The sequence below is a fragment of the Magnolia sinica genome, chromosome 9, assembly GCF_029962835.1.
Source record: "Magnolia sinica isolate HGM2019 chromosome 9, MsV1, whole genome shotgun sequence".
NCBI lineage: Eukaryota > Viridiplantae > Streptophyta > Magnoliopsida > Magnoliales > Magnoliaceae > Magnolia > Magnolia sinica.
In genome coordinates this window covers 86801706-86862653 of record NC_080581.1, presented here as the reverse complement: position 1 = coordinate 86862653, position 60948 = coordinate 86801706, and the positions used below count along the sequence as shown (strand labels likewise).

General features: G+C 42.0%; 1 protein-coding gene and 1 non-coding gene across 2 annotated transcripts; both read right to left on the bottom strand.

Annotated features, from left to right (window-relative positions):
* Positions 1-15679: 15679 nt before the first annotated feature.
* LOC131255952 (disease resistance protein RPM1-like) lies at positions 15680-53266 on the bottom strand. The gene is made up of 2 exons (XM_058256920.1): positions 53119-53266; positions 15680-18537 (listed from the first exon to the last, which is right to left on the bottom strand). Exon 2 carries the CDS (start codon positions 18527-18529, stop codon positions 15773-15775), a length of 2757 nt encoding a protein of 918 aa, XP_058112903.1. The 5' UTR covers positions 18530-18537; positions 53119-53266; the 3' UTR covers positions 15680-15772.
* Positions 28058-28164, bottom strand: LOC131257277 (small nucleolar RNA R71). Its single transcript, XR_009177285.1, has one exon. It is a non-coding gene; the product is annotated as a small nucleolar RNA R71 (small nucleolar RNA).
* Positions 53267-60948: the final 7682 nt, after the last annotated feature.

Sequence of the window (60948 nt, the reverse complement as noted above, 5' to 3'; positions counted from 1 at the left end):
AATCTTAACCTAAACCTTAACCTAAACCTAAAACCTAAAACCTATACCTAAACCTAAACCTATAACCTAAACCTATAAACTAAAACCTAAAACCTAAATGTATTCTCAAATACCTAAACTTAAACCTACACATAATCCTAATCTCAACTCCCTAACCTAAACCTAAACTTAAAAACCCAAACCTAAACCCGATCCTGAACCCGAACCGGATTTCCTAAACCTAAACCTTGACCTATTCTCAATTCCCTAAAGCTATAACCTATAACCTAAACCTAACCTAATACTATAACCTTAACCTAAACCTAAACCTAAAGCAAAACCTAAAACCTTAACCAAAACCAAAACCTATGACCTAAACCTTAACCTATAACCTATAACCTGTAACCTAAACTTATAACATGTAACATAACCTTAACCTAAAACCTAAACCTAAACCTATAACCTAAACCTATAAACTAAAACCTAAACCTAAACCAAAACCTAAAACCTAAATGTATTCTCAGATCCTTAAACATAAACCTACACCTAATCCTAATCTCAACTATCTAACCTAAACCTAAACCTAAACTTGAAAACACAAACTTAAACCCGATCACGAGCCCCGACCCGATGTCCTAAACCTAAACCTTAACCTATTCTCAATTCCCTAAAGCTACAACCTATAACCTATAACTTATAACCTATAACCTAAACCTAAACCTAACCTAAACCTATAACTTAAACCTATAACCTAAACTAAAACCAAAACCAAAACCAAAACCTATAACTTTAACCTAAACCAAAACCTATAACCTAAACTTAAACCAAAACCTATAACTTAAACCTATAACCTTAACCTAAACCTAAAACCTAGACCTAAACCTAAACCAAAACCTATAACCTTAACCTAAACAAAAACCTATAACCTATAACCTAAACCTAAACCTAAACCAAAACCTATAACCTTAACCTAAACTTAAACCTTAACCTATTCTCAATTCCCTAAAGTTATAACCTATAACCTATAACCTAAATCTAAATCTAAACCTAAAATCTAAATGTATTCTCAAATCCCTAAACCTAAACCTTAACCTATTCTCAATTCTCTAAACCTTAACCTATAACCTAACTTAAACCTAAACCTATAGCCTACACTTACAACCTAAAACCTAAATGTATTCTCAAATCCCTAAATCTAAACCTTAACCTATTCTCAATTCCTTAAACCTTAACCTATAACCTAACTTAAACCTAAACCTATAACCTACACTTATAACCTAAAACCTAAATGTATTCTCAGATCCCTAACCTAAACCTACATCGAATCATAATCTCAGCTACTTAACCTAAACCTAAACTTGAAAACCCAAACCTAAACCCGATCCCGAATTCCTAAACCTAGATCTTAACCTATTCTCAATTTCCTAAATCTATAACCTATAACCTAACTTAAACCTAAACCTATAATTGACACTTATAACCTAAACATAAACCTATAACCTAAATGTATCATCAAATCCCTAAACCTACACCTACACCTAATCCTAATCTCAACTCCTTAACCTAAACCTAAACTTGAAACCCCAAACCTAAACCCGAACCTGAACCCGATTTCTTAAACATAAACCTTAACCTATTTTCAATTCCCTAAACCTTAACCTATAACCTAACTTAAGCCTAAACCTATAATCTACACTTATAACCTAAACCTAAACTTATAACCTAAACCTAAAACCTAAATGTAATCTCAAATCCCTAAACCTAAACCTAAAACCTAAATGTAATCTCAAATCCCTAAACTTAAACCTACACCTAATCCTAATCTCAACTCCCTAACCTAAACCTAAACCTAAATTTGAAAACCGAAACCCAAACCCGATACTGAACCCGAACCAGAACCTGATTTCTTAAACCTAAACCTTAACCTATTCTCAATTCCCTAAAGTTATAACCTAAACCTAAACATAAACCTAAATCTAAACCTAAACTTATAACCTAAACCTAAACCTTAACCTAAACCTAAACCTATAACCTTAACTTAAACCCAAACCAATAAGCTAAACCTTAACTTATAACCTATAACCCATAACCTATAACCCAAACTTATAACCTATAACTTAACCTTAATCTAAACCTAAAACCTATACCTATACCTATAAGTGTAGGTTATAGGTTTAGGTTTAGGTTAAGGTTATTTTTCTTTTCATTTGTCTAGATCACCTCTCATATATTCTCTCTCTTTTCATTTGTTTTTTTCCATAAGATTGTTTGTGTTTGGATGGATGCAGATTATGTTTGGATGAATGTAGTTTATGTCTGGATGAATTTACGTAGTTTGGTTTAGATGGATGTGAATGTGAATATGATGAAATATATAATATAACAGGTGTATATCAGGAAGAATATGATGAATTATATTCTAACGGGTGTATATCAGGAAATTTGAGATGAAATATTTTTTTTTTAAAAAAAAGACTTTTACCTACAAAATATTTCGTAGGTTATTCGTTGCAAAAAGTCCAATACAGGTTTTTAGCTATGAAAATTTTGGTAGCTAAAAGTAATCCATTCGACTTACCCTTTAGATTTCCAAAGCCTTTAGCGATGAAACTATTCGTCGCTAACAGTCTCATCCAGTATTTTTAGCTACGAAAATTTTCGTAGCACCAATTTGTCTCGTCGTTAAAAGTCTTGCAGCCTTTAGCGACGAAAATATTTGTCGCTAAAAGTCTCATCCAGGATTTTTAGCTACGAAAATTTTCATAGCTAAAAGTAATCCATTTCAAATTATTGAAAATTTGTTTGCAGCCTTTAGCGACGAAAATATTCGTCGCTAAAAGTCTCATCTAAGATTTTTAGCGACGAAAATTTCGGTAGCTAAAAGTAATCCATTCCAAGTTTTTGAAAATTTGTTTGCTGCCTTTAGCGACGAAAATATTCGTCGCCAAAAGTCTCATCCAGAGTTTTTAGCTACGAAAATTTTCGTAACTAAAAGTAATCCATTCGAATTTTTTGAAAAATTGTTTATAGCCTTTAGCAACGAAAATTTTCGTCCCTAAAAGTCTCATCCACGATTTTTAGCTGCGAAAATATTCATCGCTAAAAGTAAACTTTTAGCGACAAAAATTCATTTCGTCAGTAAAAGTGACTTTTAGCGACGAAAAGTTATTTCGTCGCTAAAAGTTTCATCGTTAAAAACCCTCTTTCTTATAGTGAGTTCTAAAATTGTCTTCAAAATTTCTTGCGAAGGCCGTTGATCTTCAAGGACATCGTCAACATCCCTAAGGAAAGGAAAGAGATCACCCATAAAGGAAGAGCGCGAGAAAGACTTAATAAGGATTTTGGTTTGGATTGGCTTGTAAAAGTAATTTGAAACCCAAATACCACTTTTATAGGCTGGTTAGTTATGGTTAATGTAAGACCCGTGTCCTAATCCTTACTGTTCCGTTGGCTTCCGCGGTCCTTCCGGTCAAATTCCGTCAACCGTCGTACCATATCCGGTGTTTGCACATGATCCTAGGCCAGGTTCCGCGCACCGATGACGGCTTGATCCGAAATTTGTATCATAGCGACCGCTCCGTCGCTGCGGTTCCAACGCCGCGTCTTGTGCGTCAAACCGACGCTTAGATCATAAGTTGGGGGCTATGCATTATAATGACCGTGGACCGCGTATTGCGGGGCCCACCTATTCCATGTGGCACTAATCTCTAGAAAATTATGAGAACGATGACATCACCCTACCCTAGCTATAGCCACCCTACCCTAGCTAAAGCCACCCTACCCTAGCTATAGCCACCCTACCCTAGCTATAGCCACCCTACCCTAGCTATAGCCACCCTACCTACCCCTATCCCTTCTTACAAGCATTTAATGCTAGCCACCCTCTCTTACAACTCATTATTACCTACCTAAGCTACTCTCCCTCTCTCTTATCTCTCCCTCTCTCCTTTATTCCTTCATATTTTTTTTCCAAGCAACAATCCATACGTATGAGACCCTCTCCCATTTCCCCCAAGCTACTTGTGTGGCCCACCTTTCCCACCCCTTCATCTCTCATCTCAACCATCCATTTCCCATCTTCCTCCATCAAAGAATAGCACAAGGAGCTAAGGAAGCCAAGGGAGCAAGAAGATCAAGTGGTGGGTGCCTTGATAGGGTAGATTTTCATATTTTAAAGATGGGCCAAGTGAGGCCAACCGATCAATGGTTTGGATCTCACTTTGGACCCTAAGATGTGGCCGATGGCCCACTTTGATCATCATGATCATTCCATGATGGGGCCATTCTCTATGGTCCCCATCATGATGTTTATTTTCTTGTATGCTTAGGGTCATCTAGACCATCCATTTTAGTGGAGAAAGGATCTCCACCGTTGGATTTCAATTCCATGGACCCCACATGTAATGGGACCCACTTGATGTATGATTTAGTGCAAGGGAGGGCCCATAGTGCCGGGGTCCCTCCATCACGCGGGTCTCACTCTTTATATCTCTCCCTTTTTGTTTTATTTTTATTTTATTTTATTTTTTATAAGGTTGTATGGCCCACTTGAATGGACCCCACCATGTAGTATGTATTGTATTTGAATGGGGCCCACCTTATAAGTATAGTACCCTCACCATTCATCAGTGGTGGCCCACCTGAGCAGGCCACTTGTACGGCAGACCGTCCAGCGTCTCTGGACGCTGGACGTTGCAATGGGAAAACACAAATAAAAGCTTGGTTCAAGCTCATGGAGGAGGCCCATTCATGTAGGCCCCACCTTGATGTATGTCTCCAATCCACACCATTCATTCCCTTCCCAAGCTCTTTTTAGGCGTTGAGCCCAAAGATGGGACCGATCAGACTTCCAGGCGGGCCATAGCATGGCAAACAATGCGCTCACCATTAAAACACCCTCTAACACATCTATCCACTGAAACAGCCCCAATATTGGGCTTGTTTTGACTGTCGTGAGGCAAGGAGAGCCATTGGACGGAGCAGATCTGCGAGAGGTGGACCCCACCTGCAAAATCCTTAACAAACCCAAGAAAAAAAAAAATAAAATTTAAACTGCCACAGCAGCTGCTGCTGCTGTGTCAGAGCCGCAGCGGGCAGCACCTGCGCTCAGCGGGCGGGCGGACTGGCCGCCGTACAGCCACCCAATCCATTCATCAGATGGGCCACTCTCTGAAGTGGGCCCATCTCAAAAATCAGCTCGATCCAAAACTCAGATGGCCCACACCATAAGAAACAGTGGGACTGGACTTCTACCTTTGAGATCCTTTTGGGGCCCACAGAAGTTTTGGATCGGGGTGAAATTTGTTTTCACCGTTCATCTTGGCCCATGTGACCTTATCAACGGGTTGGATGACATAGAAGCATTGCGGTGGGCCCCACATGGAGCCCACCCAGATGTATGTATTTTATCTCCACCGTCCGCCTGGACGGTGGAGCCCTGTGTGTGTGTGTGCGTGTGCGGGTGTGTGTGTGTGCTGGTGTGTATGTGCGTGTGTGTGGGTGCGTGCTGGTGTGTATATGCGTGCGTGTGTGGTGCGTGTGTGGTGAGTGCGTGCGTGGTGTGTGTATATTTTATATATATATATACACATATATATAATATTATATTATATGTAATATTATATGTACTGAATATATATTATATATTATATCATATAAATGCAATAGTGGTGGGAGGCCCATCTCAGTAATTGTTGGTCCATGATTGAGGCCCACTTTGATATGCATGTAAGGTCAATAGGTCGAGGCCCATTTAATGTATTAGGGGCCCATGGGTCGAGGCCCATTAAGATGTAATGGGGCTAATGGGTCGAGGCCCATTTGACACATGTATGGCCCATGATTGAGGCCCACTTTGATGTATATGCAGGGCCCATGATCGAGGCCCATTTGATGTATTATGGGCCCATGGGTCAAGGCCCATTTGAGGTATTAAGGGCCCATGGTTTAAGGCCCGTTAAGACATATTGGGGCCTATGGGTTGAGGCCCATTTGATGTGCATTTGGGGCCCATTGGTGTGGCCCATTTGATACACATAAGGCCCATAAGATTAGGCCCATTTGATACGTTCTAAAGCCCACGGTTTATAGTCCATTGCAATGCACATAAGGCCTATTGGTGCGGCCCAATGATGTGGCCCACTTGATGAATACAAGGCCCATATGATATGACCCATTTAACGTATTTAAGGCCCAATGGGACGTACCTAAGGTCCATTGCAATGTACGATCCCAACATGATTTATGTAATGATGTTTACGTCAGGGCTATGCCTTGGGAGCAATGGTGGTTTGACGTCCACATTGCAAGTATAGTGTGGTTAAATGTCCGCATTATGACATTCCCTAAGGCCCAGTGTTAGGCTCGTGCGTGTTATGAGTAGGCCGTCTAGGCCCACCTTCGTTATGTACATCATCCCTCCTATATAGCATGTTTAATTCCATGATTCATGATCATATGCATCATACGTATGCTTGATATGAGAAATGACTGATCATAGCATATGCCTTTGGGCAGATTGTTTAGGGGCTCCCGTACAGGGGGTGTTGCCCTACATGAGCGCATGATACGCGCAGGATTGCTGTATGACTGGATAGTGTGATTCATGCATTCGCATTGTGTGATATGGTTACTATACGCCCTAGCGACATCAGGGTCATAGCCTCCACAGATGTATCGTGGTTGGCGGTGATACTGAGGGATACCTGGGGAAATCCTAACCTTTGTACATGGGGTTGCGATAGACATGCCCTGGGTGAAAGTCCCTAAACCCTTATGGTACCAGAGGTTGCTTCCAACGTCGTGGCCGAGTTGGAAGGGTGCATGACCGCCCGGAGGATGCCGATTACTCGAGGAAGGTTGCGCTTTCCACCGTGTCGTGGTCGGTTGGAAGGGTGCGGCCTTCCACTCACCTTCGAGAGTAGGGGGCAATCGGCTGAGTCGTACGACTCGAGGAATGGGTCCATTTTGCTATTTATTGGACGAGCCGAGCCCGATATTGGCTGATAGATAGTGAGGTCTTTTCCACTCACCTTATTCGCGCGATGGGCCGTAACGGCTATGGGAGTGTACTTAGATTCCGGATATTCCGCATTGTTTAGCTAATATTGATACTGTGGACTTTAGACCTGAGGATTTGTATGCTTGAGTTGCATTTCGCATTGCATGGTCTTGGTATGGCCGACATCACTCTTGCACCGCATGGCCTTGGTACGGCTATTGGGATTCTTAGCATTCATCATCATGTTCCGCATGACTCTGATACTGCATGACGACATTATCACCTTGAGCATACACTTGGTCTACGTTGTATATATTTTAATAAGCTTAATGCAACAACCGTCGTAGCAGTCTGACGTTGGATCGCAGCAGCGCTGAGGCTTGGACGCGTGGCTGATCTTTTGGAGCTCTTTCTTTGTCTATCATCATTGTATTTCCCTTATGCTCATTGTACCTGTAAAGTTTTTGATTATAGTGGAAATGTGATGGAGTTTTTGGTCGTTGTTTGTGGGTTATGCCTTTGGTTATGCTTATTACGAATCAAACTAATGTACAAAATCCTCCTTGTAGCATCCCAGGATCGGAACCTGGCGAATGGGCGCTGGGAGCCGAGAATGGGGTTCTACGGAGGCTGTCGGCGCCAGATTCGGCGATCGAGAATTTTGTGAGCCCGGTTTCCGAGTTTGGGGCGTGACAGTTAATGTGACGTTGATTCTGAAGGGTCGCGCTAATTCTGAAGGGATTACAGGGAAGTAATGACATTAATGCGATTTTCTGAAAAAGAATGCGGTGCTGATTCCGAAGGGTCGTGGATACGACGAACAATGGGTCATAGTCGTCATCTACAATGGATTGTGGTTGGGAACCACGACCCAGTGTGTATAATAACCACGACCCTGTTGTGTGATCGAGGTTCACATGTACATTAGATCTTTGTTTTTATCCACGTTGGGTCGTGGTTGTCATCCAACGTCCCAGTATGTATGAAAACCACTCTGCACAAGGCAGTGAAAGGCACAATCCTCATAACGTCACGACCACGACCCTTACCTCATGGGTCGTGGTTGTCATGTTATATGGGTTATGATTCTCATGTTATATGGATCGTGGTTCTCATTTTAGGGCCAGGACCTATAAAATGAGAACTATGAACCATATAGCATGACAACCACGACCCCTTACCTCATGAGTCGTGGTTGTCATGTTATATGGGTCATGGTTCTCATTTTAGGGCCAAGGCCTATAAAATAAAGACTACGACTCATATAACATGACAACCACGAGCCATATATCATGACAACCATGACTCATGATAACTACGACCCTTACGACACTACAAACATGACCCTTACCACATTACAACCACATGATGCAACCTATGCTACTATACGGATATTGTTTGCACGACTATGACATGACTTGCACTAACTTGGTGACTACATGGGATATACATATATAAGATCCTTACCGTCCATCAGATGAAATGATCTATTTACACTGTGGATACTAAATTTCATTCAAATATAAATCTTAAATGGATCATAACGTAGAGATGACTATTGATAGATTATAAGAGCAGGACATGCAGGCTATATGGGTCTCGATTGTCATATTATATGAGTCGTGGTTCTCATGTTATATGGGTCGTGGTTGTCGGGTTATATGGGTCGTGGTTGTCATATTAAATGGGTTGTGGTTGTCATGTTAAATGGGTCATGGTTCTCATGTGATATGGGTTGTGGTTCTCATGTGATAAAGGATAGCCATTGGTACAATAGCCTAAGGCTTACAATGGGGTGATCCGTTCCGTCCACTTTGTCAGCCAGCTCATCATGGGCTATATGGGTGATAAACTATAGGAGCAGGAAATGTAGGCTATATGAGTCATAGTTGTCATATTATATGGGTTGTGATTCTCATGTGATATGGGTCATGGTTGTAATGTGGTAAATATCATAGTTGACATAAGTTGTGGTTGTCATGTTATATGGGTCGTGGTTGTCATGTTAAATGGGTCGTAGTTGTCTTGTTATATGGGTCGTGGTTGTCATGTTAAATGGGTCGTCGTTCTCATGTTATATGGGTCATTGTTCTCATGTTAAATGGGTCGTGGTTCTCATGTGAAACGGGTTATGGTTATAATGTGGTAAAGGATAGCTATTGGTACAATAGCCTAAGACCCACAATGGGGTTATCTGTTCCGTCCACCTTGTTGGCCAGCTCGTCGTGGGCCCAAAAAGTCCTAACTTGGGTAGTGTCCAAGTTAGCACACGAGCTCTGGATCCGGCTGATATCTGGGCCATAGCCCTAAGATGACATAGCAAAAAGGAGGGCGGCATGGATTATACACATACATCAATGTGGACCCCATGAGTTTGGTCCTTGCCCACGTGCAAAAAAGGGTTCCATACACATCACTTTCTTGGCATTAAATATGACATAACTTCTTATTCCCTGTAAAACCATACAACTACTGAAACAAGGACAATGGTATTTTGGTTCAAGTAATTTTCGAAAGCTTGGCCACCCTCAGAATATTTGAAAGGTTGAATCTTTTTAGGTAATTTGACCAAACTTCGAGGTCAGTACAGTCAAAATCCTTATGAGAAACCTAATGGATAGTCAAGATTGATGAATATTTGACCAGAATATCATATATACCCTTGGGACAGTAAGAGCTTCAGTGTGCCCGAGGCGTACATCAGCATTACCTTTAATAATTGAAGAGAGTTTACTTTTTCCTTGTAATAGTTTTCCGACAGTTGTCATGAACTTTAACTTTCTGCCCTTCGGTTAGTAAAGTGCAATCTCAACCACACAATCGAGAGTGAGGGGGCATTTCCTAACCGAAGCTATACGGACGCAGCTTCAGGATCCACCTTATACTAGGGCCCACCTTGATGCATTTCAAGGTATGATAAAAACTGATATCAATTCCCAACATCCGTTTTATCAGCTCATTTCAGGGTATGATAAAAAAAGTGCAGCAGATTTAAATCTAAGTGGACACATAGTAGGAAACAGTGATGATTGACCATTAAAAACTTCTTAGGCCCACAAAAGTTTTGGATCAAACTAATATTTCGGTGCTCCCTTCGGCTAGGTTTGTGTGACCTTATCAATGTGTTGGATGACAAATAAACATTCGATGGCCACTAAGATGTTTTTAATGGTCAGCATTCAATCACTATTGCTTTCTGTGGTGTGGTCCACATGAGATTTGAATTAACTAATATTTAGGCTAGTATAAGACATGAGTTGGAGGAACGGATGAACAGAACGGACACAAGACATGTACATATAGAGTTGTACATAAGTTGAACTGAGTCAAGCTTGACATAGTTCGACTCGGCTCGACCAATAGCTGACCCCAGCTCGAACTCGGCTTGGCTCGGTCCTTGAGCCTGATTGGCCAGCTCAGCTTGGCTCGGTTCAGTCAGTAAATCGGGCCAAATCAAGCTGAGTTCGAGCCTGTGCGATATTTTCTCAAACATATGAAATGCACCTTCAATTTCTCACAATAGGCAAAACAACAATAGCAGTTCACTTGTATTTCATCGAACCCTCGATAGGCAGCATCAAAATCAAGATACGGGAATATATAGTTTTATCATGTAAAGTTCTATTTTTTGTAATGATTTGTTTCATATCCATACATTCCTTGCCACCAGCTACATTCGAAACAATACTTCGTTGAGTCATTTCATCAAACACTTGGTGAGCAACATCAATATCAAAATAACTGAGTCATTGAACTTTTTTTAATCTGAATTCGATTTGAGTTGAGGTTCGATCTGAGTTGATTTGAGCTTGGACAAGCTCGAACTCGGTTTGAACTCAATTCCGAACGAGTCGAGTTGAGATTTTTTTAGTCAAGTCAAACGAGTTAATTGAGCTTAACTCGATTCGTGCACAGCTCTATGTACGTACCTTGGGCCCTACAACAAGGTATCCACCGAAGCTGCGTCTGATATTCAAAGTATACTTTCAACACCGCATCGTTGGACACATTAGTCAGCTAATAACCCCGTAAGCCAACCATAACATGAACGGCTGATTTCAACACGATCCCGTGACATCTCACATCTATTTTTTATCAATCGTATATCGGCGCGGCACATTATCAGCGAAAGCAGATTGTGTGCTAGTGATGCTTGGACGGAACCGGTCCAGGCAGGGGCTCCATGGGCCACCGTGATGTATGGGTTTTATAACCCAAAACTAACAATGATCCAATAACGAAATAGATCAAAAGCATATCACCGTCAAGCCCCAAATTGAAAGGCTGTGATCATTTGATCGGGATGATATCGCGCCCATGTACAATTAACAGTGGACACTTCCTATTCAGTGACCCACCATGATATAGGTGTCCCACTTGGATCCTAAATAGGTACCCACGCATGGTACGGTGAACTCCGCGTAGGTTGGCCAACGGCTGCTTCCACGCAATCTCGTTCCGCATCTATCTTTAAATCGTGTCTTCGTAAGGCTTCTTTTATCTTCAACGAAGTGGTACAGTTGGCCGAACGCGGATTTCCTGCCTAAGCCTTTCGCAGAAAGTTCCTGCGCTGGGAGATTAGGTGAGGCCACAGTGATGTTTTTGAGATATCCATCTGGGCTATCTGTTTTGTGTGCTCATATTATGACTTTTAGCAAAAAACAAGCCGCATCCACTACTCAAGTGGGCTGAAAATGTGAGGATTGATCGACAATGAAGGTATCATATATTAGCTGGTGATTTCTTGAAGTGGGTCATATGAATTTTTATTTGATTTCGGTTGTAATAACTTTTTTTTTTTTTTTTAACAGCAAAAGATTGTGATGAAAGTCTTGATGACCGCCGATTGGAAGAGCCAGATAAAGGCCATGAAAACTGCAGTCCGCATAACAGGTAATTTCATCAGAATTTAGCTCAGATGTAATGCGAAGATTGCAATTCTAAATAATTCGATGCGAGATTAAAATGTCATCAAAATCAAGTGTCAGTTGAGCAAACTGAGTCCATTGAGTCGATGAAGGCAGATTTGGCAACAAAGTGCCTCTTTTCTTTCACTTCATCTCATCCTGATGGTTATCGAAGTGTGTTTAGGAGTCCCACTTTTGGGGACGGATGTGATGTGCTTGACCCGAATTCCAATTGCAATTCGATTTGAGATTTGTCCCAAACGGTTGCCAAAATGGAATCTAGTCAGACAATATATTCATTGAAATGTTGAACTAGAGTACCTATATGTCTTCTTGGTATCTTGAAGTTCTGACCCGAACTGAAGATATGCCATCAACCAGCGAGCCTGATGGACTAGCAATCTTTGTAATTTCTGATTTGGGTTTTTAGTCGTCATTTTGATCGTGTTGCTTGCAGGTACAATATCTGTTGCGGTGGAGGGCAGCGATAAGGACCAGCTTGTTGTGCTCGGCGACGGAGTTGACGAGGTCGAGTTGACAAGGCTGCTTAGAAAGAAGATGCGACACACAGAGCTCATTAGCGTCGAAGAGGTCCATGAGAAAATAGAGAAGAAGGACGCGGGGGCGAGAAGAAAGACAAGGGAGGTGGGGGGAAGGGCGGTGGCAGCAGTGAGAAGAAGGACAAGCCAGACGATAGTGAGATGAAGGACAAAGAAGGCGGCGGCAGATCTGGCGAGAAGAATGACAAGGTGAGCGGAGAACTGAGAAAGATGGTTGTATGGGCCTGGTACACGTGCGGAGGCTGTCCTAGACGAACCAAAGCAAGAAGAATGGCTGCTGACTGTGGTCCATTAAGAAGGAGAAAAACTTCCACTGGGTTCGCATTCATAGTGTCCGTATGCCATTCAATATAGCAGCTGGAGTAGGGACGGTGACAATCCATCTCTGCGAGTGGACCAACAGGTTCTCTCCATCCCTTGTGGTAGTTTGGTTGTAGCTTGGATGTCGTGTAAAGTAGTGGGACATTGATAAGGCTGCCTTTCAGGCGTGCAACTTAGTTTGTGGAAAGGCCTCAGAGTCTTGAACCCCGGCAACAAGCTGGCAGATGTCCAGTCAGGTTGCTATTTGAGGAGACTGGGACCCAAATTGTGATTGCGCAGGAGAAAAAGTGTTCGGCACAATGCTGTAGTTGGTCATCAATAGCCTGAACGGGTATCAAGTACTTGTCCTGCGTTCAAACATGTGGGCTAGCTTTCCTTGACAGACAATATACTGTACTCCACTTAGGACATGTATATCACCTAGCCAATGTTCCTAAAATGCCATTAGTATTTTCTCTCCACCATGAAAATTTATATTCACGTACCAATAGCATAACCATTGACATAGAAAGAAACACGTTTTACATACCCATAAACACAAACACTGCTTCTCGTCCCAAAGCAATTTTCACATATAATCCATACAGTAAATACGTGTGAAAAGGAAAACCACATATAATGTAAAAGCAACCATGTCCAAATACACATGCAACATAGTACATGTCTAAAGCCAACTTTTCAACCATACTGATAAAAAAAAAAACCATAAAATGTGTGACCGAAATGTCATGACTTCATCAAGGATTCAGGGCGTGTAGTGACCTCACCAAGAATGTGGAGCTAAAGGGTATAATATTTGTCTTGGGTGAGAGGCTTGGGAGGCTATTAATGTCTACTGCGTATATTTTTAGCATAGCCATGCCCGAATAACTGCCATATTAAGCAAAGCCCATAGTCATATATAAAACCCATTTCCAGCTACGTTTATGGATAGACAAACACACTTTTCATAGAAACAGACTCTTGTCCAAGAAATTCCATGCTAAAAATATACCCAGTAGACATTAATAGCCTCCCAAGCCTCTCACCCAAGACAAATATTATACCCTTTAGCTCCACATTCTTGGTGAGGTCACTACACGCCCTGAATCCTTGATGAAGTCATGACATTTCGGTCACACATTTTATTCTTTTCATGTTGAACACCTTGCTAATCTCTTCAAAACTCAGACTAGGGCCACACTGCAATAGATCCATAGCATGTACACAAGCAATAGATTTTTAGGAGATACAACAATAGATCCATAACAAATACAACAATAGATCGATAATCGATACGACAACATAGTCATGACAGATGCACTAGCGGATTTATATGAGAACCTACACATCTACATTTGATTTTTGGCTACATAATGCACAATTTGCACGTTTCCTGTATGGTATGTAATTGCTTGTGCACTTCCATGCCCAAGCGTGTCTGGGCCTGGTTCATGAGTATAAGACCCAAGTGCAAGCCCAGCCTGCCCAGCTTATGACCTTGATATAGTAGGGCTAAAGGGGCCAAGCTGGCCAACAAGCTTTTGGTCCTTACCTATTTTGGCTACGGTTGGGCTGAAATATTGTGCCTAAGAGTCCACGTCCTTGAGATATTCTTCCAAACAGAAAAGTTAATATTTTCTACATTTGTGATTTTTCGTACATAGTCCATCCATGATGAGGTCCACAACATAGACAGGCCAATTGATGCATCACCCATCTAAGGTTGCAGCACAGAAATGGCTCTGCTATCTTGCGGTTCCACCGGCTCTGAGGTAACATCTTCCATCCAACTAGTTCCTAAGATGACTAGCGGGGTGTGGTTTTTAGGGTAAAGCACCATCCGCTGCAGACAAGGGTCCGAATCTAATATATGTGTCCCACGTCCGTCCGTCTGACAGTGTGGTGGCAAGGATAGGGATTTAGGCCTCATTCAAATGATTCCTACTAATGATCGAAACTGTTTATTTATACAAGATACACAGTCAAGGTTGCTGCCTCGATTCCAATGGGGCCTATTAAGGAGGACGCGGATTGTGTCCTACCCCCGCCCGGACGTAATCCGTCCAGGCAGGGCTCTGTGGGGCCACAGTTATTCACGCCGTTCATCGATTTTCTCGGATCATTTATAGTTAGGATTCTAAAAATGAAGTAGGTCCGTAGCTCCAGTGGACCACAACGTTGAAACCTTTCTAAGGGACACTGTCGTGTTTTTATTTTACCACCCAACTTATTAATAAGGTCATGTAGACATGCATGAATTAAAAATAAAATAAAATAAAATAAAATATCAGCTTGATCTGAAACTTCTCCAGTTTCCAAGAAGTTTTTAATGGTGTACGTTCAATCCCCACTTTGTGGTCCACTGAAGCCATGTACCTGCCTCATTTTTTGAATCATATCTTAAAATGATCTGATAAAAACTATTAACGGTGTAGATAAAATACTTACATTATGCTGGGACCCCCAGAATCCGTCCGGGGTAAGACGGAATCCGCGTCCACTAAGGATGGATCAGGCACTACATCTCGAAATTGGATTGCGTACCGAGCAACTCAACGGACTTTTATTCCACTGAGTAAATTCTGTTGGGCCCATCGGGAGTGTATGTACTTCATCCACACCGTCTATTCGTTTTTCAGGCTCAGGTAGACTACACTACAGAAAACATGTGTAAAAATGATTTCCACCGTTAAAACCTTCCTAAGGCCCACAGTGATGTTTATTTCTCATCCAACCTGTTCATGATATAACACAGACATAGATGAAGGGAAAAATACAAATATCAGTTTCATCCGAAACTTATGTGGCCCACGGGTAGACGTTCAAATCATATTATTGGTTCACTTGAGCTTTGGATATATTTAATTTTTGATCGTAAGCTTTATAAATCACAATGGACTGCACAGAGTTTATATTTATGACGCAATATATTTTAGAAATAAATTTTATAAATTTGCACATTTATCGAGAAAAGATGCTTTGTACAGCTAGACTTACCTCATCAATGAATGAAGGATAGATGACTAGTTGAGTCGTTCCATGACCCATCCCCCCGCTTCTCTCCACTGTACACGCTGGATGATAGGGATGTGCCTCACCTTTCTACGGTCCTCCTCGCTTCCACCTTTTAGTTTCAACTTATCTGTCAATTCCATCGGCGTGCCCCGTAAGCGGAGCTCTTGGAGTCCGGTGAGATATTCAATCCCTTCAGGAAGAGTCTTCAACCCCTCACAGTTAAACAGAATTAGCTCTTGGATGCTTGCCAATGCTCCCTTTTCTATTACTATCCGATTTAGTTGTTTCATGTCCCGTAGATAAAGGTTCCTGAGCTTAGTAAACCGTCCATCGCGGAAACACAACTGCTGCCCTTCATAGGCATTCTGAAGGTAAAGGTACATCAGATTGGGCAATGCTTGGATTGATGAAAGAGGATCTTCTTCTCTTAGCTTTGACCAATTCAACACCAAAGAGGTGAGGTTCACAAGGGAGTTAAGCCATCGAGGCACCTTCTCCAAACGCCCGTTCAGGTAAAGCTTTTGAAGAAACGGTGGAGTGTTGGGAGAGAGTGCTTCCAATTGAAGTGTTTCTTCCTCTGTACTTGCAATCACATCCAACTCCTGAAGGTGTTTCATCTTTCCGATTGAATTGCACAACTCAGCTCCATCGATTTCTCTGACTTTAGAAATACCAAGACTTCTAAGTTGGGTTAAGTTCCCAACTTGTTTAACAAACTCCCCTTCTTTCTCTTCAATAAAAAATAGAGTCTGTAAATTTGTTAAATTACATATTCTTATAGGAACTTGGATGCTACTGATGAAATCAAAATCATCATAAAGCTTGACAGTAATTCGACAAAAAAACAGGTGTCGTAGTTTACGTAGCTTCACAATCCCACTGGGTAGCCTCTCTAGCTCCGTGTTCATGACGTCCAGTGTTTGAAGGTTCTGTAGCTTCCATAAAGATTCGGGAAGCTCCCTAACTTTAGTTTTCCTCAAGTTTAGATACCGTAAATTGAACATGTTAGTCACTTCATCTGGTATGCTTTCGATAGGAATCCCTCTTAGATTTAGGACCCTCAACAATCTAAAGCTTGATGCCATCATATTTAAAGCAGATGAAAACGACATGTTTCCATCAAACACCATGAGGGAACGAAGATGTGTCATACCTACACTCGAATGATTAATTTCTCCACTACTGTGGATTGACATGCGGCGGACTTTGCCATTTTGCCCTGCTTGCAGCTCATTGTATTTCATGCAGAACTTTTCTTCGTGACTTACTGATATAGCCACTTCACGCACAATATCGTGCATTCGATAAGCTTTCAACTTTCCAAACGCTTTCTTCTCAACAACCTGAAGTATGTTTCGATGGATGAGTTCATTCAGATAGTCTTCTGCTGCCTCCTCCATTGTAATTTTACCCGTCTCCTCCACAAAACCCTCTGCCACCCAAAACCTAATCAGCTTGTTGTGGTTAATTAAGTAATCCTCCGAAAACATGCAACAGTACAGGAAACAGTGCTTAAGGCGGTATGGTAGATCATAGAAGCTAAGCAACAGGATGTTCTTTACTGGTTCTAGCATTTGATTGTTTGTCAACTGCCAGCTCAGGTTTTTGTAGATTCGATTCCATTCCAATGCAGTCTTGTCTCTCAATGACAGGAGGCCACTCATGGCAACAATTGCGAGTGGCAAGCCTTCACATTTTTCTACTATAGATCGAGCAAATGGCTCAAGCTCTAAAGGACAGGGTTCACTCCGAAATGCTTCCTTACAGAAGAGCACCCAGGCCTCTTCTTGATCTAGAAGCGGAAGCTTGCAGACACGGCTTCCCTTTCCTGCTGCAGAAGCCACATCAGAGGCCCTCGTCGTAACTACTAACCTACTTCCACATCCACAATCTGAAAATATGTCATTTAATTTATTCCAATCATTCATAGTCCAGACATCATCCAAGATAATGAGGTACTTTTTTGATTCGAGAAGTCCTCTAACAATCCGCCCCAACTGACCAACATCTTTGGTGTCTAAGTCATTTTGAACAACCTCTTTCTTAGCCTCAAGTAATTGTTTTATGATGCTTCGTAGTAGCTCATCAATTTTAAGAGACTGTGAGACAGAAACACATGCGTAGCAGTCGAAGAGCTTCTTTACTTGATTATTCTTGTAGGCTTTAGCGACAAGAGTGGTTTTGCCCACCCCACCCATCCCTGTCACTGAAATCACCGTGCGCCGTTTTTCTTCCTCCACTAACCATCCCACTATCAAATCTATTTCTTTCTTCATCCCCACAATGTCATTGTCCGCTTTGAAAACAGAAGTTTCTACATCACGTTGCCACAGTTTGCTAACATCAGAGGATCTGGTGACTTCTTCTATTTGGCTGGGTCTTCGCTGAAAAATATTCTGAACAGTAACCTTGGTTTCTTGAAGTCGCATGGCGAACTGATGCCTATCGCAGATATTCTTGGGGATATGGATAATGTCAACGAGAAAACCCTTGAATCCACCTCGTCGTGGCCTGTCCATGCGATACAAGAACTCGTCGATTATATCCTCCACATCATGCGCAGCGTCTCTTACTTCTCCCACCCATGTTTTCATTTCTTCATTGCTATCCTTTCTTCTATCAGCATCCCTCAACAAGGCTCGCATTCTATCAAGTTCCTTCATGATTTCTTTAAGCTCCTTGCGTACTCCTTTTAGTAAAGATACTTCTTCATTTAGAAGGGCACTTAAGTTTTCTAACAAGAATTGAACAACACTCTCTGCCATCGGAATTTCTGCAAAATAGAAAACGAAGACAATCAATGTCAGAAAGAAATATTAAGTTATTCTTTCGGCTATATATTACTGTGTGTTTTGAATATATGTATGCATGTACAGGTATCTCTCCATTTGTAGAGATATAGGTTTCCCGTTGGATGAAAACCGAGACAAACACGGTTGCCCTCACCGTGACATGTATGTGAAATCTACTCGGACCATTATATAGGTGGGCAACACCAAGGGAACAAGTTGGGAGAGAATGAGTACCACTCTTGATAACACCTGAGCCCTGGGCATAACATTGGGTGATACACATAATAGAAGGATAGGATTTCACATACATAATATGGTGGACCCTATAAAAATCAAGGTTGGGTGTCCCCCTCCAAACAGCTTCTACTGGTGTAGCTCACCTGAGTCACGGATCTGCCTGAATGTTTGCCTTAGACTAACATGGGGTGATGAACTTGATGGTCCTAATGGATTTCACATGTACATGACTGTGGACCTGGCAGGGATGCTCTCTCTCTCTATACATACACAAAAACATTTTTCGGCAAAATGAGGTGCAAAGGTTGTTGTCGGCCCCGTCTGATCTGTTGATGAGATCCACTTCAACTATCATGTATGTGTTATCTCATTTGACCTCCAAAAATCAGGCCAATCCTTGTGGCCCAACAACGTGTAGGAAGAGTTGAAGTGGACGCCCCCATCGTAACCTCAACATAGCTTGATTTTTTAAGTCTACCATCACCTGGGGTAGGTATTTCATATTGATGGATTGGATGGCATATACGCAACATGGTTAGTCTTGTATGAGAATCCGGGACGCAGATTAGCTACTGACGCCTTTAGCAGCTATCACGCTGCTGAAGTGATGTCACCGAGATCTGTGGGCCCAACATGATGTATGTGTTGTACCAACACCGTCTATCAATTTTGTCAAGATTATTTTAGAGCATGAGCTTAAAAATGAAGCAGATTCAAAGCTCAAGTGGACCCTGTTACAGAAAACAAGCGGACAGTGATGCCCACCGTTGAAACCTTCTTAGGGCCTACCATGATATTTATTTTAGATCCAGTCAGTTCATAAATTTACTTGGATGTGGATTAAGGTAAAACACAAATATCAGCTTGATCAAAAACTTCTGTAGGCTCCAAGAAGTTTTTAATTGTAGGCGTTCAATCTTGACTGTTTTCTGTGATGGGTCTGCTTGAGCTTTAGATCTGCCTCATTCTTTGGCTCATACCTTAAAATGATCTTTCCAAATGGATGAACGGTTTGGATACAACACATATATTATGATGGGCCCAATTGAGTTCGCAATCCAATTTCAATTCCAGCGTGCAATTCCAAAAGTCTCGGCGTGAGTCATTTTCGTCGAAGACACTCTCTCTCAATGCCACCGAATCCCAGCCACTCAAGTTATCTTACCGCTTATATGAAAGCTTGCATATAAACTCCTTGCGGTACAATGCACAGGAGACCGAGTGTGTATATATATATATATATATATATATATATATATAGAGAGAGAGAGAGAGAGAGAGAGAGAGAGAGAGAGAGAGAGAGAGAGACATCACCAAGTTAGGTGGCCCCATCATGATGTATATGTTATATTCAAACCGGTCATCCATTTGTAGAGTTCATTTTAGGACATGAGCCAAAAAACAAAAGCTACCATTAAAATCTTCCTAGGCCACGGAAGTCTTGGATCAAACTGATATTTTTTCCCTTAATCAAAGTATGTATGACCTTTTGAATGGGTTGGATTGCAAATGAAAATCATGGTGGGCATTAGGAAGGTTTTAACTGTGGTCGTCATTATCATCTGTTTTATGTGGTATGGTCCACTTGAGCTTTGGATCTCCTAAATTTTGGGGTTCATGCCCTAAAATAATCTGGCCAAATGGATAAAAGTTTTGGATATAACATACATCATGGTGGGCCTACAGAACTTGATGACGGAAACTGAAGTCGAGCGTGGATTGGGTACTACCCTGCCAAGACCTAGCTAAAGACGGATGGTCCTATTAGGATCTGTGGGCCCACTGTAATGTATGTCTTTAATCCACACCATCCATCCATTGTGAAAAATCATTTTATGACATGAACCAAAAAATGAAGCAAATTGAATGATCCAACGGACCACATGTAACGTCTCGGACTTTTGTATTTTGAATTTTTAAAATTCTTTAAAATAAAAATTGTTAGAATTAGCTTATTTTTCATTTTTTTGATCTTTAACACTTGATATTAGCCTATACGCGAGTGTTATCAGTAAAGAACTGCATAAATTCAATCCATTAACTGTAGGAAGCTAACAAGTTCATTTATGTCGTAGTTCTAGCCAACCTATCACTGACTAATCAATACAACCGTTAGAGCTGGGCATCGGACCGAGTCAAATCAGATTGGGTCCAAATCGGTTCAGTCCGAAATTTAGACAGTTTGATCTGAACCCGATCTGATCCGAGACCGAGTCCGCAACACTTGACTTGAACCGATCCGACGCAAGGTTGGCCTGACCCAAACCGAGTCGGATCGGGTGGGTATTATTTGAATCTTTTTAATGGTGAGAATCATTATCCTCACTATTATTTTCGGTGTAGTCCATTTGAGCCTTAAATATGATTCAATTTTTTTCCTAATACTCTAAAATAATCACTAAAAATGGATAAACGGTGTGGATATAATAAATACATCATTGTGGGGCCCATGTAACGTTGATCTTCTTTGAGCCGTTCTTACAACTCGGAGCTCGAGGTACTAGCTGTATTCACGTGCTGCAAATGTAACGTGCACTGCACGAAAGAGCTGTTATTGATGTTGGCAAGTTCCGTGGGTCTAATCATGGGGTATGTGTTATATCCAAACCGTCCATCCATTTGGTGAGCTCATTTTAAGGCTTGAGACGAAAAATAAGATAGATCTAACTATCAAGTGGACCACACTGAAAAAAGCAGTGGGGATTGAATGTCTACCATTCAAACCCTTTTTGGGGTCACAGTCCCACATAATTTTGGAATCAATTTGAAATTTGTTTTGCCTCTTAAGTTAGGTCTTTGTAACCTTAATGAATAGATTGGATGGAAGATAAACATTATGGTGGGCCCTACGAATGGTTTAACAGTGAAAATCATTCTCTACTGTTATTTATGGTGTGGTTCAGATGATCTTTGGATATGATTCATTTTTTGGACAATGCTCTACAATGATCTCTAAAAATATATGAACGGTGTAGATGTAATAAATACATCATTGTGGGCCATATAACTTTGATCTTCTTTGAACCGTTCATACAACTCGGAGCTCGAGAAGCGTCAGTGTTCGTCTTCGCATGACACGTTCCTACAGCTAGGATAGCCTACAACAGTTATATAGCTGTGTATGGTACACCAGCGAATCCTTTTTTATTATACACTCTAAACTCTATTGAGGCCCACCGTGAATGCATGTGGTTTATCCACGCCGTCCATTCGTTTTTCCAGATCATTTTAGTCGTTAAACCCAAAATTGATGCATATCCAAAGCTTAAGTGGACCATACCACAAGAAAAAGTAAAATCATTATAAGAACCACTTCGGATCGAGTCGGATCGGGTCGGGCCGGATCCATTCGGATCGGGCTTTCGGATCGGATCGGTCCGGATTGACCACGACCCGATCTGGATCCAAAAAAATATTAGATCTGAATGGTTTTACTCGATCCGCACCGATCCAGACCGTCGGTTCGGTTCGGAACGGGTCGGATCGAGTCTGATCGGGTCAGATCCACCGGATCAGGTTAGATATGCCCAGCTCTAACAACCGTAACTAAATAAAGACCTACCTATAGCCAAGACAAGTAAGAGTGAATGTTGATTAATAAACTGATCAAATTGACCCAGTTACTCTATTATCCTAAGAACCAACAGTTTAAGGTGTTCAGGATCAAATAGTCATTTTCACTAATTGTGAATAAGCCACATTATGAACTTAGATAATCCAAATCATAATCATCGCGCACAAGAAATATCATTAACCAAATCATTCTAAAAATGCCCTGATTATCCAAACAAGCTCTACACCGCTCGTAGGTAAGCCACTAAATCTGTAAGTATATAAAGGTGTTCGTCTTAGAGGCCTTGACGTCCATCATGGGAAGCTAAGACAACGCATTGAATCACTCAACTTGGGCTAGTAAGGTGAGTACATGAGATGTACAAATGCCTTTAAGATTTGTCAGGAACTTAAGTTAATTTTCTTCATCCAAATCTTAACAAAGTTGCGGCTTTCGGACCGTTAGATCACGATCAAACTAAAGACACTGACGAAAGATATTATGCTGGCCATATTCATATAGCCACAACTCTGATTGTCCATCAGTGACCTTTGAACTAAAGTATGACTTTAACCATTGATCGACACATCCAGATGTAAGAACGGTCACACTCTTATGTAAATCCCCACTAAAGTCAGATATTCCATAACTTAGATCGATGCATGCTGTTTCCTATGGCCCTAATAGTGGAAATTAACCTCACATAGAGTTAATACCCTTAACCCTCAGTCATGGGGGCCATTTGCACCAATTCCCATGGCAAAATGTTCACTCATTTTAATGCTTGGCTTGTTGGTGATTGATTAGGGTTTGTTATGATAATGGTAGATTTTAAGGGTGTTTAATGTGTTTATAGCATTCGTCATGTTCCTTGCATATATTGTTGTGACTTGAATATAGATACTTGTAAATTTTGATTGATGTCTTCCTTTAGATACATTGCTTTATTAGAGTTAAGCTGGAGATCCCTGTTAATATTAAATAAATGTTGTATCACTAATTAGTCATATTATATAAAGTAAGCTATAATAAAAAAGAGTCAAGCCATGACTAACCTTGAAACAAGGGGTGGTCATTGAATTTGGCCATCCTAACTCATATGGCTGACCGAGGTAGAACTTGGCGATCGATAGTAGTTGGAACTATATAGGATGCTTGCACCCAATGCCAGTCAATCCAGGGTTTTTCTTGGACAATCAGATTCGTCCATTGTGTGGATAGATCGCATATATGACCAATGTTTGCAACACGATATGGAATTTGAGATACCTTATTTATAACAAGTGAGATTCATTCATAACTATTACCATAATACGATGTGAAAAGACTCGAGGGTTGAATATGGTGGTATGGGACACTGCGTATGAGCTGTCAGCCTATAGTCGGGCGTCGAGCATGCCACATCGATAAAACATTAGGTGAGGAGCACGACATGTTGGTAAAACATTGAGTGACCAACTTCCCCGTAGTGACCATCGAGCACGTAGGAATATCGTGACCCTATCGTGATAATGATGATATGAGTGGTATGCTTTCTTCACACTTGGGTTGGGTGACGACCTTTACCTCTAGTCATGGTCGTCCTTAGGCAGTTAGCCCTACTACAAATCCGATTAAGTTATAGGGGCTTAGGGACAATGAAACCCAAAGTGGATCAAGGGATACTGGTGAGGAGCTGCCTAGTGGCACAACAAACTACGTGATCCAGATAGAGACCTATGATTCGATAGCAATATCCCTGCTTCGTCAACTGGATGTTTAACATGAACATTAATAAATACACGGCTAATCATGCATTTTATAACATTTATTGGGTTGTGTACGGGCTAACCATTGCGCATATGTTGACGTCCTCACTAACGATAACATTGATGTGGTTCTATATTGGTATCATTAATCATGGTCCATGCACACACATTTAAAGTCATTCATACATTTAAAGAATTAGAGATAGAGTTTATATGTTTTGTTATGTCATCATCGCCTATGCCTATATCTGTTTGATAACATGTGAAACTTAGGATAATAGTAACACTTAGTTGATCACTCACTCCCACCTAAGATGGTGTTTTAAATTACCAAACAAGCGATATTATTGATACATGTACCACCGAGATCTCAGATGGGTAGGCGATCTGCTTCCACAACCGTCATTATGTTTTGAAGTGTTGGGCGAAAATAAAATACTAGTTTTGGGGCCCCACAGAGCCCCTAATGGGATCTTCCATCTCTAGCTAGTTTTGGGGTAGTACCACTCCTGCCCAACTGTTGAGGGTCAAATATTGCATATCAGACCCAGTTGTTGCCTAGATTTATGAACATGGTACCATTTAATAGCCCATTTTAATCATGTTTCTGTTGCAAGGTAGAATTGCGAGCTGGGACTGGATCGGGATGCTAAAAGCATGGAATTAACGTTCTGAAGACACTAGAGCAAGGGACACACTCCAGAGAACCAAGACTGAAGAATTTACATGCCAGAGATCCGAGAAAATCAAGTCATTCACGTTAAAGAGGCCCAAAATTGGTGAAGAATATAAGATCACATAGTTCCCGCCATCTGATTGGCTCAAAACTGCATGCATGGACTGAGGGCCATAAATTAACTGTACATATCAAATTTTAGCCCTCAGATCACTATGGAAGTGGCTCAACAGTTAGATCAGCCCATAGAACAGCGATTTGGGGCCCACAAGATTTCTGTATATGCCTTGATTTTGGTCTCATCTCCTTAAATTAGATGAGAAGTCAGATGGACGGAGCGGATTTCTGTAAAACATCAAGGTGGGGCCCATTTTACATGGCCGGTGTACACAGCAGGCGTACGACCGCACTGGACCAGGATCTCCTGGTCAACAAAGGAGACCTGTCTCCTTCTCCTTCTCGAGCACGAACGCACGAGGTCCGCCGGTTTCATGCAGTGGGGCCCATTCAGCATCCAAATCATCCATCTGAACCGTCCATTGAGTCCAGAGGGAGGGCGTGACCCACACCTAGGTGGAATTTTTCCTAGAAGAATTATGGAGCAGATTTCAGCCGTTCGGACGAGGAGCGAACGGTCAGGTGATAATTCTGCGGGCCACATCAATAGACGGCCAAAAACCTCCCTTTCCCGATCGAAATTCCAAGAGAAATCCGGTGGACGGATTGGATTTCTCATTTGAATCTGAGTGTGAACCCCACCATCGTCACAGCGTAACGAATACGCAGTCCCTGTTTTTGCGTCCGGGAGCAGGCCGACTTTTGCGGGCTGTTGTATGATTTTAGTGTTGATCAAAGCTGATCCAAACCGTCCAGATGATGCCTAAGCCAGGATTGACCCTAGCCATGAAGATATTTGCAAAATCTGGGACGGTCAGTGTCCCGATCATTCATCCAAACGCAGGTGGTTTGGAGCTTTCACTGCATAACGTGCATTCGCCTTATGCACGATTTCCTCCGAAGCTGTTGCTGCGTAAATCTTCAAACGAGCGTCCTATCTTATGATATAAAATAGAGAGATGTGGAGGGAGTTTTGGGGGGGGGGGAAGCGGATAGGAATCTGGAAGGTGGAACGTGAGAGAGAGAGAAAGAGGAGAAGTTTTTTTTTCTTCTTCTTTACTTAAATTTCTTTGCTGTGTTTTTTTTTCTTCCTTTTCTTTTGTTTATTTGTTTATTTTAGCCCATTCATGTGTGGCTAAACCCCTTAGCTAGGGCTAAGGGGTGAAGCTTGTAGCGTGATGGGAAGAATTTTATGCCTTTAATTCTAGTTTAAAACCGAATGGATTTGGTATTGGGTTGATTGTAAGGGAATGTTTTCAGTTTTTAATGGTCTGTTGTGACTAAAATTACAATAGGTCTGTGATGGCTTTGAGCATGTTTCTACGTTTTTTTTTTTTATGTTTATGACGTCAGGAAACCCTGTTGTTCACCATAGTCTTCTGGGCATGATCGGATGACGGTACCCTTCCTAACCCTCATAACATGTTGATTGGTTGATAATTAGTTTAATTTTGTTGTTTACTTTGTCTCCTGGGCATGGTTTGATGATAGAATCCATTCTGATTCATATACCTTTCATCTCTTGAAAACCAGATCAAGTAAGTTCACTTTAATTTCCATGATTCTTGATGCAGGCATAAGATCTCCCTGATCCCTACAAGTGGATCCTCTGAATCCCTAGTTTCCTTCCTCTGAATTATTTAAGTGATTAATATTTCACTCTTATTCCTCAAATTGTAACTCGAATTAGATTTCATCTCATTCTAGTTTTAGTTCTAGTTAGTTTCAAATAACATATGGATATCAGTCCCTTGGGATTCGACCTCGGTCTCACCGAGTTTATTACTACATCACAACCCTACACTTGAGGAGTGAACAAGTTTTTGGCGCCGTTGCCGGGGACTGACGGTTGTGATTCTCTGAAATTAATTAGGTTTAAAATTAATTTAAGATTAGAATTTGACTAACTTTAGTTGTAGACTTTTTGATTTCTAGAACTAACTTGTTTCCATGTTTTGTAGGATCCTGACATAAGTTCCTAAATTGGTAATTCCTTCCTAATTTCTCTACTTTTTCTACTTTTAAAATTAGGGTTTAAATTTTAGAAATCTTCTAATTCTAGTATTTTCCTATTTGTAGGAAGTAGTTTATTTTTAGAAATTTTCCTCTTTTATTTTTAGAAACTAGGTTAGTTATTTTCCTTGTTAGAACTTAACTTTCTATTTTTATTTTTAGTAACTTTCTAATTTTAACTCTTTTAGAATCTAACTTTGTTTCCTAATTTACTTTTAGAAATTTTCTACTTGTAGAATTTTTGTTTAGAAACTAACCTTCTTATTTTGTAGGCCTTTAAGATAGAAATTTCTAATTCGGTAAGCTCCTTCTCTACTTTCTATTTTTCAGTTCTCTTTTAGTAATTTACTTTCTAGTTTAGGACTTTCCTAATTTATTTTATAAATTTTCACTTTCTTTTAGGAATTCCTTTTAGAAATCAGTTTACTGCTATCTTTCTTTTAAAGGATTGCTCTTCTCCTTTTTAGAATCTAACTTATTTTGTTTTATTTTGCAGGTTTTTAACTTAGGGATTCCAATTTGGTAATTTCTTTCCAACTCTCTCTCTTTCTTTCTAGATTTTCTTTTCGTTCGAATTTGATTTAAGGCTGCGAGTGTTTCATGCCCAAGTGGGCCCGTGACAACACTCGACGTCTCTTGACTGAAGGAGGATTGGTTGAGGGGTTGACTATCCATCGCAGGACTAGACACCATTCGAAATCCCCTGAGTTAGTTGGAGTTATGGCTGAAGACCAACCTCCTCTACTTCCACCTAGGGTGGAGGATACCCAAGATGAGAATGAGGTGCATCAGGCACCCCGCCTCGTACTTTACGAGATTATCTACAACCGGTGGGAGTGAGTACGCCCTCATGCATGATTTTTCCTGAAAACACAGGACAAATGGACATCAAGCCAGGAGTTATCCAACTCCTTCCCAAATTTCATGGACTTGAATCAGAAAGTCCATATTTACATTTGAAAGAGTTCGATGAGATTATAGCTACATTATATTTTCCTAATGTATCTGAAGATACAATCAGGCTGAAACTTTTTCCTTTTTCATTAAAAGAGAAGGCTAAGACGTGGTTACATTCACTACGTCCTAGATCCATTGGCACATGGAACGACATGAAGAGGGAATTCATAAAAAAATTCTTCTCACATCATAAAACGATTACCCTCAGAAAAGCAATCATGAACTTTGCCCAAAAGGAAGATGAAACATTCTTCCAATGTTGGGAGAGGTTCAAAGATTTGGTCAGTTCATGCCCACAACACGGATTTGAAACGTGGCACATTACAAATTTCTTCTACGATGGACTGACATCTTCCATGCGTCAAATGGTCGAGACAATGTGTAATGGAGAGTTCATTAATAAAGAGGTCGACGAGGTATGGGACTACCTCGATAGTCTTGCTGAAAAAACACAATCATGGGACTATTACCCAAAGTCGAACACCACGTCTAGGCCAACTCAATTAAAGGAGAAAGGTGGATTATATCTCTTGAAAGAAGAGGATGATCTCAAGTGTAAAGTGACTACGCTCATAAGGAAAGTTGAGGCCATGGAAGGAAAGAAGGATAAGGTTAATGAAATTGTTTGCGGCATTTGTGATTGCAACATTCATACAACTGAAAATTGTCCTACAATACCCACCTTTTGAGGAGTGTTGAATGAACAAGCCAATGCCGTAAACAACTATCAAAGACCTTTTACTGGACCTAACTCCAATACGTACAATCCTGGTTGGAAAAATCATCCAAACTTTAGTTGGAGGAATGGACAAATGGCTACCCCTCAAGGTTTCTTCAATCAAAATCCAAATCAAGTAAAACCTCAAGAGGAACCGGTTCAAAATTCCATACAAGAGCTGGCTCAGGCAATGCGGGGAATTACAGATTTTAGGTAAAAGATAAATTCTCGTATGACGGTTATAGAAAAGGGGATGCTTCCTGTACAACCTCTCCCCAATCCTAAACCGCAGTACGAGATTAATGATCCCAGCTCTTCAAATCAGATGGGGCACGCTAAATCCATCACCACTCTTAGGAGTGGAAAGATCATTGATAAAACTCTTCTGGTTAGACCTGAAAAGCCTCAAGAACCAGAAGAGGACAACAATGATGGATCTAGTGATGCCCCACAAAAATTAGAACCGAAACTTCTAGAGAAGCCCGTTGCTCCGTTTCCCCAACGGTTGGTTTCACCAAAACCTCTCTCTAACTCTCAGGATATCCTAGAGGTGTTGAAACAAGTGAAAGTCAACATTTTTCTACTTGATGTCATAAAATAGATACCTTCATATGCCAAATTCCTAAAAGACTTATGCACGGCCAAACGACAGTAGAGTATTCAAAAGAAGATCTTCTTGACCGAGAAAGTGAGTGCCATCCTAAAGCAAGATGTGCCACAAAAATTCAAGGATCCCGGTAGCCCAATCATATCATGTGTAATCGGGGACCATCGAATTGATCATGCACTTCTTGACTTAGGAGCGAGCGTCAATCTGATTCCCTACGCGGTATACAAACAGTTAGGTTTGGGTGAATTAAAATCCACCCTAACCACACTACAACTTGCTGATCGCTCTGTTCATATACCAAGAGGGATAATTGAGGATGTGTTGGTCCAAGTTGATAGATTTTACTACCCTGTAGATTTTATCATTCTGGACACCGAACCCATCAATAACATAAGCACTCAGATCCCCGTCATTCTTGGCCGCCCATTCCTTGCCACTTCAAATGCAATTATCAATTGCAGGAATGGTGTCATGACTATGTCTTTTGGGAATATGACATTGGAGTCAAACATCTTTTTTAATAACGGCAGAAACTTAGATGAGGATAACGATTTCCACGGCATTAACATGATTGACTTTTTAGTGGAAGATACGACACCTCTAACCTTATCCTCTGACTCTCTAGAGACGTGCCTGGCCCGCTCCCATGATTTTGATGATGACATGATTAGGGAGACGTGTGCCTTGCTTGATACTACACCAGTACTTGAAGTTAATCGGTGGAGGCCACAATTTGAAGAATTGCCACAAACCGATGTAGTGCCTCTACCGTCTAACCTCAAGCCACCGAAGCTTGACCTAAAACCTTTGCCCTCTGATTTGAAATATGCCTATTTAGGTCAAGATGAGACATACCCGGTGGTGATCTCTGCCCACCTAGAGAAAGAACAGGAGAGTATGCTCATATCTACTCTCATTGAGTATAAAGGAGCCCTGGGATGGACGATAGCGGACCTCAAGGGAATCAATCCCTCGATTTGTACTCACCGCATATATCTTGAGAATAATGCAAAAACCTCTTGGCAACCATAACGTAGACTAAATCCAAACATGAAGAAAGTGGTTAAGGCCGAGGTTCTTAAACTATTGGACGTGGGTATCATATACCCTATATCTGATAGTCAATGGGTGAGTCCAACTCAAGTGGTCCCTAAGAAGTCCGGAATCACCATCGTACCCAATGCCAATAATGAACTCGTGCCAACTAGAGTCACTACTGGTTGGAGAATGTGCATTGATTACAGGAAGTTGAATACCGTCACGAGGAAAGACCACTTTCCTTTACCATTTATTGATCAGATCCTGGAAAGGTTAGCTGGTCATTCCTATTACAGTTTCCTTGACAGGTATTCGGGTTACAACCAGATAGAGATAGCCCCTGAAGACCAGGAAAAGACCACATTTACATGTCCCTACGGCACCTTTGCCTACCGAAGGATGCCATTCGGACTATGTAATGCCCCTGCCACCTTTCAGCGATGTATGCTGAGTATCTTTTCTGATATGGTGGGGCAATATTTAGAGGTCTTCATGGATGATTTCTCTGTTTACGGTCCATCTTTCAGCAAGTGCTTGGAAAGTCTTAAATGTGTGTTGAAAAGATTTGAAGAAAAGAACTTAGTACTTAATTGGGAGAAGTGTCATTTCATGGTTCAGAAAGGAATTGTCCTTGGGCATATCATCTCGTCCAAGGGAATCGAGGTAGATAAGGCAAAAATTGATCTTATCTCTAACCTACCTCCACCCAAGAACATCAGAGACGTGCGACCTTCTTAGGACACGCAGGATTTTACAGGCGATTCATAAAGGACTTTAGTCTCCTCTCTCGTCCTTTATGTAATCTTCTTCAAAAGGATGCTCCGTACGAATGGACTGAGCAATGCCAGGAAGCTTTCACCAAGCTTAAGGGCACGTTAACCACTGCACCTATCATGCAGCCACCCGACTGGAGCCTTCCTTTTGAGCTTATGTGCGACGCTTCTGATTATGCTCTTGGAGCGGTTCTAGGCCAGAGAAAGGATAAGAGACCCTACATCATCCATTACGTGAGTAGGACTTTAAATCCGGCCCAAGTGAACTACTCAACTACGGAAAAAGAACTCTTAGCCGTAGTGTTCGTCCTACCTGATCGGATCCAAGATCATTATCTATACAAATCATGCGGCGCTGAAGTATCTTCTTTCTAAGAATGATTCTAAGCCCCGCCTGATATGATGGATCTTTCTACTCCAAGAATTTAATTTGGAAATTAAAGATAAAAAGGGAGTAGAAAACGTAGTGGCCGATCACCTTTCTCGCCTTCATACCTCTGATTCCCTTGAGACGACCCATATCAACGACATGTTCCCTGATGAACAACTGTTTAGAGTCTCCCATTCACCTTGGTTTGCTGATATTGCTAATTATCTTGCTACAGGTGCCATACCGACACAGTGGACTGCGCAAGATAAGAAGAAATTCTTCACCGAGGTGCGTAACTTTTTCTAGGATGATCCTTATTTATTTAAATATTGCCCAGACCAAATCCTAAGGAGATATATACCAGACGATGAGCATCAGAGCGTCATCTCCTTCTATCACTCACAGGCCTGTGGTGGTCACGTTTCTGCTAAAAAGACCACGGCCAAGATTCTGCAGTGTGGCTTTTACTGGCCCACTATGTTTAGGGACACTCGTGAGTTTTGCAAAGCTTGTGAGCGTTGTCAGAAATTGGGAGCATTATCCCGTCGAAATATGATGCCTTTGAATCCCATCCTTATCATTGAAGCATTTGATTGCTGGGGCATTGATTTCATGGGACCATTCCCCCAATCGTTTAGAAATCTGTATATTTTGCTCGCCGTGGATTATGTCACTAAATGGGTCGAAGCGATTTCGTGTCGAACTAATGACCATCGCACGGTCATTAAATTCTTAAAAGAAAACATCCTTTCTCGATTCGGAATGCCTCGAGCCATCATTAGTGATGGGGGCTCACACTTTTGTAATAAACCATTTGAGAGCTTAATGAAGAAATACAGTATCTCTCATAGGGTGAGCACCCCGTACCACCCACAGACAAGTGGGCAAGCTGAGATTTCTAATAGGAAAATTAAACACATTTTGGAGAAAATGGTTAACCCTGATCGTAAGGATTTGTCAATCCGATTGACCGATGCCTTATAGGCATACCGTACTGCCTTTAAAACCCCTATTGGAATGTCTCCTTTTATACTTGTCTATGGGAAAGCTTATCACTTGCCTGTGGAACTGGAACATAAAGCGTACTGGGCAATCAAAAATCTTAATTTCAATTTGGACAACGCTGGCTCGCTACGCAAACTTCAATTGAATGAACTTGAGGAAATCCGGAATGATGCGTACGATAATTCGAGAATTTACAAGGACAAGATGAAAGCATTTCATGACCAACACATTTTGCGAAAATCATTCACGCCTGGTCAGAAGGTCCTTTTGTACAATTCTCGATTACATCTCTTTCCGGGTAAGCTTCGATCTCGTTGGACCGACCCTTACATTGTTGTTATTGTTTTTCCTCATGGGGCCGTTGAGATAAGAGATCCCGACAATGGCAAGGAGTTTAAAGTCAATGGACATCGATTGAAACCATTTGTCGAGAAATTTGATTTAGAGGACATGTCCATGCCTCTGACTGCTCCTGTTTACCAGGATTGATCTCCTAGTCTGATGGAGGTACAGGTAGGTTTATCGCTTTCATAGGACTGGAGTAGTTGCTTTATTTGTCTGGCTGAAGACGGTAAACTTAGCGCTCCTGGGAGGCAACCCAGCTCTTCATTTCTTTTCGTTCTTATCATTAGTTAGTTCAATGTTTGTGGGTAACATTACTGCAAACCCTCACGAGACTATAACTCGTCCACTAGGGGCAACCTAGGGGTTTAAAGGCTTGTTGCATACGCTAAATGCAATCGAGAGCACCTACGAAAGTGGTATAGGTAGGATTTTTTTTTGTTATTTTTGTGTTGCCTTCTCTCTCGTACTGACCGACGCCCATGCTGCGATCTCTTGGAAAGTGTCTCTCGATTCATCATCCAGGTACTATCTTCCCATCACTTCATATTTACTTTTCGTTGTCCCAAGTGCATTGCATGCTCATATCTTTTACATTGAGGACAATGTAGATTTTACGTTGGGGGTGGGAGATTAGGTGACCTAATTAGCATTTTCTTGATCTTGAACAAAAATTGTGAAAATTTTTAATTTTTCTGGACTTTCTTGTGAATTCGAAGGGATTTTGACAGCCATCTAGGGCACTTGAAATTTCAAGATACATGATGTTGGAAATTTAAGATGCTTGGATTCAGTATCTATTGGATTGCATAATTAAGTTTGAATTGTTAATCCAGAATTAGAAGTTGTATACTTTGATTGAGTTATGATCTCACATGTCACATCTCGCTTTCACATTAAGGTTTCAGTTTGATATTGAAGGATTTACTTGGTACTCACTAAGCATGAAAGGAACCGGCCTGAGAAAATTGAAAGGATTGGGTGAATAATCTTCACCATAGGTTTGCTCCCTATAGGTGAAGGTTCAATTTCCCAAAGTAGCCGGCGGAAAGGGGTAGGCAATGGTCTTCACCATAGGTTTGCTCCCTATAAGTGAGGATTCGATTCCCCTTCTTGGCATTATTTTTTTAAAAAAAATCATCAAATCAAAAAATTAAAAAAATAAAAAGATAATGTGTAAGGCGAAGTTGGGTTATCGTGAATTTTCTTATTGGTTACCGATAATATCTTTAAATAGAGAGGTGAATCTTAATGTTGATAAGTCGAGATTAGACTATACATCCATGGAATTCAATGTTTAGAATTTTTCTAATTCCTGAAATAATACTTTGAACTTGATTATGAAGTTTACCGTGCGCCTGAGTCTAGGAGAAAGTAATACCCAACATTCATGAATCTGAGAGTGCTCATATCTGGATTATTCTGCAAAAATCACTCGAGTTTGTAGAAATTGTTCTGTAATTCTCAACTTACTTTTCGCATATTTTGCTCGGGACTAGCAAAATGCTGGTTGGGAGTTGTGTTGAGGGTCAAATATTGCATATCAGATCCAGTTGTTGCCTAGATTTATGAACATGGTACCATTTAATAGCCCATTTTAATCATGTTTCTGTTGCAAGGTGGAATTATGAGCTGGGACTGGATCGGGATGCTAAAAGCATGGAATTAACGTTCCGAAGACACCAGAGCAAGGGACACACTCTAGAGAACCAAGACTGAAGAATTTACATGCCAGGGATCCGAGAAAATCAAGTCATTCACGTTAAAGAGGCCCGAAATTGGTGAAGAATGCAAGATCACATAGTTCCCGCCATCTGATTAGCTCAAAACTGCATGCATGGCCTGAGGGCCATAAATTAACTGTACATATCAAATTTTAGCCCTCAGATCACTATGGAAGTGGCCCAACAGTTAGATCAGCCTATAGAACAGTGATTTGGGGCCCACCTGATCTCTGTATATGCCTTGATTTTGGTCTCATCTCCTTAAATTAGATGAGAAGTCAGATGGACGGAGCGGATTTCTGTAAAACATCAAGGTGGGGCCCATTTTACATGGCCGGTGTACACAGCAGGCGTACGCCCGTTGTGCACTGGACCAGGACCTCCTGGTCAACAAAGGAGACCCGTCTCCTTCTCCTTCTTGAGCACGAACGCACGAGGTCCGCCGGTTTCGTGCAGTGGGGCCCATTCGGCATCTAAATCATTCATCTGAACCGTCTATTGAGTCCAGAGGGAGGGCGTGACCCACACCTAGGTGGAATTTTTCCTAGAAGAATTATGGAGCAGATTTCAGCCGTTCGGACGAGGAGCGAACGGTCAGGTGATAATTCTGCGGGCCACATCAACAGACGGCCAAAAACCTCCCTTTCCCGACCGAAATTTCGAGAGAAATTCGGTGGAGGCTTGGATTTCTCATTTGAATCTGAGTGTGGACCCCACCATCGTCACAGTGTAACGAATACGCAGTCCCTGTTTTCGCGTCCGGGAGCAGGCCGACTTTTGTAGGCTGTTGTATGATTTCGGTGTTGATCAAAACGCTGATCCAAATCGTCTAGATGATGCCCAAGCCAGGATTGACCCTAGCCATGAAGATATTTGTAAAATCTGGGACGGTCAGCGTCCCGATCATTCATCCAAACACAGGTGGTTTGGAGCTTTCACTGCATAACGTGCATTCGCCTTATGCACGATTTCCTCTGGAGCTGTTGCTGCGTAAATCTTCAAACGAGCGTCCTATCTTATGATATAAAATAGAGAGATGTGGAGGAAGAGAGAGGAGGAAGCCGATAGGAATCTGGAAGCTGGAACGTGAGAGAGAGAGAAAGAGAAGAGAAGTTTTTTTTTCTTCTTCTGTACTTAAATTTCTTTGCTGTGTTTTTTTTTCTTCTTTTTCTTTTGTTTATTTGTTTATTTTAGCCCATTCATGTGTGGCTAAACCCCTTAGCTAGGGCTAAGGGGTGAAGCTTGTAGCGTGATGGGAAGAATTTTATGCCTTTAATTCTAGTTTAAACTGAATGGATTTGATATTGGGTTGATTGTAAGGGAATGTTTTTAGTTTTTAATGGTCTGTTGTGACTAAAATTACAATAGGACTGCGATGGCTTTGAGCATGTTTCTACGTTTTTTTTTTAATTATGTTTATGACGTCAGGAAACCCTGTTGTTCACCATAGTCTCTTGGGCATGGTCGGATGACGGTACCCTTCCTAACCCTCATAACATGTTGATTGGTTGGTAATTAGTTTAATTCTGTTGTTTACTTTGTCTCCTGGGCATGGTTTGGTGATAGAATCCATTCTAATTCATATACCTTTCATCTCTTGAAAACCAGATCAAGTAAGTTCACTTTAATTTCCATGATTCTTGATGCAGGCATAAGATCTCCCTGATCCCTACAAGTGGATCCTCTGAATCCCTAGTTTCCTTCCTCTGAATTATTTAAGTTTTAGATTAATATTTCACTCTTATTCCTCAAATTACAACTCGAATTAGATTTCATCTCATTCCAGTTTTAGTTCTAGTTAGTTTCAGATAACATACGGATATCAGTCCCTTGGGATTCGACCTCGGTCTCACCGAGTTTATTACTACATCACAACCCTACACTTGGGGAGTGAACACCAACGCAATCCGCTTCCAGCTAGACACGACTTTCCTGCCCTAAGGCTTTCGTGGGCCGGAAGTTAGGTGGGGCCACCGTGATATTTGTGATAAATTGACTTTGTCCACCTGTTTTGAGAGCTCATTTTAGAACATGTGACCAAATATGAGGTGGAACTAAAACTCAAGTGGGCCACATAAGAGGAAACAACGGGGAATAAATGACTACCGTTGAAACATTCATATGGCTATAGAAGTTTTGTATTAGGCTAAGATTTTTGTGTTTTCAATTCATCCTAGTTGGAATGAACTTATAAATAGTTTAGATGACATATAAACATCAAGGTAGAGCCCAAGAATCTTTCAACGACATGCATTTCTTTCCCCACTCTTTCCTCACGTGTGGTCCATTTGAGTTTTGGATCCTAGTCATTTATGGTTGCATGTCCTAAAATGAGCTTTAAAAAATGGATGGACGAAATAGATTTTGCACAAACATCAAGGTGGGCCCAACTTAGGTTCCCTTCACACTAAAGTCTTTGACAAGAAATCAACTAGAAATGAGAGCAAATTGTGTAGGGTGCAAATTCGGTATAAATATTTTTTTCATGTAGTGCGTATATAACTCCCCTACGCTACGGTTTGTATGAGAGCATTATATATATATATATATATATATATATATATATATATATATATATATATATATATATATATATATATATATATTTTGGTCGCATGTCCTAAAATAAGCTTGAAAAATAGATGGGAGGGATAGATTTCTCACAAACTTCATGGTGGAAATTCATGTTAAAATGGAAGCGGATTGTGTGGGGGACAAATTAGGTGTTGTTGATGCAAAAATCTGGTCCACCCTCTTTAGACCTTCGAATACCTGCATAGGAAGAAGACAAAGAAGACCCTGGCTAGAACAGGGGACCCTCCGATGCCAAAGTCAGGCTAAGAATCTGGGTCTTATAGTATTGAGGGGGTTTGGGAGAGTTTTTGCGTACCTTTCATCCTTAGAGTCTCTCCTATTTATAGGAGAAGGAGGATCCCGCCGTATGGGGATTCTTTTCCGATTTTTTGGAGATTTGATTTAGATGGTGTTTTGTTTACGGATACTCCCCGATCCCGAGATTTCCGGGATCGGGAATCCTTTTACAAGATTCTCGGGACGGTGTTTGAGATTACACCGTCTCTCCTTTGTTTGGCTCGGCCTTAATAAATTCGTAATCTCGGCTGGCTTACAAAGGAGGCTTTTTCACTTACTGTCGGACGAAACTGAGTCGGTTCAGGACCGATGTCTTTCTTCTATCCGATAGCCGATACCACAACCCACCATACATGGGTCAGTTTCATAATCGGTCAGGTGACTTTCTGATTTAGGGCCTTTACTAGGTCCCTTTAGATATTGCTGCCTCGTTAACCGAGTCAACTTGATGTATCTTATACTTGCCTAAGGCTCTTGACTCTCAACTTTGGTCGGGATTCGTTTCCCACAAATCCAAGCAAGTCTCTCCTTCAGGCTTTATTTTAACTCGGTCCGAACTATTGGTTCCGATCCCTCGGAAAGTTTTAATAGATAACTAAGTCTCCGAACTTGCCACATTTTTCCCCAACAGTAAGCCCCCTACTCCTTGTGTCAGTTATATCAGTAATAAGGAGTAATGCATTGTAGACCGAGGTTATGATGAGGCATTTATTGCTTCTTGTGTCGTTCTTGACGTGCAACGAATTGTTACTCGAGGTCGCACGAGCGGACAGTCGTCAAGTCGTTTCCTTCGCTTATGAGAGTCAGACACGTGGTAGAGACGTTACTTGCGTCAGTCAGCGTGCACCACGTGTCGGGTGGAAGAGTCGAAATAAGCATCGATTCGACTCTCTCCTTAAATGCTGCTACCACGTGGCTCGGCTATAAAAGGAGGAGCGGGATCGACTTTCGCACTTTCGTCTACCCGGTTAATCTCCTTCTTCCGTTCTCTTTTCTTCCTTCTTTATTATACTTGCATTCTGCCATTCTTTTCCGTCCTCACTTTCTTCCTCCCTCCTCAACTGTGTGCTTTTCATCTTTCCGATGAGTCTTATCTTCTTCCCTTTTCTTTTCGTTGTTCAGTGACAATGTATCCCTCAAGTATCCAGGAGGGGATTTTCGGTGATGAGGGCGATACGAAGCATTTTTGGAATGTTTTAGAATCGCCTTCCTTACTGGCGAAGATGGCGATGAGTGCCAATGAGGCTTTCCATCTCACCGCTAGGATGTTCAATGGGACTCCAGCGGAACGCCTTGCTCCAGAGGGCCCTTCTATCTTGAGACATGCCCCGGGCAGGCCCACCCCCTTTTTCCCTGGGGATGACTTAGATGAAGAGGAAGAAGTATTAGGAACCTCTGAATCGGCTCTTCCCAAGAGACCGATGAGGACCGAGTTTAGGGGAACCACTGGGTCAGTTCCCCTATGGAGATCGACTCGATTTGCTTAGTCGGCAGCTGAAAAAGGAGAGGCTGCCAAGAGTGAGGAGGTTGGAGACGAATAGAAGGGGCCGGTTCCCTCAATTTTAACTGAGACGGATTTGGATAGGATTCGAGTAGGGTATCATGTTTCTGACTCAGTAATTCTTCAACTTCCGCTTCCGAACGAATTGCCCGACCATCCCCCTCCTGAGATAGTCGCAATTTTTCAAGTTGCCATGCGATGTGGCTTACATCTGCCCTTACAACCTATTGTTTAGGATTTCCTTTTCTGGCTCAGAATTGCTCCCGGGCAGATAGTTCTGAATGGGTGGAGGAACTTATTCGAATGTGTAGTGTTGTGGGCTGAGACAAAGCAGCTCCCACTGACCATGGACGAGTTCCTTTATTTATACCAAGTTCGGCCGAACACTTCGCAGCCCGGTTGGTATTTTTTGAGCGCTTGGCGGAACAAGGGTGGTTCTTTGATAACCGACCCTCCTACCTCTAACAAGCATTGGAGAGAGAGGTGGTTCTGGGCATGCGGTCGCTGGGAGACTGCCAAGCTTGGGCTGTACAAATCCCTCGTTCCCCACGTGTTCTCTAAAGCAGGTGACTTAGCATGCCTTTTCCCTCGTTTTACCTTGTTAGAATCCTTTTAAGTCTGACTGAATGTATTCTATAGATATTTTCAAGAAAAAACCGAAGTTAGCAGCCAACGCCTTAGCTCGGATCAGAGACTTATGGACGTTGAGCCCGGAAGACAGGTCTTGGAAGTCTCTTTTACAACCAGAGTGTCTTCTTCTTTCGGGCTTGGATTCATCCGTGACAGGTATCTTTGAATTATTCAGGCACATCCTTCTTGAATTCTTCTGACTCTGCGTTTTGTCTGACACAGAAATGGCTGAAGCTCGACCCCTTCTAAAGCCATCATCGAAGTTGAAGGTTTCTCCGAGGTCAGTTCTTCTGTCCGAGCCTCGGCCTCTAAAGAAGGAGAAAACTGCTCCCTCAGTCGCGGAGCTTTCTGCCCCAATCCCCACTACCTCGGTCGCCCCACCCGTCGTCGATCTTTCTGACCCCGAAGAGAGGGCAGAGGACGTTCCGGTCGAGTCCCGGGTGACTCCTGAGCTAGGATCTGTTGCAGAACGGGTCTCGAGACGAAGGGACGAGTCAGCTTCACAGGAGCAATCATCCTTCCGTCGGGCCGTGGCGGACATGGTTCCTTGGGCTGTTTCTACTGGGAGTGTAAAGGAATTCGCTTCCCTCTTCGAAGCTCCCGGGAGTCGGATACTCTCCCATGCTATGAGGGTCTTACTTTAAGTAGGATTCTAAATTTTATCCCTTAGCTCCTTATCTCTTTCGGCTTTAATCAGACTTAGTTTTTTTTTTTTTTTGCAACTTGCCCCTTGCCTGCTGAGAGCCAGCGTCGATTTGACCAAGGCTGAGAAGGCCCAGAAGCATGTGGCAGATGTCAAAGCAGTCCAGAAACAGGCTGCAGAGGCAGAAGCCTAACTGGAGATTACCTTAACTCGGGTCGGCCGTTTGACTGATGAGTTGAGCTTGGCCCGGAAGACGACTGAAGATTTAGAGTCGAATGTGCTCGGATGGCTCAGCTGCTGAACGGGGCTATTGATGAGGTCGGCAACTCCGCTTGGCTCGTGAAGCCTCCGAGGAGAAGCTAGCTCGGTTAAGGGCCGACACAAAAGCAGCCCTTGAGGTGGCCAAGAAAGACGTAGGAGAGAAGGCCATAAAAGACTTCCTTAAATCTCTGGAGTTCGAAGATGAGAGAGATCGCTTATAAGCGAGCGGGTATAAAGCTTGCATTCAAGTGATGAAGCAGTTTTTTCCCAACCTTGATCTTTTAAAATTCGAGGAAGGGCCTCCCGAGGATCCGGCGGCTGAGGCGCCTGAGTGTGATGATGCTGCGGGTGGTATTAGGGCCGAGTTTGAATTGACTCAGGCTCCAGAGGTCATTCCGAATGACCCTTGATAGCTTTGGAGCTCGATTTTTAGTACCATCATCGGCTCCATTTTTGGCACCATCATCGGCTCTATTTTTGGCACTAATACCAGCTCCGCTTGGATCTTGGTTTTTAGTACCGTCATCGGCTCCATTTTTGGCACTAACACCAGCTCCACTTGGATCTCGATTTTTGGTACCATCATCAGCTCTGGGCAAGCTCGAGAATAGCGTTATTCGAAGAAGAAATTCGCACGTTGCAGCCGATCTTTCTTTTGCCCCTTTCTAGTCTAACAATGTATTGTTAAAACAAGATGTAACTTGATGTAACATACTAATAAATGAATAATTGCTCAATTTCATTCTATTCATTTTTTACTCAATTTACATGTCTGTTATTTTTTGAGCTCCTTTTTTTTATTGCTTTGCCGTGCCGACTTCAGGGGTAATAGGTTTTTAGATGCTCGGCATTTCATGGATGAGGTAGCAGTTGTCCGGTTAGGTCTTCCAACCGATATGTCCCAGGTCGAATGGTGGCTGAGATGATATAGGGTCCTTCCCAGTTGGGTCCCAGTGTTCCTGAGCTAACTTCCTTAGTATTGAGGAATGTCTTTCGGAGAACCATGTCTCCGACTCGAAAACGTCTGACCTTTACTCGGGCATTATAGAACCGAGTTACCTGCTATTGCCGAGCCCCTATACGTAGCCGGGCTTTCTCTCTTTGTTCGTCCACAAGATCGAGTCCGAGTGCTAAGAGTTGTTCATTATCCTCTTCGTTAAACGTACTACTCGGGGTGAAGGCAACCCGATCTCCATCGGAGTGACGGCTTCCGAGCCATAAGCAAGGGAGAAAGGAGTTTCTCCTGTGGCGGTTCGAGCTGTAGTTCGATATGCCCACAGTATTTTTGGGAGTTCTTTAGCCCATGCTCCTTTGGCTTGGTTAAGTTTGGTCCGGAGATGCTGTTTGATGATCTTGTTGACCGCCTCAACCTATCCGTTCATCTGAGGATGGTGGGGCGACGAGTACACATTTTCGATCCCGAGGTTGTCACACATTTCACAAAAGGTCCTATTGTCGAACTGCTTTCCATTGTCGGTAACAATGGTCCGGGGTACTCCGAACAACTCCGAACCAATAGACAATGTTCTTCCACATGAAATTAGTGATCTTCTATTCAGTTATTTTCGCCAGTGGCTCAGTCTCAACCCATTTCATGAAGTAATCCATGGCTACGACAACGAACTTGGTCTGGCCTCTTCCCACAGGAAGTGGGCCTATGATGTCGATTCCCCATTGTGCAAGGGCCAAGGACCAGTCATTGGTGTTAGCGCTTCTGGAGGTTGTCTTGGGATGACCGCGAATCTCTGACATCTGTCGTATTTCTCAACGAACTTACAAGCGTCGTGTTAGATTATCGGCCAGTAGTATCCCTGATGTAACACTATGTGCGCGAGTGACCGTCCTCCTGAATGGTTTCCACAGATCCCTTCGTGAGTTTCCCGTAGTACATAATCCGCTTCACTGGGGTTTAGGCACCGCAGCAGTGGAGCATAATAACCTTTCTTATATAAAATCCCGTTGAGTATGGTATAACGGGAGGCTCGGATCTTTAATCGTCGGGCCTTGGCACGGTCTTCGGGCAGCTCACCCTTGTCAAGATATCGGACGATCAGATCAATCCAAGAAGGTTCCAAGTCGATCGTATGTATGACCAAGCTAACTGATTCATCAATACTTTGCTTAGCAACGCACTCGACTAGAACAGACCTGGGTATATCGTCTTCGTCAACGGAGGCGAGTTTTATTAATAGGTCAACTTTAGCATTTTCTGCTCGAGGGATCCGACTGACGACACAACACTGAAAGCTGCTAATCAGTTCTTTAGCTTTCTCCATGTATGCTTTTAATTGCTCTTTTCGCGTTTGATCGCACCGGTAACTTGGTTAACAACTAGCTAAGAATCACTGAAAACATTTAGATGCCTAACACCCAAGCTGGCCGCGAGTCAAAGGCCGAGCAACAACGCTTCATATTTTACCGTTTTATTTGACGCTGAAAATCCAAGTCTCAAGGCATACTGCATGTAGGTTTGGTTTGAAAATTTCAAAACTACTCCTGCCCCGCTTGCCTTAGAGTTGGAAGAACCATCGACATACAGCTTTCAGGGTATTAGGTCGAGTGATGACACAGGGGAAGCAGTAGTCGATTCTTCAACAGGCTCGGTCATAGGCTCAATCATCGGGTTGATTTGTGGTGTTACTTCAGCAATGAAGTTGGCCACGGCTTGCCCTTTGATTGCTACTCTCGGCTTATATTGAATGTCGAATTTGCTGAATTCGATTGCCCACTTCGTAAGTCGACCGGATGCATCCGATTTCTGTAGAATCTGACGCAGTTGGAGATCGGTTATAACGATGATGGTATGGGCTTGGAAGTATGGCCGAAGTTGGTGTGAGGAGACTACTAGAACTAGGGCCACTTTTTCCAAGAGTGGATATCTTATCTCTGTCGGTAATAGTGCTTTGCTGACATAGCAAACTGGCAGCTGCTTGCCTTCATGCTCACGTATCAGGGGCGAGCTAATTGCTACCTCAGACACCGCTAGATACATCAGCAGGGCTTCTCCTAACTCAGGTTTCGATAGGAGTGGTGGAGATCCGAGATAAGACTTTAATTGCTGGAACACTGCTTCACACTTTTCAGTCCAATCCATCGTTTGTCATCCCTTCAATTGTTTGAAGAACGAGAGACATTTATCCGTGGCACTGGATAGGAAACGGTTAAGCGTTGCCCCCGTCCAGTCAGTATCTGTATATCTTTAATTGTTTTCGAAGATTCCATATTGAGCAGGGTTTTTATATTTTTCGGGTTTGCCTCTATTCCTCGAAGGCTGACCAAGAAACCGAGGAACTTTTCCGAGCTTACGCCAAAGGCATACTTACTAGGGTTCAGTTTCATTTGAAATTTTCATAAGATAAGGAACATTTCTTCTAGGTCTGCTATATGGTCGGCTGCGTATACACTTTTGACGAGCATGTCGTCAATGTACACTTCCATGGTTCGGCTGATCAACCGAGCAAAGATTTTGTTCACCAGTCTTTGATAAGTCGCACCGGCATTTTTGAAACCAAATGGCATCAGACGGTAACAATAAAGGCCTTTGTTAGTGACAAAGGTGTTTTAGATTTATCGGACTGATGCATTACAATTTGATTATACCCTTAATACGCATCCATAAAGTTAAGAAGTTCGTGTCTTGCAGTACTATCTACCAGCTGGTCTATCCTCGGAAGAGGGAAGTTATCCTTCGGGCAGGCTTTATTTAGGTCGGTATAGTCAATACAGACTCGCCACTTCCCATTAGCTTTATTCACAAGTACGACATTAGCTACCCATTCCGGGTAGTATATCTCTTTATGAATTTTGCTTGAGGAGCTTGCTAACCTCTTTTTCAATGACAGTATACCTCTCGGGGCTGAGTGGTCCTCGCTTCTGTCGGATTGGTCGGTAGGTCGGATCGATATTGAGTCGGTGAGCGATCACTGATGGGCCGATTCCCTACATATCTTCATGGCTCCACGCAAATATATCAGCATATCGTCGGAGCAGGGCTATCAAATTAACTTTCAAGGGGGATCGGAGAGACGAGCCAACTTGCACTATTTTAGACCCGTCTATCTCAACCAAAGGCACCGAGATAAGATCTTTAACTGGTTGCCCTCGTTTATGCGTCTCGACCCGAGGGTCCAGCAACTCGATCGTCGATACGTCAGTCGAGGCTTTCTCGGTGGGTATTTTTACAGCTGTCATGTAGCAACGTCTCGTGTCCTTTTGATCTCCTTTGACGACTCCTACTCCCTACTCAATCGGGAATTTCATAGAGAGGTGGTATGTAGATATCACGGCTTGGAGGAGACTCAGAGAGGGTCGGCCGAGTATAGCGTTGTACACGGACGATTGGTCGACTATCTGAAAATCAACCATTGTCGTCGCTTGGCGCGGCGGATTCCCGGCTGTAAGGGGTAATGAGATAATCCCTTTTGAAAGTATCTGTCCCCCCGAGAATCTGACCAATGGGGTACGAACCGGTCGTAAGGCCGATCGTTCAACCCCATCCTGTCGAATGCCTGAACAAACAATACATCAACCGATGACCCTGTGTCGATGAGTATGCGGAACACCCTTCGGTTTGCAATGGTCAGAGTGACGACCAGTGCATCGTCATGTGGATGATGGATACCTCGAGCATCTTCATTAGTGAACGAGATATAGTAATTTTCCATCTTCTTCTCTTTTGAAGGCCGAGTTATGATCAAAATTTCAGACTCGGGTCAGCTAAGGCTTCTAGCATGGTTTTTTCGGGCATTATTTGAGTCGCCTCCACACAGGGGTTCTCGGACTATTGTCCGAATTTCTTCCTTGGATCGGTTGTCGCTCGGTCGTTCTTCCGTTGCTTCCGTTCTCTCGACATGTTCTTTGAGCCGACCTTCTCGGATAAGCCTTTCGATCTCCTCCTTCAAGTGATAGCAATCACTTGTACTATGGCCATGATCGTGATGGTAGTGACAGTGCTTGTCCTTATTTTGTCGGTTCGGATTACTCCGAAGCTTATTCGGCTAACTAACGAATCCTTCACTATTGATTTCCATCAATACCTGTTCTCGAGGTTTGTTAAGCGGGGTGTATGTACAAAACATTCGGTCGGGTCGTTTGCCTTACTTGTGTTCATCGCACGCTCCGTCGTCCTTACGCTTTTTTTCCCCAACCGAGTTAATTTTTTTTGGCTGACTCTTTGGCTGCGGTTTTCACGTTCTGAACGGCCTCACGTAGGTTCCATGTTTCTTCGGCATTTACGTATTTGTTTGACCGAGTCATGAACTCCGCCAAAGTTTCTGGTGGATTCTTGTCTAGGGATGCTAGAAACGGCTTATCCCTTACACCTTGCATGATGGAGTTAAGTGCTGTCTCCTCCGAATGCTTCCGAAATTGGAGCGATTCGAAGTTGAATCATTTGATGTAATCTTTCAGTAACTCTCCCACCTTCTGAACTATGTTATTTAAATGCGATGGGGGCTTCAACTTCTTCTTTCCGCCAATGAAATTGGTAAGGAAGGTGTTACTAATTTCTGCAAAGGTTCGTACAGACTTCGGTTTCAACTGTTTAAACTAAAGTCGGGCTACGTCGGCTAAGGTGAGGGAGAAAGCCCGGCACATTATGACGTCCGAGGCATCGTGTAATTTCATGTATGTCCGGAAGCATTCGATGTGCTCAGTTGGGTCGGTTTTACCAGTAAAAGGCATAATTTTTGGAAGACGGAACCGTTCCAGTAGTCGAGCCTGCATTACCTCCTCCACAGACGGGGATGTTTTCATTTCGGGCCAATTTTGACGCACATCCCGACCCTGTTTTACGTCCTTAATCTCTTCCTACACTTCCTTCCTGAAACCTTAAAGGTCAGCTTTCCAAGGTTCGTCACTTTCGGTCATTCCTTTGGCCGAAGGCCGACTGCGCCTCCGCCGATCGATCTCATGTCGGAGGTCAGTGGGGGGCAGTACGGCAGTAGCGGAATGAGCAGGAGCTGGCTTGGACGGACCTTGGGGCTGACTTCGATGAGGGAATGTTGGTTGCAGGGCGACAAGCTCGGGACGAACAACTTGCTGCGGGACGTTGGTCGTCTGAACATCCGGTGAAACTTGCTGCCGGTGTATCTGTTCCAACAGCTGTTTCATGACGTTGATGTCAGGTCTGAGCTCCTGGACTTCTTTATCCAGTCGCCCATTACCTCGATTCCGCTGAGTGTTTCTCGTCCCAGCAGAGGTCGCCGGTTGAGCAGTGGAATACTGACCTTGATTCCCTTGGACCATGTTTGCAGCCGATGGCTCAACGGTAGCAGCCTCATTCGGATCTTCTTGGATCGTTCTTTTCGTAACCACCATTAAAGCACGTTTTATAGCTTCCGGATAGAAAGTAGGAAACGACTTTTTGTATCGCTTCCCACAGATGGCGCCTAACTGTTGATGCAAAAATCTGGTCCACTCTCTTTAGACCTTCAAGTACCTGCACAGGAAGAAGACAAAGGAGACCCTAGCTAGAGCAGGGGACCCTCCGATGCCAAAGTCAGGCTAGGAATCTGGGTCTTATAGTATTAAGGGGGTTTGGGAGAGAGTTTTTATGTACCTTTCATCCTTGGAGTCTCTCCTATTTATACGAGAAGGAGGATCCTGCCATATGGGGATTCTTTCCCAATTTTTTGGAGATTTGATTTATATGGTGTTTTGTTTATGGATATTCCCTGATCCCAAGATTTTCGGGATCGGGAATCCTTTTACAAGATTCTTGGGACGGTGTTTAAAATTACACCATTTCTCTTTTGTTTGGCTCGGCCTTAATAAATTCGTAATCTCAGCTGGCTTACAAAGGAGGCTTTTTCGCCTACTGCGGCAATGAGATGATCCCTTCTGAAAGTATCTGTCCCCCCGAGAATCTGACCAATGTGGTACGAACCGGTCGTAAGGCCGATCGTTCAACACCCATCCTGCCGAACGCCTAAACGAACAATACGTCAGCTGATGACCCTGTGTCGACGAGTATGCGGAACACCCTTCAGTTTGCAATGGTCAGAGTGACGACCAGTGCATCGTCATGTGGATGATGGATACCTCGGGCATCTTCATTAGTGAACGAGATATAGTAATTTTCCATCTTCTTCTCTTTTGAAGGCCGAGTTATGATCAGAATTTTAGACTCGGGTCGGCTAAGGCTTCTAGCATGATTTTTTCGGGCATTATTTGAGTCGCCTCCGCACAGGGGTCCTTGGACTATTGTCCAGATTTCTTCCGTGGATCGGTTGTCGCTCGGTCGTTCTTCCGTTGCTCCCGTTCTCTCGACATGTTCTTTGAGCTGACCTTCTCGGATAAGCCTTTCGATCTCCTCCTTCAAGTACTATGACCATGATCGCGATGGTAGTGACAGTGCTTATCCTTATTTCGTCGGTTCGGATTACTCTGAAGCTTATTCGACCAACTTACGAATCCTTCACTTTTGATTTCCATCAACACCTGTTCTCGAAGTTTGTTAAGCGGAGTGTATGTAAAAAATATTGGGTCGGGTCGTTTGCCTGACTTGTGTTCATCGCGCGCTCGGTCGTCCTTACGCTTTTTCCCCCCAACTGAGTCAAATTTTTTTTGGCTAACTCTTTGGCCGCGGTTTTCGCGTTCTGAATGGCCTCATGTAGGTTCCACGTTTCTTCAGCATTTACGTATTTGTCTGACCGAGTCATGAACTTCGCCAAAGTTTCTGGCGAATTCTTGTCTAGGGATGCTAGAAACGGCTTATCCCTCACACCTTGCATGATGGAGTTAAGTGCTATCTCCTCCGAATGCTTCCAAAATTGGAGCGATTCAAAGTTGAATCGTTTGATGTAATCTTTCAGTAACTCTCCCTCCTTCTGAACTATGTTGTTTAAATGCGATGGGAGCTTCAACTTCTTCTTTCCGCCAATGAAATTGGTAAGGAAGGTGTCACTAAGTTCTGCGAAGGTTCGGACGGACTTCGGTTTTAACTGTTTAAACCAAAGTCGGGCTACGTCGGCTGAGGTGAGGGAGAAAGCCCGGCACATTACGACGTCCGAGGCATCGTGTAATTCCATGTATGTCCGGAAGCATTCGATGTGCTCAGTTGGGTCGGTTTTACCAGTAAAAGGTGCAATTTGCGGAAGATGGAACCGTTCCGGTAGTCGAGCCTAGTACCTCCTCCACAAACGGGGATGTTTTCGTTTCGGGCCGATTCTGACGCAAATCCCGACCCTGTTTTACGTCCTCGATATCTTCCCGCACTTCCTTCCTGAAATCTTAAAGGTCGGCTTTCTAAGGTTCATCACTTTCGGTCATTCCTTTAGCCGAAGGCCGACTGCGCCTCCGCCGATCGATCTCATGTCGGAGGTCAGTGGGGGGCAGTACGACAGTAGTGGAATGAGCGGGAGCTGGCTCGGACGGACCTTGGGGCTGACTTCGATGAGGGAATGTTGGTTGCGGGACGACAAGCTCGGGACGAACAACTTGTTGCGGGACGTTGGTCGTCTGAACATTCGGCGAAACTTGCTGCTGGTGTATCTGTTCCAACTGCTCTTTCATGACGTTGATGTCAGGTCTGAGCTCCTGGACTTCTTTATCAAGTCGCCCATTACCTCGATTCCGCTGAGTGTTTCTCGTCCCAGCAGAGGTCACCGGTTGAGCAGTGGAATACTGACCTTGATTCCGTTGGACCATGTTTGCAGCCGATGGCTCAACGGTAGCAGCCTCATTCAGATCTTCTTGGATCGTTCTTCTAGTAACCACCATTAAAGCACATTTTATAGCCTCTGGATAGAACGTAGGAAATGACTTTTTGTATCGCTTCCCACAGATGGCGCCTAACTGTTGATGTAAAAATCTGGTCCACCCTCTTTAGACCTTCAAGTACCTACACAGGAAGAAGACAAAGGAGACCCTAGCTAGAGCAAGGGACCCTCCGATGCCAAAGTCAGGATAGGAATCTGGGTCTTATAGTATTGAGGGAGTTTGGGAGAGAGTTTTTGCGTACCTTTCATCCTTGGAGTCTCTCCTATTTATACGAGAAGGAGGATCCTGCCGTATGGGGATTCTTTCCCAGTTTTTTGGAGATTTGATTTAGATGGTGTTTTGTTTATGGATACTCCCTGATACCAAGATTTTCGGGATCGGGAATCCTTTTACAAGATTCTCGGGACAGTGTTTAAGATTACACCGTTTCTCCTTTGTTTGACTTGGCTTTAATAAATTCGTAATCTTAGCTGGCTTACAAAGGAGGCTTTTTCGCCTACTGTTGGACGAAACTAAATCGGTTCGGGACCGATGTCTTTCTTCTATCCGATAGCCGATACCTCAACCCACCATACATGGGTCAGTTTCATAATCGATCAGGTGGCTTTCTGATTTAGAGCCTTTACTAGGTCCCTTTCGATATTGCTGCCTCATTAACCGAGTCAACTTGATATATCTTATACTTGCCTAAGGCTCTCGACTCTCAACTTTGGTCGGGATTTGTTTCCCACAAATCTGACAAGTCTCTCCTTTAGGCTTTATTTTAACTCGGTCCGAATTATTGGATCGGATCCCTCAGACAGTTTTAGTAGATAACCGAGTCTCCAGACTTGCCATATTTTTCCCCAACAGGTGTTAACACTTTTTCCTTTTGTGAACATTAAGCTCCCCTACGTTATGGTTTGTAGTGGAGCATCACTCATATAGGTACCTATTTAATTATTATTAAGGTGGCATTTGAATCTTAAGTTACTTAACATAAGCTACTTATATCTCAATTAGCTTATCTTAGTTTTTACCTATCAATCGGACAAGTATGTTGTTAAGCAGATAAGTACGTTGGGCAAAGAAATACATTTCAACTTCTCCTGTCTTTGGTCTCTCTTGATATCTCTCTTTAGATAGGTAACTTATTTCAGATAAGGGTCTGTTTGATTTTTCATCTCATAGGTAATTACCTTGTAAATGGGTAATAATTACTTACCCAGGTAAATTTTTTTTTTTTTTTTGTTAGCTTGTTAGTACACTCACTGTTAAATCACACTTCACTATTAGCCACCTCATTAGGGAACTGATGCCAAGACCTCAGTGTTGAAACAAGGTATTTTTCACACTTATCCGGGTAATTACCACATCGTTTCTGATGCAAATGTTGACGGCTTAACTTTTGAGCGTTAGAATCGAGGACAGCTGCCAAATGAATGTAGGGCCCATTGTGATGTGTGTGGCTTATCCGCACTGTTCATCTTATATGCCAGCCTCATTTAAGGCATGAGCCCAAAAATGAGGTAGATCCAAAGCTCAAGTGGACCACACCATAGGAAATTGTGATAAATCATTCACCCACTGTTAAATACTTCTTAAGGCTCCTAGATGCTTTGGATGAAGCTAATATTTGTGTTTTCCCCTTATCCATGCCCGTGTGACCTTATGAAGGGTTTAGATAACAAATAAACTTTAATGTGGGCCTGGTGAAAGAAAAAGCTTTCAATGGCGAACGTATTAAGGACACTGTGTCCTTTGGTGTGGGTCAATTGAGCGTTGGATCTGCCTCGTTTTTTCCTTTTCTTTTTTTCAAATTATGCCCTAAAATGTTATGCTAAAATGGATTGGCGGCATGAATATGTCAAATATATCATAGTGTGGCCCACAAATTTAAGTCAAATTTTCTAGATCATTTTTTTAAAACAAAAATACTGTGGATTATCAAACAAGGTGGATAAATAATAATTACCCATTCACCATGTATTCCAGCGTAGGGTGAAAAATTAAACAGGCCTAAGTAAATTTGGAAATGTAAATATCATACTAATAAGGTAATATTTTCTAAAATTCCCGTTGTAACACTCTGTATATGTAAAAGTGGAATATATTCTAGGAGATTTATACAGCTGTATGTGCAGTTGTCATGCATATCTTAATTTTTCTGAAAAAAATAAAAAATAAAAACGAAAAAAGGAATGGACCCTGTGGGAGGACAAATGCTAGCGAATGGTGAGCGGAATTGGATTGGATTGCGTCAGCACCCATCATCGGGGCAATCCCTAGGCATGACCCTGTGGGGTCTACCGTAATGTATGTGTTTTATCCATGCATCCATCCATTTTTCTAGCTCATTTTAGTATGAGCCTATGAAAAAGAAGTGTATGCAAAGATCGAGTGGATCACACTACAGGAAATCATGAGGATTGAATGCATATCGTTGGAAACTTCTTGAGGGCCTCAAAAGATTCAGATCATGCTGATTTTTTTCCCCTTCATGAAGGGATGCATGACGTTATGAACAGGTTGGATGGAAAAGAAACATCATGGTTGGCCGTTGAAAGATTTTAATTGTGGGTGTTATTATTCCGAGTGTAGATCATGTGTTTCGTAGAAACAGTGAGCAGCTGATTCCACCATTAGCATTCGTCTATGCAACTGTAAGTGCTACATCACCAGTTTTTCTTTTTCTTTTTTTTTTTTTAATATATATTAAAAAAAATACATTTTAGTAAAAGTCTTAACGGAAACGTAGATAGTTTCGTTTGGAAATCGGATTGCATACGGAGTACAGTACACTCTCACCTCTCACCGTACTGAGTAAACTCAGTTGGGCCCACCTTGTATGTATGTGGTCTATGCATGCTGTCCATCTGTTTTTTTATGTAATTCAAGAGGATGAGGCTAAAATTGAAGTATATCCAAATATCAAGCGGATCATACCACACTAAACAGTGAGGATAATGTATTTTATCCGCTTTGTCCATCAATTTTAATGGTGGGCGAACTCTCTCTACTGTTTTCTATGGTGGGTCCACTCCAGTTTTGGATATAATTTATTCTTTGGCTCATGCTCTAAATGATCCATCCAAACTGTATCGATGCAAAACATACATTGTGATGGGACCTACTAACTAGGTGACGTCACTTTTGTAGCTGGTCTCACTGCCCAACCCGTCTGCTGAGTCCAAGAATGGAAGGGAGGGATTGCTTAGTAACGCACTACGCTAGCCTGCTGAGTAAACTCTGTGGGGTCCACCATGATTTATGTATTTTATCTGCTTCGTCTATCATTTTTACTGGATAATTTTAGGTTTGAGACAAAAAATAAAGCATAGTAAATATTCAAATGGAACACACCATAGTAAACGGTTGAATTAAACATTTACCGTTGAAAATTTCTATGGGGCTACAAAAGTTTTGTATCAAGCTTATATTTGTGTTTTCCGTTCTTCTTTATGATTTTATGAATAGGTTGGATAACAAATAAACATCACTGTGAGGCGTAGAAAGGTTTGAACGGTGGAAATCATTATCCCCACTGTTTACTGTGCTATGATCCACTTTATATTTGGATATATTTCAATTTTAGGCTCAACCCCTTAAATTAGATGGAAAAACCAATGGACGGCGTGGATAGGCCACATACATACAAGGTGGGCCCAGCTGAGTTTACTCAATACTGTAAGAGCATACTGGACTCCGTATTCAATCCGGTTTCCAAACGAAATCATCTGACTTTTCCGCTAGACTTTTGCTGAAATGTAACTTTTTTAAATATATTTGGAAAAAAACTAATGACGTGGCAACTACAGTGACGTGTAACTGGTGGAATCAGCTGCTCACTGTTTCCACGAAACAGAGGATCCGCACTCACTGTTTCCTGAAGTGTGGTCTATTTGAGCTTGGGATTTCCTTTAGTTGCTTACTCCTTAAAACCAGCTACCAAAATGGATGGACGGTGTGGATTAAACACGGACAACATGGTGGGCCAAGAAATCCACTTCCCTGGTATACCTGAATGCATGATCAAAACGAACTCAATGGGTGGGAAGAAGAGAGAGAACCATACCGGAAATTAAAATTATAGGATGCTTCTCCGCAGCGTCAGAGAACGCTCAGCCTTGATCTTTTGGAACCGGAATTTCACACCACTCACTCAAATATGAGAAAGAGAAAGGAAAGGAATGACAAAAACGTCCGATGGATAGGATAATGTTTTAAAGATAGAATAGAAATGCTTCACTTTTCCTTTTCATTCAATCTATTATTGAAACTTGGAAGCTTTCCCTTTCCTCTTCGTAGATTCTATTACTGAAACTTGGGGTTACATGAATCCCCTGTAACCTAACCACTGTGGGACCCATCATGATGTCTATGCTATATCCACTCCGTACATCTATTTCACCGACACATTTCATAACATGCATGGTCCATCTAATGGTAAACCATCCCCGTGTGAATGAGTACAGCACAAAGACCCCATTATCAGGTAATCTCACTCCTTTCAACCGTCAAATTAAAAGTCATTGATCGAACGGTTGGGATCTATTGAACCATGTCAAATTCAGGGTCTGTGGCATCGAAAGGGAGGCTCCGTCTGCATTGTAAACATGGATGAGAGGTGTACATTATATATACACATGCATGTGTATAATCAGAGATACTCTTCTGAAGTACAGTTTACAGAATTATACAGTATGTCTAAGGAACATGGACGCTCTTAAGACGTCTCTTGGTTTAAACATCTGAATGAACAAAATCAACGATCAGGATCGTCCATCAGATTTGACCAACATTTCGTTAGCCATGAAGTATACTATGTTGATCAGGTGAAACCATCCGACCATGTCTTTGGAAACCAACTTATAAAATGAGAGGCCATTGTTTGAAAAGATAGCATCCGTTAGTTAATATTAATTTCTTTTTTCCTAGCAGTGGCCCAAGAAAATTAAGTAAAAACTAATGGATGGTCAGGATTGATGAATATTTGACCAGAATGTCATATCCGCCCTTGGCACAGTAAGTGCCTCAGTGTGCCAGGGACGTACATCAGCATTACCTTTAATCATTGAAGACAGATTACTTTTTTCCTTCGAATAATTTTCCGACAGATATCATGGACTTTAGTTCGTGGAGTGTAATCTCAACCACACAATCGGATTGGGTATTGAGTTACTCCGTACACCCCTATCATACTTAGTAAACTCTGTTTGGCCGACCATGAATGTATGTGGTTTATCCACGTAGTCCATCCTGTTTTTCTAGCTCATCTAATGGGTTGAGATGAAAACTGAAGCGTATCCAAATCTCAGGTGGACCATACCACCGGGAAAACAGTGGGAATAATGATTTCCACAGTTGTAACTTTACTAGGTGCTACGATGATGATTATTTGACATTCGCCTGTTTATAAGATCACAAAAACGTAGATAAATAGAAAACAAAAATATAAGTTTAATCCAAAACTTTTGTTACCTCAAAAAGTTATATTTATGTAGTCCCTTTGTTAGGTTTGTGTGACCTTATCAATATGTTAGGTGGCAAATAAACATTTGGTGGCTTCTAAGAAGCTTTCAATGGCCAGCAAGCATTCAACCACTGCTGCTTTGTACGGTGTGTTCCACCGGATATTTGAACCGGCTCATATTTGGGCTAGTGCCCGAAAATTAGCTAGAGAAATGGATGAACCGGACGTATGCAAGACATGTACATACCTTGGGCCCTACGGTAAGGGAACCATTGCAGCAGTGTCTGATATTCGAAGGTTACTTTTCAGCTTTTTGTCCTGACGGATTAGATACGGCGCCGCTCACATGAAACGGCCAGACCCTTGCCGTGTAACGTGCCTATGGTTTATGTATTCAACATTCACACGTTTTTACCGTTTTTTCCAATTAATTTAGACGTGATCTACAAAATTGAGTGAATATATATATATATAAGTAGATTGATAAATATTTAAGTAAGAGAAAACTAATGGTTGGTCAGGATTGATAAATATTTATGTAGATTGTCAAGTATGCCCTTGGCACCCTAAGAACTTCAGTGTGCCGCAAGCGCACATTAGCATTACCTTTAATAATTGAAGTCATCTAACTTTTCTTTACAGTTGTTTCCAAATGCTGTCGTCGACTTAAGTACCGTCCTTTGTAGACTGCAGAAGCGGATTAGGTGTTATCCGGGGACTTAATAATAACGGGATGCCATCTTAGTGGGTGTTACCCGCACTGTGTGGGGCTCACATAGATTGTTTTTTTCTATATCCACATTGCCCATCCGTTTTATTAGCTCATTTTAGGAACTGATCGCAAAAATTTAAGCTTAATCAAATATTCGGTGACCACATCACTAGAACAAGCAGTGAATGACCATTAAAAACAAGCCACAAAAGTTATGGAATGAGATAATCTAATGTCTTAAATACGTGGGCCCATTGATGACAGACCATTGGATTTGATCAAGCAGGTGTCGATGCCATTGACAGATGATTGATAGAAAGTTGAGAAAAATCTTAATTGATTAATTAACATTTTTGGAATTGATACCCAATGCTATCAATGTCACTTAAGGTCCCATCAAAGATACACGTTTCCTATTTTGGTCGTTGTAGAATATATATTGGGTGTAATTGAAATTAAGGTAGGATTAGAGTTGTCTAAAACATGCTTAGGAGTTTGAGAGGGTTTTAGAGAGTAGAAAGACTAGGGCTTAATTTCCTCCTGAGGCTTTGATCGGTGAGAGGTTTCATCTCTTGTAACTTTATTTTTTACAATGTATTTTCACTTTGTGTCATAATTTTTTTTCACAAAAATTTTTCCACACAAATTTAAATTCTCTAGTTGGATTTCTTTATGCATTTGTAATTATTTTGTTTGAATCCTCTCTATATACTTCTGCGTGAGTGCCAATAGACTTCAATGATAGTTCATCCAATCCTCATTGCTTTCTATCGTGTGGTTCACTTAAGCCTTAGATGTGCCTCTGAGCTTATATTATTGAATGATCTGAAAAATTGATAGACAGTGTGGATCCAACGCATAAATCATACTAAGGCCATATAAGTTTTACACATTAAAAGTTGCATTAGATAGGCATCGATCTGGAGAGAGAAGATTGGCATGTTTCGTGAGTTGGCGTCATCCCAGAACATGCCCACCAATGAAAGCAAAGGCACTGCATCAAAGTCTTAAAAACAAGGTGTACATTTGTGATTTTCCGTGTTCTGAGAGAAGGAAACGGCCTTGCTGATGAGCTAGCTAAGGCTGCTGCATGGTACCAGCATCACTTGTCCTACTCCTCCTTCTCTGTGCTCCCAATTGGTGTCAAAGGTCTCTTTAGATTAGATGCGATGGTCTAGGTTACTTGAGAGATTTGAGAGTTGAGCTCTTTTCTATGTTTTTCATAAAGGGTTGATCCGGCTCTCCTGGCTCCTTTTTGTCCCCGGGAGTACCCCGTGTTCTGTAAATCCTTTTTGGTTTTTAATATACAGCCTTTTTGCTGACAAAAAGCAAAAAAAAAAAAAAAAAAACAACTTCCAATATAAAGCCTTTTCTTTGCAATCTTTTACCACCACTGAAAGTTTTACTGGAAGCTTTCACGGTTTGTCCTTAAGTAGTGCACTGGAATCACAACCAGATAGCTCAACCGATTGGTCAGGCTACTCATAGTCTCGTGGTTTACACACGTGAATGGTAAAATCAAGAATCAGGATCTTCCATCAGATTTGACCAACATTTCATTGGCCATGAAGAAATACACACGCTGATCATGTGAAACTATCCGTTCCAGGCTTTACCGACCTGATATTTGGATTTACTTTATTTTTGAGTTCATGCCTTAAAAGTGATATGAAATAGTGAACGAAACTCGTGGACGTTGAATACGTATGTAAGGTAGGCCTGGCGGTAAGGGCCTCAGGGTCGTGGGTGGTGCCAGGGCACACCGAATCTGTTCTCCCTTTTCCGTGTCCTTGTGTTCTTACGTCGTGCACCGAATCACAGCCAGGTAGCCCAACTGGGGTAGCTCACTAGCTGTGCCCTTCCCTCACCAAAGGAAAACGGATTGGCTATACTCTCCTGCCACTAGCCAATGGCTAGTGGTCGTGCTCTGCTCCGTGGGCCTCACTATGATATATGTGTTTCATCCATGCTGTTCATCTATTTTCAAGATAATTTTATTGTATGAGCTCAAAAATGAGTCATCCCAATCTCAAGTAGACCACATAACAGAAAACAATATTGATCCAACGTAGACCATTAAAAACTTATATGGTCATAAAAGTTTTGAATCAAGTTTTGTTTTTTTTTTTTTTTTTTTTTTTTTTTAATTTTATTTTATATATATCATTTTTTAGCTTCATTTGTATGACCTAATCAATATATCTGATGTCAAATAAACAGTACAGTGGCCTTAGGAGGATTTAATGGTGGATATCCCATCAATATTGTTTCCCTGTGGTGTGGTCCACATAGAATTTCTATCAATCTCGTTTTTTTGGATCAATCCCTAAAATGATCCGTAAAAATGAATGCATAGGTAAAATACATACATCATGGTAGCGCCCAGAGGACTGACCCACTGGCCACGGGCTAGTGGCTTTTCATTTAATGGTGAACAATCCCCATGTGAATGACCATTGACCAGAGACCTTATTATCATGTAATCCTGTACAGTTACTCCTTTTAACCATCAAACTAAAGACCATTGATCGAGCAGTTGGGATCTTTTGACCCTTGTGAGTTTCCGGCTGTCTGCCGTCGAAAGGGATGCCCATGAATTGGTCCGTCGGCGTTATGCACAAGCATGAAACGTGTACAGCCTACACATGGTTCTAGGGTACGACGCTCTTAATGTGTCTCGTGGTTTACACACGTGAATGGTAAAATCAAGAATCAGGATCTTCCATCAGATTTGACCAACATTTCATTGGCCATGAAGAAATACACACGCTGATCATGTGAAACTATCCGTTCCAGGCTTTATAAAGCAACGTATAAAATGAGTGGTCAATGTTTGCAAGGTTAGCATCCTACTGGTAATTTTGGTTTTCCTTTTTAATATCGGCGGTGAAAAGTAAGAGAAAACTAATGGATGGTCAGGATTGATAAATATTTAAGTAGATTGTCAAGTATGCCCTTGGCACCCTAAGAACTTCAGTGTGCCGCGAGCGCACATTAGCATTACCTTTAATAATTGAAGTCTTCTAACTTTTCTTTACAGTCGTTTCCAAATGCTGTCATCGACTTAAGTACTGTCCTTTGTAGACTGCAGAAGCGGATTAGGTGTTATCCGGGGACTTAATAATAACGGGATGCCATCTTAGTGGGTGTTACCCGCACTGTGTGGGGTTCACATAGATTGTTTTTTTCTATATCCACATTGCCCATCCGTTTTATTAGCACAGTTTAGGAACTGATCGCAAAAATTTAAGCATATTCAAATATTCGGTGACCACATCACTAGAACAAGCTGTGAATGACCATTAAAAACAAGCCACAAAAGTTATGGAATGAGATAATCTAATGTCTTAAATACGTGGGTCCGTTGATGACAGACCATTGGATTCGATCAAGCAAGTGTCGATGCCATTGACAGATGATTGATAGAAAGTTGAGAAAAATCTTAATTAATTAATTAACATTTTTGGAATTGATACTCAATGCTATCAATGTCACTTAAGGTCCCATCAAAGATACACGTTTCCTATTTTGGTCATTGTAGAATATATATTGGGTGTAATTGAAATTAAGGTAGGATTAGAGTTATCTGTGCATGCTTAGGAGTTTAAGAGGGTTTTGGAGAGAAGAAAGACTAGGGCTTAATTTCTTCCTGAGGCTTTGATTGGTAAAAGGATTCATCTCTTCTAACTTTATTTTTTACAATGTATTCTCGTTTTGTGTCATGATTTTTTTCCACAAAAATTTTTCCACACAAATTTAAATTCTCTAGTTGGATTTATTTATGCATTTGTAATTATTTTGTTTGAATCCTCTCTATATACTTCTGCATGAGTGCCAATGGACTTCAATGATAATTCATCCAATCCTCATTGCTTTCTATTGTGTGGTTTACTAAAGCCTTAGATGTGCCTCAAATTTGAGCTTATATTATCGAATGATCTGAAAAATTGATAGACAGTGTGGATCCAACGCATAAATCATGCTAAGGCGATATAAGTTTTACACATTAAAAGTTGCATTAGGTAGGCAATCGATCTGGAGAGAAAAGATGGGCATATTTTGTGAGTTGGCGTCATCCCAAAATATGCCCACCAATGAAAGCGAAGGCACTGCATCAAAGACTTAAAAACAAGGGGTACATTTGTGATTTTCCTTGTTCTAAGAGAAGGAAACGGCCTTGCTGATGAGCTAGCTAAGGCTGCTGCATTGTACCAGCATCACTTGTCGTACCTCTCCTTCTCTGAGCTCCCAATTGGCGTCAAAGGTCTCTTTAGATTAGATGCGATGGGTCTAGGTTACTTGAGAGAGATTTGAGAGCTGAGCTATTTTCTATGTTTTTTGTACAGGGTTGATGCGGCTCTCCTGGCTCCTTTTTGTCCCCAGGAGTCTCCCGTGTTCTGTAAATCCTTTATGGTTTTTAATAGACACCCTTTTTGCTGACAAAAAGGAAAAAAGGAAAAAAAAAAACTTCCAATATGAAGCGAAGAAAAGTTTCCTTTTCTTTGCAATCTTTTACCACCACTGAAAGTTTTACTGGAAGCTTTCACGGTTTGTCCTTAAGTAGTGCACTGGAATCACAACCAGATAGCTCAACCGATTGGTCAGGCTACTCATATGGGACCGGACCAGGTGGTGTTGCAACAGTTACAACTTTGGGACAGAGGTGGTACATCTGATCCATTCATCAGCTAGACCCCACCATGGAGATGATCCGTACAATAATCAGGATGGTCTATTCACGTGGTGACCTATGGATGTACTGTATTGTTTGATGGTTTAGTAAATGTTGCTAGTGGTTTAGAAAATGTTGCAAGTCAGCTGCATTCCATGTACACGCGTGATCTGGCTGATCAAAAGACAGTATAGATTTTTTGTTCATCCCATTTCAATGTACACGTTTCATGGTCTTCTTTTTTTTTTGGAAGAAATTAGAGAATGCTTGAAGAGATGGGGTGCACATGGTGGCAGTGGTACCTCTCCAACGTGGAGCCCATGTCATGTGTGAATGACATCCAACACGTCCATCAGATGTTTCACCCCAAAACACCACAAGGGCCAAAAAAATTGAAGCCGATCGATTCAAAGCTCTGGATTTGCGCAGGGTACCCACCGTATTATTGTGTATGTCAAATCAACAATGGGGTACCTACATATTGTATATGTAAAATAGACAACATTCACACCGTTCATCTAGTCTAGATGAAGGGTCATGCCAAAAAACTTGAGGGCTTTGCAACTCAGGTAGGCCCTGAAAAAATCTAAGGTCAGAATACCCTCCCACATCGTTCTCTGTGCCATGGCCCACCTGAATTTTGGATCGAGCTGATTTTTAGGCCTTTGGGGTGACGCATCTGATGAACGGGCTGGATGTGATACATACCTTATGTAGGTACCACATCTGTCTAATACTATTGTAAATGATGGTGGCACCGGTACCACTTCACTGCACCAATTATCAGATAAGGCCTGTGGAGTCCTAAACCAGAGTCATTCCAGTTTTCTCAGGGCTGCAATACTGCCTTTTTTTTTTTACTCACCCTCACATCCACACATATCACATGGGTTCTCGAACCCATGATAACCTCAGTGTTGAAACTCACAGGATCTACCGCTGAGCTATGCATAGAGACCCAACTGCAGCACTGAACTGAAATAACCTGACTCGATCCGATCTTATCCAACCCAACTCAAATACATGTAACTTTTTCCATCCGAGGTAA

Coding starts and splice junctions, on each gene's coding strand:
- LOC131255952 (XM_058256920.1), bottom strand. CDS start 18,529: ATGGCAGAGAGTGTTGTTCAATTCTTGTTAGAAAACTTAAGTGCCCTT.